This window comes from Gadus chalcogrammus, chromosome 19, assembly GCF_026213295.1.
Source record: "Gadus chalcogrammus isolate NIFS_2021 chromosome 19, NIFS_Gcha_1.0, whole genome shotgun sequence".
NCBI lineage: Eukaryota > Metazoa > Chordata > Actinopteri > Gadiformes > Gadidae > Gadus > Gadus chalcogrammus.
This window is the reverse complement of record NC_079430.1, coordinates 14,126-86,214: the sequence shown is the minus strand read 5'-3', so window position 1 is coordinate 86,214 and position 72,089 is coordinate 14,126. Positions and strand designations below refer to the sequence as shown.

Sequence of the window (72,089 nt, the reverse complement as noted above, 5' to 3'; positions counted from 1 at the left end):
TACGAGGCTGGGAGGGAATCATCACAGTATACCCACTACAATAAAATAGACTACACCACTGCGGGTGCCCCTACGTAATCAGTTGTCCGTGGGACAACAGATTGCGTCCGTTGCCAGGCAGGTTTCAAAAAACATTCGCGCTCATGTTGCCAAAGACTAAATAACATAATACAGATAACGGATCGCTAGATAACACTTGTTTTTACTTTATATTTGTATTGTATTTAATTTTTTAATCGAATTTAGCTAGTAAACTGAGTGTTTAAAGCAGGTTTCAAAAAGCATTCGCGGTCATGTTGCCAAAGACGAAATAACCAACCTGGTCTCACAGGAATCCGTGAAATGACCACGGACGCTTAACTCAAAATCCATGGGATCATCACAGGAACACGCCGATTTCCGTGATATGGGCACGGAATTTGCTCCAATGCAAGTAAATGACACTGATATTCCGGGCCAAGTTTCGGTGCAGGGGTCCCAGTTAGGCCCTAGAATTCCTTTTTTGAAGTCTGGGGTCAAAAGGTCAAAAAGAGCCGGCACCACGCCGCTTATGAGATAACAAAAAGTGAATGTGTGTTTCTCTCATAACTGTTTGTCATTATTAAAGAGAGGCCTGAATCTCAGATATGCATGTTGGATGGCTAGGGTATAGGTCTGGGAAGAACTTCAGGCCAAAATCTTCCAAGCGAGCCGCTTGGTGAGGTGCAACGAGATGGAGCACTTGCTGAGTCATTTCCTGTAGGGCCGGAGCCACAGGTTGATGCGTATTCGTCCTCTGAGACCCCCTTTGATATATAAGAGACCCCAGTCACCTATTGCATCACTTCCTTTAGGGCTTCGGCCTTCTAATTGATCATTGTAATATAATTGAATGCCCTCTTTCATATAGGCCTACCACCACTGGGACGTGGCAACAATTCTCCAAATCAATATGGGGAGGTGTGGGGGTGGGGACAGTAGGAGTGTACACTAGACATAAATAGGAAGCAAACTCAGAAGGAGGACTGACCTCTCACACATATTTAATAAATTGTTTAAAATAATCCTGCCTCGTTAAATCAATGAGCTTGGTGTTTTGCTTTCAAAAATAGGTGATAGACGAAGTCTAAACTGCAGAAAATAAAAACATCGAACCTCGCTTTTAAGGATACCTTGGAATATCTGTCATGGTTCCCGCGGGTCCTTAAAAAGTCTTACTTTTTTTTGTGTGAAATTAAGGCCATAAATTGTCTTAAATTTACTGTAAATTTGCTCTAGGTATTACATTTTGCAGAGGGTTTTTTAAGACTAGGGGAAATTGTCGCACACAACAAATCACATAGTGCGTCTATTAATTACGGCATTTTTAGGAGTTTTACGTTACGCTAACGTTGACATCTGTCACTCATCAGTAGGCTAACTTGCTGGCGCTACTTTAAGCTAGTGACGGTTGACATCATTAGGCCAACTTGTGCTACTTTCAGGATGGGACGGTGCAAATTCAATGAGAAATGGTTTGAGGAGGATAAGTTTCGGGGGTGGTTGGAGAAGGCAGGTGACTGCGAGGCAAGGTGTCGTTTATCCCGAAAGGCATTCATACTAGGGACCATGGGAGCAAAAGCTCTTGAGTCCCACATGAGGTTGCAGAAATATATCCAATACTCCGTGGCAGCTAGCGGGACTACACCGATGCCCGTATTATTAGAAAGAAGTGGACTGAAAAGTTCAGCATCCGTGGCTAGTACTTCACATCAGACGGCGTTAACCGGCTTTGTGTCGCCACCAGAAACCCAGAAGGCGGAGGTATTGTGGGTTCTCCACACGGTGAGCAGACATAATTCCTTCAAATCGAACGAGGACATTAGTAGCGTCTTGGCTGCTATGTTCCCAGATTCTGAGTCGTTCACCCAGAGCCGGCCCTGGGCATAGGCAGTATAGGCAAATGCTAGGGGCGCCGTCATCCGCGGGGGCGCCGAAAACGGGGGGAGAAAAGAAAAAAAAAAGATATATACATAAATACTTTTTTTTTTTTTTACCAGTGCCATTACTACTATTATTTCGAAATATTATTTAAGCCCACAGCAACATAAAGTCATAGCAAAGACTATTAAATAATGGAGAAACCTTTTTTCTGGCTGCCTGGCTGGCTCGTTGCTCTGTACCTGCCCTCTGTGATGGGGGCGGGGTCAAGAGGCCAGCTGCCTGAATCTGACCGGACCGTGACCCCAGACGAAGAAAAAGATTAATGACACTGTATCGGAATTATGTCCAAAAGACTGAAGCCATCCGGCGCCCAAGGAAGGAAAAGAAGGAAAGAAGAGGAGGAAAAACGTGAAAAAGATAGAGGTACATGTCAATGTGATGAAGTGCATGAAATTAATAGTTGAATGCATCGTAGTTACCATTATTGGAGCAGAGTGTTAGCTTGCTAGCTTACTTCGGACGATAGCAACATTGTTTAATAATCAATAAATAGCTGAGTCGACGTGTTAATATTACTCCACCTTAAATTCATTAGGGACGTTTACATTAGTGTTAAAGTGCAGTTAAAGTGTATTACTGTTAATATTTCATACCTTAGCTTTCACATATCATTCATAGGCTATATATGCATATATATTCATTCACTGCACTTTACTGGTTTTTGCACTGTGGTTGGACTGAATTGCATTGCAATGACAATAAAGTTGAATGAATCTCATCACATTTTCATTATTAGTCTATTATAGACTCATGTATAGCACACCAAGCATCTGTTTTTTTTATTAAAATGTAACATGCAGTCGTCACATATACTTCTTTTCTCTCTTCAGATGCACTTTTAAAATATTTCAGTACCACCCCCAGTGACACAGCATCAGGTGCTGCTGTCCCGTCTACCTCTGCACAGCCCTAATACATTATTGTATTTTTTTTAACACTTCAGTTGAGTGCTTGTTTAATCTCTGGTTAGAACCAAACTAGATAAACCTACTACATTTAATTGTATTTACAATAATTTGAATCTGAACTATATCTATTATTTTGCTTATGAATGCCTTTAGTAAACATCATGCATTTCTTTGCAGTATTTTGTGCATACCTTATTGTATGAGTGATTCATTGTCACTTGTTTTGCAAGAGCACAAGTGTTGAATTATTAAAAGTTCTAACGTCTAACGTCTACCATATTGTATTTATGATTCATTGCTTGTTACTTGGTTTGTAATACGTTTCGTGTGTTTAATTTTCTATCTAAAATCAAAGAGTCTCAAAGACAACGCTTTGTAGCTTCTCTGAGTTTATGAACATTGGTAGTCGAATTTACTGTGCGATCCAAAGGGGTAGGGGGCGCCAGCAAAAATCTTGCCTATAGGGCGCCAAATTGGTCAGGGCCGGCCCTGCGTTCACCTGTGGTGAAAACAAAACAAAACGGACTATCTTGCAAAATACGGCATCGCATCTTTCATCAAAAGAGAGCTGTCATGCAGCATAAGCGATAAACAGTACGTCCTCACATTTTCGATGACAGTGAACAAAACCACTAAAAGCAAACAGATGGATCCATGTGAGGCACGGACGACACCGACAGCCATATCATATCGCGGTACTATGGATCACAGTTCATGCTGGATCATTTTAATGTAAGTATTCCAAACAGTAAATTAATACAATTGTGTGTGTAGGGCTTTGACTTTTGCCCAAAAATCATATTCGTAGTTTGTTTTTTTATTAATATTAATATTAGAATATATTCGAAAATGTATTAATAATACTTTGACCATTAAACTCCTTCAGTAAGACCTGAGGCCCGTTTCAGGTAGCTGGTTTTGAGGCAACCCCGAGTTTGTTCGCTCTGAGTTAGTGGAAACTCTGGGTTTTCCGTTTCAGGTAGCAGGTTCAGCGCAACCGAGAGTTAGTTGCTGCGGCAACATACGCCGTGGACCTAAACTGCTCGGGAGGTGGTTAGACCTACTCTGAGTTTGTTGTCTATAAGGCTGAAGGCAGCTCTCCGACAGAAGGAAGTGTTAGAAATGGCATGTCCTTTTCTACGAGAGCCTGTGGATGAAGAGGCTGCGATCCTCAGAAGGAATCTCCGTGAGGAACGATTATTAAGACCCCGGTTGGATATACTTTATTTTCCTGATAATTTTCTTCACGACCGCTATCGTTTTTCAGCGCAATCTATTATTTATATAGACCACCTTCTCAGTCCCCATGGTAACTGTCAAACGCACCGGGGGCATGCTTTAAGTCAGTGGTTTTCAAACTGTGGGGCGCGCCCCCCCTGGGGGGCGCCAGAGTTCTTCAGGGGGGGTGCGACGTGAGAAAAAAATAAACCCGAAGAAAACCCTGAAAGTCGATGATTCAAATCATCAGTCGTACTTTAACTGTAGAAGTAACATAACTAAATCAATTTTCAACCGTTTATCTTCGTGCAAACCATTTAACAAATCTACACACTTGTATCTTCAATAATATCGAACAGAATTTCGATATCATTTAAAATGTCTTCAGAATCACAGTTTTAGTTTCATACCTGCTTCGTTTTCAGCTGTTTTCATTGAGGACGTCAGCCCATTCTGATACACCTACTTCTAGACATTCGTAACTCATTTCTTTTTCAACCGTTTACCATCGTTCAAACCATTAAACAAATCTACACACTTGTATCTTCAATACTATCTAAACGGAATTTTGATAGCATTTATACTTTTTTCAGAATCACAGTTTTAGTTTCAAACCGGCGTCGTTTTCAGTTGGTTATAATAATTGAGGTCACCATAGCAACGCCGGTAAACAAACCCCGCCGAATAGTCGAATCTCTGGACTGAAAAGGCAGATCTGATTCGACTCAGAAAATTCAGAGTCGGGGACCCTGAATGAATCTGTAAACTGGCAGTTTACACAGATTAAGATGTTCAAATGTATTTAAAAAAGGTTAAGCTAAAACATGCTTAGATAAAGTTGTTACATTTTGTTGTTTAAAAACGCAAAAAGATGTAATGTTTCAGAAATATGTTTAAAAAATATGTTAAAAAATTTGTTTCAAATGTTTCAAAAATATGTTCCAAATGTTTTAAAATTATGATCGGAGATGTTTGAAATGTGTAAAATAATTAAAATAGCTTTCAAAACACAGGTATTTAGAAAAAAAAATTGGGGGGGGGGGGCTCAGCTGAATTTTTTTCTCTGAGGGGGGGCTCACTCTCTCACACTTTGAAAACCCCTGCTTTAAGTTTAAGTTTTGTTTTTTTACGCAATTAACGCATGTGCAGAATGATCCGCCCCGTGCATCCCACCCGCTCTGTAGCCTACTACATTCACTTTAACGTTGTGGCTTTCCCATGATCAGAGTGGCTGACTAACCACGGACCTATAACTGCTGCAAGTCAAGAAACTAATTTTAAGAATGCAAGGCAGAAAAGACCCTGGTACTGCTTTTAACCAGATGCTGTTCTTCTCTACATGCACATGCTCAGCATAATCGTCTGCATTGTTCACTGAAGTAAAACCCTTTGAGTAAACTGTTCAACAAAATAACTTGTCCCACCACAGCCCGTGTTCTAATAAAGACAATCTACTTTTTATGAATGGAAAATGCAATATTTTAGGACCGATGCACTGTTAAACGTGTTTCTAATAACATTTCTAGCGAGAAATATACTTTTTACTTGCATAATCTTCGGTCAGTGATTGTGTCTGATCTTTAGTTTTATAGTTATTAGGAAGATTTAATCGGCTCGCTCGCATGTTTCAACGACGTCAGGTTGCTAGGGACGCTGCTTTCGCTAAACTAGCAGCTCACGTGTTTCCTGCGTTTGTGTTATTAAACCGTTACTTTATGTAACTTTTAATGATATTGTAATAACCACAGGCGAGGTATTGAGCGAAGTAAGCTTGATAGCAGGTTTATTGGATTCCACAATCGGACAGGCAGGCACAGCTCCACCGGAAAACTACAACAACCAAAACTCCCGCCCGGAAGGAAACCCCCGGAACCCCCTCTCAGAAGGCCCGCCCCTTCCTCCCAAAGCCTGTGACGCTACAATATCATCTTGTTAGAAACACGTTTATCTGAGAGCCAACCCAGTCGCCAAAAGCATACGTTGACAGTGTACGTTTTCGTGAACACTGGATTACGTCGTATTTCAACATAAAATAGCGTTTTAAGCACACGTACACACACGCACGCACGCACGCACGCACGCACGCACGCACGCACGCACGCACGCACGCACGCACGCACACACACAATGCATTTCGCTGCTAAAACAACAACTTGGGCTGCTTCTAGGACATTTTGGGTGGATTTTGAACGGTATGTGGGCAGGACGTTTTTTGCAGGCAGGACCTGGCAACCCTGCGCTGTTGCCCGAGGTGCAGAAATGCTCCGGAACAGATCTGGATCCACCATGGCCAAAATAATTGTCTGCCCCCCCTTAAATAAATACTATGGCAGAATAAAGAATAGATTCATGCATTATCATTCAACTTGAACATGTGTTTTTACAGTATCGAGTGGTGGAGGGATGACGTATGTTGGCCAACCCGGAAGTGAGCGTCGACCTTGGTTTCCCTTGACAAAAAGCCAACGTTTTTTTTTTCCATTGGATTTTGGATTATTGCAGAAAAATTAGCATCTTTGAAGCACCTCCACAAAAACTGAAAATAAATAAATAAATAAAAATAACTGTGCTCCAAAGAACGAAATGTAAACCAATGCATTCTGAATGGGAGTGTTTCTCCGATTTTTCCATGCTACACAGAACGAAATGCAAACCCATGCAAATAAAGACTTCATGCTCATAATAATTTAAATATCATTATTCTCCTCAGTGTGTAGGGTGGTATTCTATTTTTTTCAACGGTTACCATGGCGCCGCAGCGAGTGGCAGCCCGATACAGCAGCTCCCGACCCCCTTTTCCTATTTCCTTTTTATTTAAAAATTGTTATCTAGATATACTTCTTAGAACTTCAACTCTAGGCTTTGTTAATACTTAGGTTTAATTCTTGAGATAAATTATAAATCAATAGGGCTCTTAAACGGTTGTGCAACAACAACAATATGCAACAATGTGACGATCACCGCGACCACCGCGACCACCAAACAACAACAACACAGGGCCAACGTCTATTCCCGAGACGAGCTCCTCCAGCACCGGGATCGACCAGTGGTGTGCCCGAAGGGGATCCCGAGGGAGTTGAAGTTAAGGCGGCGTGGGACCAGAGCAGGAGCCATGGTGAGGAACAAGAAGTCGGAGAGGAGGTGGAGATACAAGCCCCGTCTTCCCTCGGTCGTCATGGGGAATGTACGCTCACTGCCCAACAAGACGGATGAACTATCAGCCCTCATTACCGGACAGCGCGAATACCGGGAATGCAGTGTGTTGTGCCTGACGGAGACATGGCTGAACGGGAAGATACCGGATTGCTCTGTGGAACTAGCCGGCTTCACGCTAGTTCGGGCGGACAGAGACAAACAGAGCGGTAAGAAGTCGGGTGGTGGACTGGCCGTTTTTGTTAACTCCAAATGGTGCAACCCTGGACATGTTACTACGAAGGAAGTCACGTGCTCGCCTGATGTTGAGCTGTTGGCTGTGGGACTGAGACCTTACTATCTGCCCCGTGAGTTCTCGGCTGTCATTATTGTTGTTGTTTACACTCCAGCATCAGCTGTTGCGGGGCGGGCTTGTGACGTCATTCACTCCACCGTCGCAGACCTGCAAACTCGGCATCCCAACGCTCTCATTATAGTGAATGGAGACTTCAACCATGTTAACATCTCAAAGACACTGACTGACTTCACTCAGTATGTGACCTGCAGCACCAGAGGGGACAAGACATTGGACTTACTGTATGCCAATGTTAAGGAGGCATACAGTGCAACAGCTCTCCCCCCCCTGGGCAAATCAGACCACTGCTTGATACAACTGTCTCCTATATACAAACCTCTTGTGAGGAGACAGCCAATCACCACCAGGACTGTACAGCAGTGGTCTGTGGAGGCTGAGGAGGCCCTGATGGAGTGCTACAGGACAACAGACTGGGAGATGTTTCAGGAAGACTACGGCGACGATATTGATGGTCTCACTCAATGCGTCACAGACTATATAAAGTTCTGTGAGGAGTGTTGTCCCCACCAAGAAGGTTCGCTGCTTCCCCAACAGCAAACCCTGGATCAACAGGGACATCAAAGTCCTGTTGAACCGGAAGAGGAGAGCCTTCATGGCAGGAGACAATAAGGACACACAGAGGGAAATACAGAGAGAGCTGAGGAGGGAACTGAGGAGGGCTAAAGACTGCTACAAGAACAGAATAGAGGGGAAGCTGCAGAAGAACAACCCCCGAGAGGTGTGGGCGGGGTTGAGAACCATCACTGGCATGAAAAATGCTGGAGGATCACAGGAAGGGACAAAGGAACGGGCCGACGAGCTAAACCTGTTTTTTAACAGATTTGACTCACCAACTGGGGCCAGACCAACACCCCCCTCCCCCTCCTGCACTACTCATCTCTCTGCTATACCACAAGACCCGGGGATGGCAGCTTTTGCACCTCCCCTCCCAGCACCACCCTCTCTCTCTCTCCCTTTCCTCACTTCTAAGGTGGCTGGACCAATGTCAAGCCCAGGGATCAGTCATCCCCTCATCACACCCCCAACTATCCCAGTGACCCCAGCAACAACAAACCCCATCATCAACACCAGCTGCGTGAGACGGCAGCTCACCAGGATCAGGACATACAAGGCCAGAGGACCGGACGACATCAGCCCGAGGGTGCTCAAGATTTGTGCAGAGCAGCTGGCAGGAGTGTTCACGCATCTTTTCGGCCTCTCCCTGAGGTTGAAAAAGGTGCCAACACTCTGGAAGACATCCTGCCTAGTCCCTGTCCCGAAGAAGGGACGACCCAGCGCTCCAAAAGACTTCAGACCTGTGGCTCTAACGTCACACGTCATGAAAATCTTCGAGAGGATGGTCCTGGAGCACCTCAGGCCCTTGGTGCATGACTGCCTGGACCCACTGCAGTTTGCGTACCAGACCGACATCGGCGTGGAGGACGCCATCATCTGCCTGCTTCACAGAGCTTACACGCACTTGGAGAGGCCGCAGAGCATGGTTAGGATCATGTTCTTCGACTTCTCCAGTGCTTTCGACACCGTCCAGCCAGTCCGGCTGGTGGAGAAGCTCCATGTGATGAAGGTGGATCCTGACATGGTGGCATGGATTTCAAACTACCTCACGGACAGGCCGCAGTATGTCAGGCTGCGACACTGCTTGTCAGACGTGGTGACCAGCAACACCGGCACACCCCAAGGAACTGTACTTTCACCGTTTTTGTTCTCCCTCTACACCTCGGATTTCTGCTAAGACTCCCGAGCATGCCATCTGCAGAAGTTCTCTGACGACTCCTCCATTGTTGGATGCATCACAGACAATAGGGAGGAAGAGTATAGGGAACTAGTTGAGAACTTTGTGGGATGGTGTGACGGGAACCACCTTCAGCTCAACACCGGGAAAACCAAGGAGCTGGTGGTGGACTTCCGGCGCAGAAAGAGCACCCCAATACCTGTTTACATAAACGGGGAGGAGGTGGAGATGGTGGACACCTACAAGTTCCTTGGGGTGCACCTGAACAATAAATTAGATTGGTCAGACAACACTGAGGCCCTCTACAGGAAGGGACAGAGTAGGCTGTTCTTCCTGAGGAGGCTCAGGTCTTTCAAGGTGTGCACTAGGCTACTACAGATGTTCTACCAGTCTGTGGTAGCCAGTGCCACCTTCTTTGCTGTAGTGTGCTGGGGAGGAGGCATCGGGAGCGGTGGTGCCAGCAAGCTGAATAAGCTGGTGAGGAAGGCGAGCTCTGTGGTGGGGATGAAGCTGGACTGTGTGGAGGCTGTGAAAGAGAGGAGGATGAGGGGGAAGCTGCAGGCGATCATGGACAATCCCTCTCACCCTCTCTACGCCGAGCTGAGGCAACTCAGGAGCACATTCAGCCACAGACTCTCTCAGCCACGTGCCTCAAAGCGCTTGGGGGGCTCTTTCATCCCATCAGCTATCAGACTTTATAACACCTCAACCCCCCGCTCCCAACGTCCCCAAAGCCCCAACAGCTCCTTTATCCAGACCTGTTTAAGGACTAAACCGCACACCTAAGGACTGCACCTATTGTTAACCTTGTTATTTGTTATTTATTTACTAAATTTTTCGATTACTTCAGGGTCCCTGCACATTTGGCACATTTATATTTATATTTATACTTATTTTTATATTATACCTCATATTTCATCGTACTTATTTATTATTTTATTTATTTATCTACAAACGGAGAGTTACATGTATATAGTATGTTTGTTTTATCTTAGTCTTATTAAAATAGTTTTGTACTATAATTTATTTTCAATTAGTAAATGTATTGTATATATACTGTTTTTTCGCACTTCTCTTTTCCCACTGTACTGCTGGTCACCTGTGAATTTCTCCCAAGGGGGATTAATAAAGGACTATCTTATCTTATCTTATCTTAACGGGGCTGCATCCAGTCACTTGACCGTCATGGTTGCTATGGTGGTTGCTATCGACCAGCCCCTCTAATCCTTACATGGCTCTAAAAACCACACGGCAAAGGAGCTGCCGTAAATTGTGTTGTTTTTGTCGTAAACTAGGGTCCGATGGTTAAAAAATAGACAGATATTCCAAGGTATCCTTAAAAGGCAGCTTGGATGTTTTTATTTTCTGCAGTTTAGACTTCTTCTATAACCTATTTTTGAAAGCAAAACACCAAGCTCATTGATTTAACGAGGCAGGGTTATTTGAAACAATTTATTAAATAAATATTTATGAGAGGTCATTCCTTCTCCTGAGTTTGCTTCCTATTTATGTCTAGTGTACAACCCTACTGTCCACAAGCATCAACCACCCCCCCTCCCCATATGGATTTGGAGAATTGTTGCCACGTCCCAGTGGTGGAGGTATCATATATATGAAAGAGGGCATTAAATTATACTACAATGATCAATTAGGAGGCCGAAGCCCTAAAGGAAGTGATGCAATAGGTGACTGGGTCGACAACATTTAAGTAAGCTGTACTTATATATCAAAGGGGGTCTCAAAGAACGCATACGCTTCAACCTGTGGCTCTAGCCCTACAGGAAATGACTCAGCAAGTGCTCCATCTCGTTGCACCTGCACCCAGCGGCTCGCTTGCAAGATTTTGGCCTGAAGTTCTTCCTAGACCAACACCCTAGCCATCCAACACGCATATCTGAGAATCAGGCTTCTCTTTAATAATGACAAAAAGTTACGAGAGAAATACTGGGGCTCGCGGGGTTTGTTTACCGGTGTTGCTATGGTTACCGGTCCTGCGTGTTCCGACGGTTTATCAGGCATCTAATAAATCGCTGTCTAATCGATACTTAATTCACTGCCTCTACCGTGGTCATTACAATATTATGAATAGACTGCGTTGGGTTCTCCGACATCTCTCCCTCTTGGCCTGCCATAACAGGTTCGAATCTTAAGGGCTGCCTAATATTCGTTTGAATTTTGATTTATTTTTTGATATTCAAATTATATTCGAATAAGGAAAGTTCGGCGTCAAAGGCTGTGTGTGTGTGTGTGTGTGTGTGTGTGTGTGTGTGTGTGTGTGTGTGTGTGTGTGTGTGTGTGTGTGTGTGTGTGTGTGTTTGTTTTGGGGTATATAAGGACAGATTTCAAGACATTTCAAAGAGTTACGAAGACCCTCCGGTCTATGAGGACAGTTGGCTGTCCTCATAAAAATAAACCCTTTTAAACGTTTTCTCAGCATGTTTTAATACCCAAAAAGTGGTTTTCTCAAAAGTCCTTATGTACCAAAAACTTGACATATTTTGTATATTTGTGTGTCCGCCACTGCCCCTATCGGTGGTCGGGGTCCCTGCATGCTGCGACACACAAGCGCGGGAAATTATACACAAACGCGGGAGATTATACACAACGCGCGAAATTAGACGCTAACTCAACACTGCGCATGCTCATTTTGATTGGCTGGATAGAAGAGAGCTACTACGTCTGCGATCACCAGATTCATTTGCTGGGAGTTCTGGAAATGCACGTTGTGGAGAGCAGGTAAGAAATGGTCAATGGAAATGGTTTGGTAAGCCTAACACTATTGTATTTTAGAGCACTGCTAGATTGCTAGCAGCTAGCTGAAAACGTCTTTTGTTTTTGCCTTCTTTTCATCAGAGGCGTCAGACTTTTACTAACGTCAATTCCGCTAGCAAACTACATTAAAACGTTGCTATTTATGCTTAGCATTAGCTTGGTAGAACGCTTAGCCTAAACCACGAACGGCACAGTGGTATTGAGGGAGGGGGAGAGGGGGTTACAACGGTGACTATCAATGTTGTTCAACTTTATTTGAAGTCTGAATTGTTCCAGTTTCTCTGAAGAGGTAGAGGGACGCGCCCATCTAGAAAACTAATGGACTAAATATTAAGTAGCCCAACATTAACTCCCACGTGAGGAAAGTATAGCCAGAGGTTATTGCTTGGCAAGCTTAATGTCCAGCGCTAGGGTTGTGCCGATGGACGACATCGTCCATCGTGATGGCTGACCGACATCACGATGGAGAGCCACTGTCACGTTAAAATTGTACCGGGGGCGAAAATTGTACCGGCCTACGTCATCGTTTGTTTACATCCTGACAACCTGACAACCTGCCCTGCAACAGACGACGCGATGCAGAAAACATGTTTCCAAACGACGAAATAACATAATACAGATAGCGGATCGCTATCTGAATTATGATAGATAGCGATAACACTTGTTTTTACTTTATATTTGTATTGTATTTAATTGTTTAATCGAAACAATAAAGAAAATTGCCCGCGAAACGGGCGATCGCGTCAAATGACGCGTCAAATCACGTAGGAAGGTTCTTGAGCATTCTAGACTATGAAACCTGCTTAAAACACTCAGTTTACTAGCTAAATTCGATTAAACAATTCAATACAATACAAATATAAAGTAAAAACAAGTGTTTTCTAGCGATCCGTTATCTGTATTATGTTTCAAGAACCCTCCTACGTCATTTGACGCGATCGCCCGTTTCGCGGGTAAAACATTGTCATTTGACGCGATCGCCCGTTTTGCGGGCAATTTTTTTTACTGTTTCGATTAAACAATTAAATACAATACAAATATAAAGTAAAAACAAGTGTTATCGCTGTCTATCATAATACAGATAGCGATCCGCTATCTGTATTATGTTATTTCGTCGTTTGGAAACATGTTTTCTGCATCGCGTCGTCTGTTGCCGGGCAGGTTGTCAGGATGTAAACAAACGATGACATAGGCCGGTACAATTTTCGCCCCCGGTACAATTTTAACGTGACACCACCATCGTGATGCCCCCCCCCCGCCATCAGACACACACTCATCCTCCTAGTCTCTTCTATAGTTAAGCTAAAAACGTTGCAGGGATTGCTCTGTAAATTTAATTAAGAATATATCTAATGCATATGCATGCTATTTTAAATACGGTAGCCTATGCCAGCGACGCGACTTCCGCGATCTGATCGCATTTCTCGAGGCAGATTACAGTGCCATGTCGCCAAACTATGACTGTGCGGCTGGAGAAGATGTACAGCGAAGCAGCAGCCTCGCCCCGTGAGATCCTGTCCTTAACGGAGAAAGTTGCCATCACCATCGATGCTTGGAAAGCATTGACTACGGAGGCGTATGCCTACGGGACCGAGACCGTTCACTTTTTCACCGACTGGGTTGTGCAGAGTGCGATCCTGTAGACCCGCTCAACATGTTCGGCTAACATTTTTCGTTTCCAAATATTTATTTTAGTGCCTGTGTGTTAAATTAAATGTTTTTATATCTTAAAAAAATTCCGTTGCAAATAGGAGGCGCGCAGCATCAATATCTTAACTAAAAAAAGTTAGTCGGCCAACGCAGACACATTGTCATTTAGTATCTGAGCATACTGTTTGAATATCCATGGAATTAGTGAGATGAAAAGTAGCGAAGTTGTGTTGTAGTTTACATTTTTGTTCTTAATTTCCTTAGTAACTTCCATCATGCCACGGAGAACTCCCCTGCAGGATGCCACTAATCACATCCTTGCAGGAAGAGACAAGAATTCAATGTTGAATTGATATTGTGACCAGTGGTTTTCAGTCTATGACTATTGTACAAACATCAATATAAATTAAAGTTGTTAATAGTATTTAAATAATATCTTAGTTAATAGTGGGCCTGTCTGTTGCTGTATTCTACACTTGGACATGTATTCATTATTGTACATGAGGAATTGAAAAAAAAAAAGCACAACGTTGCATTGTAGCAATTTATAGGAATAATTCAGTTTTATGTGATTATTTGCAGTGCTGATTTGTATCCAATGGATAGTCTGCTACCCCTGTTACTCTAATAAGGTTGTGTCTGCAGGTCGTGGTATCTTCACTTTAGCTGTTTTCAATCAAGGAGACTTTGTGGCCGAGTATAGAGGGGAGCTCATTGATGCAGCCGAAGCTGAACATAGACGTAAACTGTACCACAATGCATGTTCGATCTTCATGTTTGACTTCACATGGAAGCAGAAGACATGGTGGTAGGTTCAGAATGACTAATACTGTATGTTTAGATTACTATAGTGAGAAGTCAGGATTTCTGAAGTAAAGATCTCATGTTGTACATTAACTTGCATCAACTGTGCATCAAACATCTATACTAGTATTGGATGTTGGCATTAGTGTACTGTAGTTGCTTACAAATTGATGTACAATTCACTATGTCACTATAAACGTCTGATTAGTGCATGATGTTTGTACATTTGCAGCATTGATGGAGCACTTGAAGATGGGTCATTTGGACGACTGGTAAACGATGAGCACAAGGCACCAAATTGCAGAATGAAGTTGATCGAAGCAGATGGGAAGCCACATCTCTGCCTTTTTGCACTGAAGGAAATTATGGCAGGAACTGAAATCACTTATGACTATGGTGGGAAAGAATGGCCCTGGCGTAAAGAGGTGGGTCATTTTGATTTTTTCCCCCTATGAATTGGTGTCAAGGTTTAAAAATATAGCCTATAGTTTGACATCTTGATAAAAATGAAATCTCTTTGTGTTAAACTGTGTCAGTTTCATGATGCCACAGAGATTACACAATACCTATCGCTTGTTAGTGCCAACAATCATAACCAAAAAACAGAAGTCACTGCTTGGTGAGAAGTCACATCTTGGTGGTCTTCAATCTGGTTTTTAGTCAATCGTGTCTCTCTCCCAGATGATGACAGCAAGCTTATCTGAATGTTTTGTAGATTCCCCCTACTGTTACAAGCACTGCTGCCCAAGAGTCTATCAAAGACCGTTTCCAAGCACAAATCATGCCATCCACAGTCTGTATTGAAGGTCAGTGACTGTTTGACTAAATGTTTTATCTAGTTGTCAATGGTGTGCAATAGACGATTGAGAAAAATTTTGCCACATATGGCCATGTTTACTGAGATGGTTTTTACATTAGTTATGGTGGCCGTATAAACATATTGTGTCTATAAAGAATGTGAACCAGCGACAGTGTGGTTGCTTCCAGAGTGATGCACAACCCCACCCTCCCTGGCCTTCTCCATATTCTTTCGTGTATTCTACAGAGACCAGAGAAAGACCAGAAGTCCAGTCCTGCAATATGACATCAGGCAGCTCTGCTTGTGAGGTAAGGTTGAATACGGCTGTCCCATTGTTTTACAATGGCTAAGGAAAGAAGTAGGTCACAACACAAAGCATCACCATGTACACCTGGCATCGTTTTATTGAACGAGGGCACAGGAAAATGTAGTGAACTAGTCCCCTGCTTGAAGAAACAATGCCTGGTACATACTAGGGTCTTGTAAGGCACTGTGCATTCATGTCCTGTGTTCTCTTCAACAGACACCGAATGGAGAGCAGAGTCATCCAGTCCCACACCAGACAGTCCAGCGCATGAGGTTAGTTTGAATTTAGCTGTTTATTTTGGGATGAATGAATGTTTAGAAATGATGTAGTTTCGTAAGGGACATATTTATCAATGAATTACAATTATACTGCAGGTACAGTCTGAAAATCTTTGTCGGTACAGATAGTCATCACTTAACACTTTTTCCCCTGTCTACATCATTTTGAGTGTCATACACTTAAGGGTTTGAGTGAAATGGACACTGTACCAGTTGATGCCTGCTCATCTTTGCATATTGCTGTTCATTTTTTAGGTGCACTGTGTCAGAGGTCCAAGTGGCACTTCTTCTGCGAAAGAGGGGATGGGAGAAGTTGGTGTCCAGCACCTTGCTGTGTTCTCAGCAGACCTTGGCAGTGGTCAGTTACAGTTTTGAGTAAATGCTGTTAATTTCTGGCAATGCATGTCATGCCTGCCAAGGGGTTGCAGCATGTCAAATGTGGCGATATCAGGCCATTTTTTCATGTCTTGATGCCGGTTTACACATTAATATGGGAGGACTGGACACACACACACACACGCACGCCCACGCACGCACACACACGCGAGAAGGAGGGGCTCGGCCCGCCAACTAACGTGCAGAGATGCAGGGGCAGCTTCGCGCTTCGTAACAGAGACAGGGCAGAGCGCGAGCGCGCAGCGGGAATTTTATGAATGGTGAATGTAGGAGATAACTTCCCCTGCTTAAAGTATTTTATTGCAGTTATACCCAACCGATATTTCCGAAAAATAAACACAGAAGTGAAAGATCTGTCACAAGACGATTGATACGTATCCGTGCACATTTTTAAGTGGGTATACGCAAATCCTGGTGCGTTCCGAGTGGGTATACGGCGCATACCTGCGTATCACGTAGACTACACCACTGGTCACGCGTTCTCTCATCGTGAAGGTGATGATTACACCACCCAAATGGTTTTGTAATCTGACAATCATTTTGAGTGTGTGTCTGTAGCCTATATATAATACATATATATGAAATGTTTTCTTGTATCATTATTTTTTTTAGGCTGAGGGAACGGAGCAGACTAAGACACACAACATCTTGCTCTGTCCAAAAGGTAAATAAACTTTTTATTTTTTTAAATGATAATTCAAAATAGTCATCTCGCAATTTGCATGATCACTATTTATATTTCTACATGTTATTTTATATATTTAAATGATGGGTTAGGTCATTTGAGGGAGTTTTCAAAAATATTTGCCATAGTGAAAAATATACTTTGAATCATCCTTTTATTTTTACTTGAGTAAAAATAAAAGGTCAGTCAACTTTGAGTACGTGCACGTGCACGAAGGGGTCACTCGCGGGGGAGTGCAGTACGACCGTTTGATTGACGTACTAACTGTCCAATGCCACTCGTGGTTCTGAAAATCATTGGCTGGAGTTTTTCGAGCCCTGCCCGTCAGTAGGCTACTTCTAACTCAGTGGCTGTAAGTGGGTTATGATAAGGATTTCAAGTCATTTTCAAGTAGAATTACACCGTCAGAGCCAGAGCGTCAGCCTGGGCTGTTCTCAGCATACCGCAAAAAAATTAAGAGGGTTCAAGTTCCAGTCCCCAAATTCAGTTGAACTACTACCTGGACATTTGTGATGGACAGAGCTGCCTTCAGTTTTGGGCCATGAACAGGCGCACCCTCCCCTCTTTGTTCAAGGTGGAGGTAAGAGTTATGGCAATTCCTGCACCAAGTGCACCTGTTGAACGTGTGTTCAGCCATGGTGGGGTGATAATGTGACCCCATCATTCACAACTCAGTGACAAAGTACTGTCAAATATTTTTTTTTGCAAATACAATGCATTGTAAGTCGATGTATGTTGTGAGGCAGCAAGATTGCTACCAGCTTTCAGGCTATTTCCCCTTCCTACAGTATGTGTATGTGATATCACTTTTGAAATATTCTTTTTTTTTCATGTCTGATGCCATGTGTTGCAAATAATATTCTACAACATGTAGGGAGATTGAGTGATTGACTTGAACTGTTCTCGTATACAGCCACCTAGAGGTTCTATTTGATTCTGTTCATAGGTTGGAGATAATGATCATAAAAACATTTTCAAACTATTCACATAATGGTTTTGGAATGTTTTGAATATTTTGAGTTATTGTTAATGTTAAGACATTGTTATTGTTAATGTTGAAATAAAACTCAACTTATGAACCACTCTCTTTACCGATTTTTAAATGTGGAAACTGGGTTAGATCATCAGATTTTTGTATGACTTGACTTGTGACTTGCTTGACCTGAGCAATGACTTGACTTGTGACTTGCTTGACCTGAGCAATGACTTGACTTGTGACTTGCTTGATTCTCACCACAGTGACTTGGGACTTGCTTGAGACTTGAAGGTTATGACTTGAGACTTGCTTGTGACTTGCACATGAGTGACTTACCCCCACCTCTGATTTATACTACAATGTCCGTCCGATGACCCGGTCCAGGAGGGTCAAGTTTCAACCAGATCCTTGTGATGGCCTTTTTACCTGCAATTATAAAGATTTTAAAAAGAGTTGTCTTATTTTCCAATTATACAGCCCAGGTTCAAACCAAGGTGCATATCTGGGGTTCACTGGGAATCTTATATCTTTAATAACTCCTCCAGAATCTGAATAACACTAATCCAAAATGTTTGAACTTTTACACCTGTCCAGAATATATGTGAGTAATTGCTGTTTAAGTATCCACATTGTCTCCAACAGTGCTGCTGTCTATCCAATTGTTTATTGTTCAGGTGTAATGAAAAAACGGATACCTTTTCCCACCCCAATTCCCTCCATCTGTTGGAGCTAGTCGAAGTGCTTTGGGTTTTCAGTATGCCAATCACTCACTGATAGTACAGTGTTCAATTCTAATTCCTACTTTGTTTTTACGTATAGTGTACTTCTCTCATTTCTTTTTTGTACCCCCTGTACAGTTTAGAAACAATTTGAGGGTGTTTGTTTATATTAACCTGTCAGCACTCCAATTTCTTCATTACCATCTACGGTTATTCCTTTTTTAATTTCTGTGTCATAAATTCTGTGTCAAATTCTCAATTGTAAGAACTTCAAAATATCCTTGTTTTCCAAGTTAAACTAAAATAAATCAGTTTCTCCAGATCCAAAATGGAAAGTTTTAGAAGGCCAAATTAAAAGTTTACTGTCTCCAGGAAGTTTATGTATTATATTTGACAACCTCATTCCCTAATTGGAGTGTCTTGAATCCTTTATTCAGCCCAAATAAACCAAGATATCAGTTTATCCCAAGCTGTAAATTGGGAATCAGGGACACTAGCGATAAAATAAGTACAACAACTTCGGCATAAAATTAATTCAACGCAATCCACTTGCTGTCCCTCTGGCTGTTTCTCTCGCTGTCTCTGTGTGTGTTCTTGCTCCTCACTCCGGAATTTTCCTCTCTGTGTCAGAGCCCTCACTTTCATCACCTGCCCTATCCCACACCTCCCCTGACTCCTCTGGCTCTCCCCCTTCCTGCTTCTCAGCTCTCTCAATACCTTGACTTGTTTCTCTCATTACTGTTTCTCTCCCTTTTTTGTTTACCGGGGCAAAAAAGGATGCAATGTCCCTTCCTCGTTTCATGATGATGAAAAAAACATAGGGGCATGCATTACATTTCGTTGCCTAACCATCCCTCCCTACTTAACATACAACTTTGCTCATGTGTATTTGTCATCGCAATGCAAATGCCAAAACAGATTAAGTTACGAGGTTCACATCACAAAATTGTGTAGCCTAAACCTATCAAGGATACTGACATTTGGATACTCGTTTCTGCTTCGATGAGTTTGCTTAGATATGATTAAATTTCTAAATATACCGAGACCAGACATTTACATACTTAATTTCATTATCAATGCGAGGAAGTACAGTAACAGTCATTTGCAAGAACAAGTCACTTACGAGATTACATAGTTTTGCTTACTGCTTAGAAATTGTAGCTCCTTTCTCCAAGAGTAGTTGCTGAGCTCTCATTCACTGAGCAGCAGCACCAATGTTTGGTTGCGCCGCTCTATTTTAACAGTGTACAACGTTGCTGTAACGGGTCGGGAGAGGACCCAAATGTAGCACACGTAGGCAGGCAGACAATCGGTATTGACTTTTATTTAACACATTCCTCATGGATAGTTCGAAGATATCACAGTGGGGTAAACTTGCTTTGTGGGTAGACACGGAGTGTCCTTGGAGGACATGCCGTGGGAGCCGACAGGTAGTGATGGGCAAATGAAGCTTTTATGAAGCATCGAACCAGTTGAGCCAGTGTTTCGAAAATGGGTTCATTACTCGAAGCTTCAGTGACAGTGACCTCTGCTGGCGAAGTTCGAGGCTGCAGTGGATTCAACGTATCCCTGCTTTGAAAACGATTTGACGCACAAACACACAAACCCAAATACTTAATAGCATGATCTTTTCACGAATAAAGATTGATCTAAATACAGATGTCTAAATTGTTCTTAAAGGGATATACCTAGCCTTCTGTCCAGATAGGCTAACTGATGTAGGCTAGGATATAATTGAAACAGCATATAAAAACGTTCCCCCCAGGAATGGGATTTGAACCCGGGTCCTCCACTCCACAGTCAGTGTGTTATCCCCTAGTCTACTCTAATCGATACCTTACGTTGATCTATTACATACATACCGTACTATGCACAACTCCCGTAAACGATTATAGCATCGATTGTGTTTTTTTTTTCATTACCGCCTAAATAATTAGGCGGTGACCAGCTGGCTTCGGACAAGGTTGGTTAGGTGTGCTTGAGTAACTCTAGGGGGTGATTATGTGGGATGGGGTTAGACACTCAAAGATTTGTATTGAGGTAGGCTGCCTTACCCTGCGTTCACACCAAAAGATGCATTTGCTGCCCGAACGCGTTGACGCCTGAGTTTTGCGGCGCGTCAAATCAAGTTTTGCGGCACGTCAAAGGTTTGCGGCGCGTCAAAAGTTGAAATATTTCAACTCGAGCAGCATTTGACGCGCCGCAAAATACGTGAACGCGCCCTTCGCCCGTGCCCGACAGCGGGCACGGGCATGCCACGCCGCAAATCAGATTTTGACGCGCCGCAAATCAAGTTTTGCTGCCCGTTTTCTCGGCAGCAAATGCTGCGGCAGCAAAGCAGCAACGCGTCTCTACATTCACTTTGAATGGGATCACGACGCGCGTCAACTTTTTGCATCTTTTGGTGTGAACGCAGGGTTATGGATTGAGTCGGTTTCTTTTTTTTTGCTCAAAGCTTCTCCACCGAGCCGCGGACCAGTCAAGTGATTCATTCAGGCAACGAACCAGTTGCTGCTTCGGACGTCACATGTCACGTGGTTTTTTTTGCTCTGAAGCAAGCTTCGAAGCAGTGCTTCTTGGGAGTTGGTTTGAAGCACGTATCGAAGCTTCAGTGTCACACTGCCATCACTACCGACAGGTGATGGAACCGAGCAGACAGAAGACAGGCAGGGCGCAGGCAGAATTCGTTGTCAGGGGCGGAAGGCAGGGTCAATCACTGGGACAGAGACAGGGCAGGCAGGTCGGGGACAGGCAGGGTCGATAATCTGTTGTCGGGGGCGGAAGGCAGGGTCGATCAACGGGACAGAGACAGAGCAGGCAGCTCGGGGACAGGCATGGTCGATACCGGGGAATCAGACCGGAAAACGCTGGAGACTAGTACATAGGACAATCCGGCACTGAGTGAACTGAGAGGAGAGTCTATATGTTGGGTTGATTAGTGATCAGAAGAAGCTGAGCGCAACAGGTGAGGAGAATTTGTCTGATGAGCGGGTGAGGAGAAGGAGGGGCCGGTGGGGAAACACTGGGATCTAAGGTGGATTAGTTCCGCTTTTGGGCCTTGCATGTAAAATCATAATAATTTCATATTTTTTTATTTAGTCAGCACAGGGGGGGGGGGGGGGCAGGGACATTTCTACAGAGGCATGGGCCCCCCGTAGGCCTCCATGTAGAACCGCCACTGTTGGAGCTCAAGCAGCATCCCCAGCGGGTCCCTTTAAACATTTTAAAGGTTGTATCAGCAAACTGTTTGAAGCGAGATCCCAAACAAACAGAGCCAGCTCGCCCCTCCCTTCCATGTTTCGTGCATCCAGTAAAAACTATCATGAACGCAGCGCAAAATCCCAAAACACCCACCCCTTGTTGGTGATTGATTGGAATACTATTTATTTTGGTTTTGAGTGGTTGGTAGTACCATTTGTTTTTGTTTATGATCTCGGAGCATAGGCTGCTTACAGAGACGCATTTTTTGACGGCCTGCTTATGGGGCGCGCAGCTGTCTGATCGTGAGGAAAGATCAGATGAATGTGATCATTTATGTTTCGGCCCAGATCGCTGATGCAACCTTTTAAGCTGTAAATCAAATGGCCATTGATCTTAATTCTGGCTGATTATTATAAAGGGATTATATGCAAATGTAAAAATTAGCATTGAAGCCTGGCATCTCAAGCACCCTGTACAGAAAAGGCCAGCCAACCCGGTCAAAAGCCTTTTTCAGCGTCGAAACCAGCCAGACCTGGGCCCAGTTTCCTGAAAAGCATTGTTAGTTCGTAAAGTTCCTCGTACGAGCATCGTACAGTTTTCAGACCGTATCCTGAAAGCATCGTTGCGTAACGAACGTCGTGAGAACACACGTCGATAACGAGGGCTCCAGGGGTACTCATGGGGTGCTAATAGCATCGTTACTATAGCCTCAGTGGAGTCACCAGCTGGACATTCCGTGATATTGGAACACATCCAATTCCACGGATTGTCCGGCTGGCACAATTTCGCAATACCCCAAAAACAGTGGTTACCGGCGATATATTACTCATAGACTACTGTTATATATAAACAGCAAAGACAGAGTCATTTTAGAAGTCGAGAACAACATAATTTATTGCAGCAATTTGAAATTCCAAAAATATATACGCACAGCCAAAATGTGCCGATTTAAACGTCACGTCACAAGGCAACCCTGTCACAAGGGCATACAATAAAATCGAATGATTGCATTGCTCTTGTGTGGGAGGTCGCTTTCGAGCTGCACTTGCTTCCTCCCTTTGATTTTAATGCAAGCATCGTGGATAAAATGTCCTCATTTTGATCAATGACAGAAGACATACTGTACATGAATAATGCTGAGACCAGCAGGTGTTGGAGAATTTTTGCAGGCGTTTTTTGTTGCGATTGTTTGTCATAAAGCACTTTGGTGAGGCTGTGATGAAGTTCAATATTTCTTCTTCAGTATTTCCTATCTAGACAGTTATGAACATCCCTGACCTTAGTGGAGTGCACAATCGCCAAGTTTACATTGCCCGCTTACATTGCCCGCACCATCCTACCCCTGCCCAACAATGTGGACAGGATCTAAAGGATCTATAAAATAAAAAAAATCTGCAGCACAAGAGGCGTGATCAATGGGCCCAGTTAGAATAACTCTGTACGCAATTGGCTGCTTGCAGTCGCTTCCCTGTCGTCATTGTGTTAAACCAGCCAATAGCGTGCCAGGGGGAAAAGCCATCACCAGTGGGGTGTTCCACAAAGCCGGTTTTATCACATAACCGGGTAAGTTAACCCAGGGTTTGCTGTAACCCTAGGTTTTCCGTTCCAAAAGGATCACGGTATGTTAGTTGCTATAGCAACATATGCTCTGAATCAAACCTGGTCGGACCAGGTTTTACGCAGGTTAAGTTTGAAACATAACCCGGTTTTGGGTATTTCAACCGGCGTTCACCGCAGATTTCATGTGTTCACAATGGCATGCCCTTTTGATGAGAGAACTGCTGATATCAGAGCGCAAATTATACGTGCAATCCTCCGGGAGCGATTGATAAGACCACGGCTCGACATCTTGGCATATCAAATGACTTTTTCCTGGAGTGGAGAGATATAGATTCTCGCGCAAATCTTTAATATATTTAAATAGCCTTACATAGCCAACACTACCAATCGAGGACCTGGCCTCAGTTCACTCCAGACTATTTGCGTAGCCCTCCGTTTTTTTCAAATGGTAGTTTTATCTAGGCTATAATGCTGGAGATGCTGAGCACATCACAGTCGTTTCAGATGACCCATCCAAGATTTGTATCGGCCTCCTATCATACAAAGAGCAATATTGTCTGAGTACTATGCCGAGAGGCACTTACAACACAAAGTATAAAATAGTCCCAACAGACTTGCATCCACTGGAGAATGTTCGATCGTAGCCGGCGGCTTCATTACAAGCACTGATCCATCTTGATCTGTGAAGTTGATGAATTGTCACTTTTAGTGTGGGGTATGGCCCATGACTCTCTGAGGTGGTAGGTACCTCCAGGTACCCCCTCCATGCCAGGGCGCCCTGAATTTATGTTTATTAACAGCTCCTCCACCGGGGTCAAGACAATTTGAGGGCCAGATCCAGTCTGCCGACTGTCGGCCTTTTCACGATTGGCTTAAAAAAATGGCTTATTTAAATTTATACCAATAGGCCTACGATGGTGGGAAAAGCTTACCAGTTTGTATGTTTTTTATACTTTTTTATACTTTATACTTGATCCTCTGACTGCTTTGAAGCAATCGGAGTACATATTGTTTTAGAAGAAAGGGGTTATGTGGTAGGATCTTTAAGAATGCTTAACTGGGATATTTATATATTCATGGCTCAAATATTAAGGATCATGCTTTTGACGTGTAACTAACGCATATACGCGGTCAGCGATCCGCTGCCAGGCTTTGGTTCTCCGGGTTCCAGAGGTTTTAGCGTTCCCTTTTCTTGTGATAATGTCCTTCTCCTCGTCATAGAGTTCCATTTCATTGAAATAAGCGGCCCGTTTCGCCATATCGATCAGGGTTTCCATGATCCATACATCACGTCTTTTTAAGTTTGGCATGGACACGCACAACCCTGTGTTAACCAACCCCGAGTTGATTGAACTAATGCATAACCGCTGCTGTGGAACCGAAAACTCTGGGTTGGTCGGCACAGGGTCAATCAACCTCGAGTTCAGCGTTAACTCAGTGTTTGTTAAACCTCCGTTCATGGAACACCCCTCAGGACGGGGCAACCCGTCCATTCATCCAACAACATTTCTGCGTCGCCTCCTCCTACAGAGCCCATTTCAGCACTGTGTCAGTAGACATTTACAAGCCTACGAACGTCGTTAGAGCAGTGCACGCGCGTTCATGTTAAGAGGAGTTGTGGGACACGCTCAGACATTTTTTACCAAGGTTTGAAAGATCCTTTGTGAGAATGATCGTACGAGCGTGGATCCATCCAGTGGTGTATTCTACGTGATACGCAGGTATACGCCATATACCCACTAGGAACACTTCAATATTTGCGTATACCGACTTAAAAATGTGCACGGATACGTATCAGTACTTGTAGGAGGCTAAGAGCATCGTTAGCCTGCTATTGCCCAGCGGACATTTCGTGTATCGGATGTGGGGTGGCCCCAGCACATTTGGCGCTCTAGGCGAGCTTCACTCCTGGCGCTCCCCCCCCCCCCCCTCCGCAAAAAAAAAAAAAAAAAAAAAAAAGTTTGTTAATTCCCCACGAAAACTGAATTGCAACCTTGAAAAACAATTTTGCCCTGTAACTGCATTTCTTTCACATAAACACAACAACGATCGCAACGATGAACAAACATTAATTCAAGAATAAAATCCACAGAGGAAAAAATTGCGCCCCGGATGGCTTTTGCCTCTTCATTTTCTTGATTTCGTTCTTGATTCTCGATTCTTGAAAACACTCTAACCAAACGCCTTATAGTACTAGCATGTTCTGACGAAACCAAGGAGGTAGGTTCCCCTTCCGTTTTCGATTTTTGGCTCATTTTACCCTGATGTTAGATTTATTTTTTTTAATGTCAAAATAATGGTTGGAGATATAGAAGGGGCGCAAAAATATGCGCCAAGAGGGAAAAAAAATGTGTTTTGTTTTTTTTCCGGGCGCATTATTTTGCGCTCCCCCTCTAGATGGCGCTCTAGGCGGCCGCCTAACCCGCCTGTAGGGAAGGCCGCCCCTATCCAATACCACGGAATGCCCAGCTGGTACAATTTCGCAACCAAAAACAGTGGTTACCGCCGATATACAGTATTACTCATAGACTACTGTTAGATTTAAACAGCAAAGATAGACATGTTAGAAGTCAACATCAACATCATTTATTGCAGTAATTTAAAATTCCAAAAATACATGCGCAGCCGAAATGTACAGATCAAGCGCCACGTCATCACAAGGCATATAAAATCAAATGATTCCATTGCTCATGTGTGGGTGATCGTTTTCGATCTGCACTTGCTGTCTCCCTCTGATTTTAATTCAACCATCGTGGATAAAATGTCCTCATATTTATCAATGACAGAAGACATAGGCTACTGTAGACATGAATCATGCTGAGACCAGCGGGTGTCGGATGATTTCTGCAAATTTTTTTTGTTGCGATTGTTTACATTAAGCACTGTTGGCGCTTCGGTGAGGCTGTGATGAAGTTCACTATTTATTGGACCGTTTCTAGACAGTAACGAACATCCCTGACCATAGTTAATCGCGTGAACTCCTTATGGCATGCGGGTGTCTTCATTCATAAAAAAATTAAAACATTCGGGAGTATGCAATAATGCAAATTATTCTAAAGAGTTCTAGACTCTGTGCGCCTTCTCCATTGAACCAAGAAAGCCCGCGCCATGACGACCGGGGGTTGACCCCCACGGTTTTACACAGGAAACTTGAAATAAGAAGGTGAAAGCGCCGGGCGTGCCAAGCTGCGACCGAACCGGCTTGGCAGCGTAAAAAGACCTATAGCCTACATCATCCTGCCGAACAATATGGGCAGGATCTAGACCAAGCTCTCCTAATCGGGTCAGCAATAGCCGTGGGTTAATGCCTAGCCTCTGCGCTTGAATGATAATGAATGAATGGAACGTTGCCTTTTTAATGTCTACAAATATTCTAGACTAGAGAGTGCGTTCCAATCAATGAAACCTTATGCGGAATCAGATAAAGTCGGCTCTCTTTGCTGCGCAAAGCATGTTTTAGAAAGCAGCACCTAGTTGTCACACAAGCTATTTTTTATTTTTATAATATGGAAGGGTGAAAAAATGTACACGCAGTGCATTCAGGATTAGGACCGATACATATGTCGGCCTAGGCCTATCAATTGTGTTTTATTATCTTTAGCATTCAAATTATTGCAGTCTATTTTTTTCGTAGGCTACTCTGCTGTTGGCCTTGATGGCCACGCATTTTAACTCCATTTTCCTGCGACATGCCTGCGTCTACTTAAGTACGGAGCCCATTTCAGCACTGTGTCAGTAGACAGTTACAATCCTACGAACGTCGTGAGTGCAGTGAACACGCATCCATGTTAAGAGGAGTTTCGGGAAACGCTCAAAAGAAATTCACGAGGGTTCGCAAGATCCATCGTGAGAATGATCGTACGAGCGAAGATTCATCGTTATCGGGAAACGAGGCCCTGGTCCTACCAGACTCTCGTACTTCATTTCATTTGCACAGAGTCTGGACCCACTCAATTGACAAACGTTAACTCACTTGAAGGCGGGTGTCTGTTTAAGTTTAAAACTATTGGATCTGCCCAGGGCCATTCTGGATCTGCCACTACCAGTCGCTAACGTTTGGCCGTGAATCACGTTGCACGCAGGCTGTAAACAAACCAAACACTGTGCGTGAAGATGTCTGTCAACAAAGCTGACTCTACTGTCATTGTTGTCAGCCTCTGTTCGCTTATTGGACGCACAAAATTTGGACAGAGAAAACCAAGGAATATACCGCAAACCCAGATGTAGTACTGAAGGGAAATTCAAATTGAGCAGAAGTACTTAGGCGGGAGGAGCCAGGCTATAAAAGAACTGGTTACAACGTTAAAAAACACACCACAAACACTTAAAGAATCCCAGGCTACATTACAATAACATTCAACATTACAATATGAAAAGCAAACTACATTGTTTCGGTGTTTTAGTTAATTTTAAACCTGGCCCAAAATCTACTGCTGCTGCTTCGGTTGACCCTGCAGCAGCAGATGCCACTACCAGAGCTACGGAGACTAGCAAAGACACAACAGAAAAGTGTGTGTGTGTGTGTGTGTGTGTGTGTGTGTGTGTGTGTGTGTGTGTGTGTGTGTGTGTGTGTGTGTGTGTGTGTGTGTGTGTGTGTGTGTGTGTGTGTGTGTGTCCAGTCCTCCCATATAAATTTGTATACCACATAACAAGAAGTCAAAAGAAGACAATGTTTTAATCCCACTGCATATCTCCTTTTTACTTTTAGATGAGAACCCCTGACCAGCCTTTCGGACTTGGTGTCAGGCTAGGGAATTTAAAAACAGGCATCCTTGGTTAGAGTGGAGGGAAGAACGTTGGGTAAATGTCAGCCAACATGCAGTTGGCATACACAATTTAAATTCATAAAGTTAATTACTATGCAAATGAGAGTATAGCTAATTCATGGTCATTTTTAAGGTGCAGTAATTTATGACTTTTAGACTTAGAACATTAGTCTCCTTTCATCTCCTTCTCATGCATTGGTTAGCCATGGTTTTAATAATAATAATAATAATAATAATAATACATTTAATTTAGAGGCGCCTTTCAAGACACCCAAGGTCACCTTACAGAGCATATAGTCATCATAAATCGTTTAAAAAAAACAAGACATTGTGGAAAAAATAAATAAATAAATAAATAAACATAAACAATAAAAAAATAAAAAAATAAACAGTTCATTCAATTATTTTGAGTCGATTTTGACCTTGTTTAGCAGGTGCTATTGCTACTATAGATACACAAAGGACAATTTGTCATTTTTGTGTTCTATTTGTTCATACTGTTATTAAAACTGATAGCCTATTCAGCTTTCCATGATTGTTGATAATTGTTGCACTTTTAAATCCATGCAGTGGGTTGTAGACCCCTGCGTTAGTGAGTGTGGTGCGAAACCATATAAGCGCCACACACGTACACGTACCGGCGGGACGGGTGTGTACGAGGCTGGGAGAGAATCTTTACAGTACACCCACTACAATAAATAGACTACACCACTGGATCCATCGATATCGGGAAACTGGGCCCTGCACTTATCTGTTATTTATTGACCTGTTCTATAATGTGTTAATTTCGCCTGACCAATCTTATTATCCTTTATACATGCACTAATTTCTTTCTTCATCTCCTCTACAACATTCTTATTGTTCAGAATACCAGTATTTCGTCTCCATAATGTACTCTTTGGTCTATTATTTAAATGTAGCTTAGTCAAATAGCACAGCTGAGCTCTTCTGATAACGTTTGGTGTGTGTGTGTGTGTGTGTGTGTGTGTGTGGTAGTAGTAACTTGGAAAAGTATGTTTTGACCTTATTCCTTCACATCTAGTTAATCAAAATTAGATCACAAAATGATGAGGCTCACACCATTGGACTCTGTCTCAGCTTTCATGTGAGACAGTGTTTGTGTAGAGTGAAAAAAAAAAATTATATATAATTTTGAAGCATTGTTGTTAGCATTTAGCTTCTACTGGGAGTACAACAGTAGCGATCACCTAGCCTCTAGCCATGTAAACGGGGGTCCCCCACACACAAACGCCCAGTGGTGGGTAGAGTACTGAGAATCTATACTCAAGTGAAAGTAAAATTACTTCTTTCAAAATCTACTTGAGTAAAAGTAAATATTCCTATTGGAAAACCTACTTGAGTAAGAGTAAAAAAGAACTTTGTTATAAAGTTACTCAAATTACAAGTTACTTTACATTTTTGTATTGGAGTGCTTGGATCAGTGAAAAATACATAACGTGTTTGAATGCGTGAGTGAGTGAGGGAGAGAAGGAGATGCACTCTTATTGTTGTCTATTCTTGTTGTCTGCGAGTTGTCTGGTCCCACTCCAACCATCATTGCTACCGTCTACCGCCCCCCTAACCCGAATAGTGAATTTTTAAATGACTTTGCTGCCTATCTCACCCATTTATCCTCTCTCTCACCAAACATAATTCTACTGCGTGATTTTAACATTCACATGGACAATATCAATCTGCCGCTCACCAAAGACTTTATTTCCTGTTTAGAGAGTGTTGGATGTCAACAACATACCACTTTCCCCAGCACACATTCTGGACTTAATCTGCTGCTCTGGTGTCACCCCTTTTGATCTCACAGCTGATGAACTCCCCATAACTGACCATTTTCTTCCCTCATTTACATTTAAACATTTAATCTCTCCATCCCAAAAAAAACCTGCCCTATTTAATTTCGTAAAATAAAGAATATTGACCCTGCCACTCTCACTTCAAGAATCCACTCCTCCTGCCTCCCTGACATTCACAATCTATCCACTCCTGATGATCTGGTCTCTCATTACAACAATGGACTCAATAATATCCTTAATTCCCTTAAAAACCAGATCCGTTTCCTTTTCCGTCTCTGCCCCTTGGTTCACTCCCGATCTCCGTTTAATGAAAGCCAAAGGTCGGCAACTTGAACGTCTTCATAGGAAAACTGGTCTCAGTATTCACAAAGAGATGTACAAGAACCACATCTTGCATTATAAGGAGTCCATTGCCAGCACTAAAACCCACTACTACTCAAATATGATCACTGCCAGCAAAGGAAACTCTAAGTCACTGTTTTCCCTACTTAACAAAATTACCCAACCCCAGGATTCTCTCCCCCCTCACTTGTACACAACCTCCCTCTGAAACTCCATGATGTCCTTTTTCATCGATAAAATCAAGAACATTCACCTGCACCTGGGATCAACCCCTCATCTCAATATCTCAGCTGACTTTTACCCTTCCACACACTCATTCTCCTCCTTCCAGCTCCCTGATATCTCAGAAATCACTGAACTCATTCGGAAATCCAAGCCATCCACCTGTCAACTTGACCCCCTACCCACACATCTGGTTAAGGCCTCCCTCCCCTCCCTAATTCCTCTCATTTCTGCAATCATCCACTCCTCTCTTACTACTGGAACTGTCCCTACATCCTTCAAAACTGCTGCCATCACCCCAATTCTGAAAAAACCTGGTGCAGACCCCTCCAACAACTTCCGTCCTATATCAAATCTGCCCTTCATCTCCAAAATCCTGGAAAACACAGTTGCCTCCCAACTCCATTTTCACCTATCTGACAATTACTTTTACGAACAATTCCGGTCCGGATTCCGCCCACTCCATAGCAGTGAAACAGCACTCATCAAAATCACCAACGACCTCCTTATGGCAGCTGATTCTGGACTACTCACCATCCTCATCCTCCTGGACCTGAGTGCAGCCTTTGATACCATCTGTCACACCACACTCCTCAACAGACTATCCTCCATTGGCATCACCGACTCTTACTGATTGCATCTCTGAAATGAAAAACCTGGTTCACCTGCAACTTTCTCAAACTCAACAGCAATAAAACAGAAGTTCTCCTCATCGGCACCAAATCAACCCAGACAAAACCTGACAGCTTTTCCATCACTATCGATAACACCTCAGTTTTCCCCTCCCCTCAGGTTAAGAGTCTGGGTGCCATCCTCGACAGCACACTATCATTCCAAGCACACATCAATAATATCCCCAGGTCTGCCTATTACCATCTACGCAACATCAACCGCCTCCGCCCATCCATCACACCCCATAGCACAGCCATCCTTGTTCACACCCTGGTCACTTCCCGCATCGATTACTGTAACTCCCTCCTCTTTGGTATCCCCCTCAAGTCCATCCGTAAGCTTCAACTGGTCCAGAACTCTGCCGCTCCCATCATCACCAGAACCCCCTCCATTAATCACATCACTCCTGTCCTTCATCAGCTTCACTGGCTCCCGGTCAAAACCCGCATCCATTTCAAGATTCTGCTCCTCACCTTCAAGGCCCTCCACAACCTCGCCCCTCCATACATTTGTGAACACCTGCACACCAACACACCCACCCGCACTCTCCGGTCCTCCTCTTCCACTCAACTCACTGTACCACCCGCCCGCCTGGTCACCATGGGGTCCAGGGCATTCAGCCGATCTGGCCCCCACCTCTGGAACACCCTCCCACCAGACATCCGTAACTCTGACACTCTCTCCACTTTTAAGTCCCGTCTAAAAAAAATTAAACTGACATATTCAATCTAATTCATTGTCTCCCACCCATTTCACCCCACTTGTGTAAATTGTTTCAATGTATCTTGTTCTTATATTTTTTATGATCGTTGATTTTGTTTTTTTTAAACACTGCCCTGTAAGGTGACCATTAGTGCTATGAAAGACGCCCTCAAATAAAATGTATTATTATATATTATTATTATTAAAACATTTCTTCACAAGTTGCACAACAAAAGCAATATGTACAACAATTTTTTTTATTTAATTTCAAACAAATTTACACTTAGCTCTGTGCATGTGACAAAAGGCAAGAGCTTTGAAGGAACACAACCAATTAGACACAAACGAGACTGGCTTGGTTAGCTGATTGGCCAATCAGATTTGTCCTGACGTGATTGCGATCCAGCCTACGCATAGCATGCACGCACACTCACAGAGCCAGACACAACAATGACAAACAAGTTCCTGAGTTGTCTGCAGAATACAGTTTGACATAGTATCTTTAGAATTATATAAACTCTACGTGGACCGTAACCCCGAGCCCCCTGGAGAAAATATCTTCCTGCGTGTCTGCATCCATGCGATCCTAGTCCTCAGTCCCAAGTTCGTAACAGTCGACTCGTATCCTAGAGTAGAATTCTAATTCTAAATCAAACTTTTACTCAGGTAAGAGTAAAATTACAGACTTAAAAAAGGAACGTGAAAAGTACTCGTTACCCGAAAAATATACTTTTTTACTCATTAGCGTTACTTGTGACACGTTACTACCACTGCAAACACCCCATACATAACAATCATATTTCGAGCATGTGATGTCATCACGCTCGAGCGTAAACATAGACCAACTGAAAACATACAAAGTGGGTATGAAATTAAGCTATTCATTCTGAAAAAGATATAAATAATATCGAAAATCTGTTGAGATATATTTGAAGATACAAGTGTTTTGATTTGTTAAATGTTGCAATTGTTAAAATGTTAAAAATTGACGATCTAATCATGATTGAAATAGAGAAACTTGTTTCCAAGCTGAATTCTTCCCTTCTTCTAGGCTTCTCTCAGCACCAGGGCCCTGTACCACGAAGCTCGCTTAGAGGGTTAGCGAGGTATGTTGAGCTCAAAGCCTGGGTTAGTTGTACCACGAAAGTCGATCTCTTTTAGCATCGCTGTATCACCATGGTGACTTATGCTCGCAACCAAACCTGGTCGGGAGCAGTTTTTCGGCTTAGTCTAGCCGGAGATCGGCTACTTAAATCGGCGTGCGCAGCTTCCTAGCCCCTCCTGACAATGGCGTCACCATTTGTGTGTGTTCCCGTGGACCTCAGCGCACTTCTCGTACAGGCGTCTCTCCGGAGACAGAGGGTTTTACGGGACAGAACCGATCCCTTGGCATTGTCCGAAGATATTCCGATTTCAGACTTTATTGTCATTGTGCAATTGGGGTTCTTCATGAGAGATACAGATTCTCATCAGAGAGTGTTCGTTATTTGATCGTCCTTTTGGACCTTATGTAGACAATGCTTACTGTTGCGCATTGCGTCTCCGTGACAGAGTGCTAGAGTGGAGGTAGCGCGTCAGTCTTGAATTTCTGCGCGGGGGGTTCGACTCCCAAGTGATGCGAATTTATGTGAAGCTTAAAATGTCCCAATTCTCATGCATATGGAATACTTATTCACTAAAGCTTATGGAATTATATTTTTGTGCTTATTTCGAACTTGAACCCATATTTTCAAGGCCGTGCTGGCACCACATCTATGGGGGTAAAATGCATGATGATTGACCGGCGAATTTGAACCCCTATCGCTGGCGTTGGGGTCTTATACAAATCCACTACGCTACAGCCGCTACCTCTCAGCGGTTGAAAACATGCTATACATTTCTTACATAGGGTGTATTTAAAGTGAATTCCCTAAATGATAGAATAAGGCAGTATGGACGTTGCTTATGCATTTTTAAATCATCATCATTCTATTTGGATTAATGGCGAACAATTTTGAATTTGGCATAGTTATTTTATAGACATTATGCAGAATCTTTTCACTTATACGCATATAGACTGCTTGATCTATCGTAAAGGTGAGAAAAATGACGCAAAAAACGCCCCTTTCACGTGAACGCGCACTGAACCTAAAGCGGAAAACCTGGTTCAACTATTTGAATCTAAAAGTGAGCTTCGTGGTACCATTTAACTCTGATTGCGAGTTGCGGCTCTGTCAAGCCAGGTTTTCCCAAGAAAGCCTGGGTATGTTCAGCGAGCTTCGTGGTATACCCCCCAGCTCTTTTGCTGTAAACTCCTGGAAGTTGATGACGCTTGGTCTCATGGGAGTTTTTTGCACCAGAGACCAAGGAGCCTGCTGTGTTTTCAAGGCCAAGTCCTGTGGTAGCGGCAATTGGCTTCTGAGGAGCTTCTAAATAAACAGTGTCATCGAGATTCTTCTATTGTTTCTTCGGGAGCGGAATTCCGAGTCTGTTAGCTTGCGCTGCATGGTTCTTTGCTGCTCCAGTCAGGTGCAGGTACTGGTTACCTGCGTTGTGTCTAACGATTGGAGACTCCAGCTTTGGCACTGAACATTTATTGCTGTCTAGTGTTTTAATGAAGGGAAACAGTATTGGTCATCTGCCATCAACGCACTCCACTCTCGGCCAGATCCAATATCATCATCAAAAAACACTTGAAATCACAATAAATTCTGTGCAAACAACATACCTGTCAAGTGTTTTGACAAAGGAAAAACAGTGTTGGTCATCAGCCATCAACACACGCCTAACACAAAGATAATGTGGTAACCCTTCCTTTTACAGTCCCCTAATTACTAGGTATTTACCCGGTACATACATGGTAAATTATAGTGTATTACTGGGTAATTACCACTGGTAATAAGAAGGTAAATACAGAGGTAGTTACCCGGTAAATACATGGTAAATCATAGTGTATTACTGGGTAATTACCACTGGTAATAAGAAGGTAAATACTGAGGAATTATCCGGTAAATTATAGTGTATTACTGTGTATTTACCACTGGTAATAAGAAGGTAAATACAGAGGAATTACAGCTGATGTACCAAGTAAAACCTCCACTATTACCCATCAACTCAACTAAGTAGCGTGTAGTTGTAACTGTTTTAGGTTCGTAATAACTCCGACATTGTGTTCTTCCTAGGAAATTAGGCAACCAATTCTTAGAAACACCTATTATCCAAGGTTTATGTTGGTAACAGCCCAAATTTAATGATGTACTATCTAGAAATTAGCATAGTACTTCCCAATAAAATACTTTTTCTTAGAAAGGGTTTATTCGATTTACCACTATGGAATTACTTACCTGGTAACAACATCTGCAGGAATCTGTTTTCCTCTAGTGTCATGGTACATCTTCTTAAATACTGGGTACGAATCAGTTTGTTTCCATGGTATTACCAGGTTCTTACCATATCATTTATAATAGATATATCCCATTATCCATGCAGTCAACACAAACATGTACCATGTACGTTCTGCGACATTACCAAGTAAAACACGACAATTTACCCAGTAAGTAAGCTGAAATTGTACTGTAAAAGGAAGCCTCGTTTGTTTCCATGGTATTACCAGGTTCTTACCATATAATTATAATAGATACATTCCATTGTCCATGCAGTCAACACAAACTTGTACCATGTACGTTCTGCGACGTTACCAAGTAAAACACGACAATTTACCCAGTAATTAAGCTGAAACTGTACTGTAAATGGAAGCCTCGCTTGTTTCCATGGTATTACCATGTTCTTACCATATAATTTGTAATACATTATTCCCTTTTCCATCTAGTCAACACAAACTTTTACCATGTACGTTCTGCAACGTTACCAAGTAAAACACGACAATTTACCCAGTAATTAAGCTGAAACTGTACTGTAAAAGGAAGCCTTGTTTGTTTCCATGGTATTACCAGGTTCTTACCATATAATTTGCAATACATTATTCCCTTTTCCATGCAGTCAACACAAACTTGTACCATGTACGTTCTGCGACGTTACCAAGTAAAACACGACAATTTACCCAGTAATTAAGCTGAAACTGTACTGTAAAAGGAAGCCTCGCTTGTTTCCATGGTATTACCAGGTTCTTACCACATAATTTGTAATCCATTATTCCCTTTTCCATGCAGTCAACACAAACTTGTACCATGTACGTTCTGCGACGTTACCAAGTAAAACACGACAATTTACCCAGTAATTAAGCTGAAACTGTACTGTAAAAGGAAGCCTCGTTTGTTTCCATGGTATTACCATGTTCTTACCATATAATTTGTAATACATTATTCCCTTTTCCATCTAGTCAACACAAACTTTTACCATGTACGTTCTGCAACGTTACCAAGTAAAACACGACAATTTACCCAGTAATTAAGCTGAAACTGTACTGTAAAAGGAAGCCTTGTTTGTTTCCATGGTATTACCAGGTTCTTACCATATAATTTGCAATACATTATTCCCTTTTCCATGCAGTCAACACAAACTTGTACCATGTACGTTCTGCGACGTTACCAAGTAAAACACGACAATTTACCCAGTAATTAAGCTGAAACTGTACTGTAAAAGGAAGCCTCGCTTGTTTCCATGGTATTACCAGGTTCTTACCACATAATTTGTAATCCATTATTCCCTTTTCCATGCAGTCAACACAAACTTGTACCATGTACGTTCTGCGACGTTACCAAGTAAAACACGACAATTTACCCAGTAATTAAGCTGAAACTGTACTGTAAAAGGAAGCCTCGTTTGTTTCCATGGTATTACCATGTTCTTACCATATAATTTGTAATACATTATTCCCTTTTCCATCTAGTCAACACAAACTTTTACCATGTACGTTCTGCAACGTTACCAAGTAAAACACGACAATTTACCCAGTAATTAAGCTGAAACTGTACTGTAAAAGGAAGCCTTGTTTGTTTCCATGGTATTACCAGGATCTTACCATATAATTTGTAATACCTTATTCCCTTTTCCATGCAGTCAACACAAACTTGTACCATGTACGTTCTGCAACGTTACCAAGTAAAACACGACAATTTACCCAGTAATTAAGCTGAAACTGTACTGTAAAAGGAAGCCTTGTTTGTTTCCATGGTATTACCAGGTTCTTACCATATAATTTGTAATACATTATTCCCTTTTCCATGCAATCAACACAAACCATATATGTTCTGCAACATCGTTCACCAGTAGTTAAGCACTTTAATTGTTGTTATAAAACCCCAAACCACTGTTGATGAAAGGCATATTAAAATTAAACAAAATCAAAGGCTTATCTTTAAAACAATGCATATCTCACAAACAGGCACTGAACACTGAAGAAATCTGACAAAAAAAAGAGCCGTCCACATCAACTCAATTTAAATGTTACTGATGGTGTTTTCATAAAACACATGACATTGTTATGGCAAGTGACCACAAGGAAGACTGCTTCAACCTCTTCAATTTGAATAAGCGGTGAATGCCATGCAGCAATCTGCCTATGGGAGCATCTTTGTGGTCATTCGCAAACCAATGAGTCCACTCGATGAATGAGAGATGACTCTTTAGTGTCTTCTCTGTGAGGTATCCCTGCAGTCTCCAAATCTGGGATTTGAAGGCTCACCAAGACCTGACCAGGTACCTCCAAATCTCACCTTCCATACTGTAATAAAGAATCAGAAGACAAGAAAATAAACATTAGGACTGTCAATTAATGAACATTTCTAGAACATGTAGAACTCAAAGATTATTTTGTTTATCAGTTAAAAAAGGATGCTGGTCCTCTGGCCATTGTGTTTGGTCATATTGAAAAGAGAAAAAGGCATAGCCATAAATACAGTTAATAGGACGGGAGGGGACAGGCTGTTAGCTCCGGTTAGCACTTTAGCATCGAGCTAGCGGAGCTTCTGTCATTCAAATAACTCGGACATGTTGTTTAAAACCTATAAAACCCAATTTATTAAAATATCCGGATTTAATCGGGCTCTCTCCCATAAGTACAGTTAATAGGACGGGAAGAGACAGGCTCTGTTAGCCCCGGTTAGCGCGATGCTAAAGAGCAGCTCTACCGGAGCATGCCACCTCAACAGGTGCAAGTTAGCCTCCGGTTTGATATTCGCCAGATATTCGGTTTACCACCCAATCGGCTTCATCAACATAAGTGCAATACATTACGGGCTTAGTATGTTGAGGAAGGTGCATCAAGAAAATCTTCTCAAACACATGTTGTCGCCATTGATGTCTGTGCAACAACGTCATTTACGTTCTGGCTGCCTGCTACCTGTTTTAGGGACCGTCAACAAGTTACACTCACCGACTGGTGCCAGAGACGTTACCATGGAATTGTTTCTGGAAATAAATCATATAAAATAATATAAACATCACTAAAAAAAACATTTTGTCACCTGATTGTAGTAGTAGTTGCCAATGGTGGGCTGCTACTTACTGCAGGTAACTTTGCTAATATATTGCATTATTGTTAAACGGAATGCAATTAATAATTTCAAATATAGTTTAGTCGATTTTTGTCGAATATTAAACTATTAACTTCATTATGATTAACTATATTGCAATATATTTGTGTGATTAATTTCCTGAAACAATTCCATGGTAACGTCTCTGCCACCAGTCGGTGAGTGTAATTTGTTGACGGTCCCTAAAACAGGTAGCAGCCAGAACGTAAATGACGTCGTTACACAGACATTGATGGCGCCAACATGTGTTTGTGATTTTCCCGATACGGTGTCCTAAACCGTCCTCAACATACTAAGCCCGTAATGTATTGCACTTATGTTGATGAATCCGATTGGGTGGTAAACCGAATATCAAACCGGAGGCTAACTTGCACCTGTTGAGGTGGCATGCTCCTGTAGAGCTGCTCTTTAGCATCGCGCTAACCGGGGCTAATAGAGCCTGTCTCTTCCCGTCCTATTAACTGTACGGGAGAGAGTCCCGATTAAATCCGGATGATTTAATAAATTGGGTGTTATAGGTTTTAAACAACATGTCCGAGTTATTTGAATGACAGAAGCTCCGCTAGCTCGATGCTAAAGGGCTAACCGGAGCTAACAGCCTGTCCCCTCCCGTCCTATTAACAGTATTTATGGGTATGCCTTTTTCTCTTTTCAATATGACCAAACACAATGGCCAGAGGACCAGCATCCTTTTTTAACTAATAAACAAAATAATCTTTGAGTTATACATGTTCTAGAAATGTTCATTAATTGACAGTCCTAATGTTTATTTTCTTGTCTTCTGATTCTTTATTACAGTATGGAAGGGGAGATTTGGAGGTACCTGGTCAGGTCTTGGTGAGCCTTCAAATCCCAGATGTGGAGACTGCAGGGATACCTCACAGAGAAGACACTAAAGAGTCATCTCTCATTCATCGAGTGGACTCATTGGTTTGCGAATGACCACAAAGATGCTCCCATAGGCAGATTTCTGCATGGCATTCACCACTTATTCAAATTGTAGAGTTTGAAGCAGTCTTCCTTGTGGTCACTTGCAATAACACTGTCATGTGTTTTATGAAAACACCATCAGTAACATTTAAATTGAGTTGATGTGGACGGCTCTTTTTTTGTCCGATTTCTTAAGTGTTCAGTGCCTGTTTGTGAGATATGCATTGTTTGAAAGCTAAGCCTTTGATTTTGTTTAATTTTAATATGCCTTTCATCAACACTGGTTTGGGATTTTATAACGACAATTAAAGTGCTTCACTACTGGTGAACGATGTTGCAGAACATATATGGTTTGTGTTGATTGCATGGAAAAGGGAATAATGTATTACAAATTATATGGTAAGAACCTGGTAATACCATGGAAACAAACGAGGCTTCCTTTTACAGTTGAGTTTCAGCTAACTTACTGGGTAAATTGTCGTGTTTTACTTGGTAACGTCGCAGAACGTACATGGTACAAGTTTGTGTTGACTGCATGGAAAAGGGAATAATGTATTGCAAATTATATGGTAAGAACCTGGTAATACCATGGAAACAAACAAGGCTTCCTTTTACAGTACAGTTTCAGCTTAATTACTGGGTAAATTGTCGTGTTTTACTTGGTAACGTTGCAGAACGTACATGGTAAAAGTTTGTGTTGACTAGATGGAAAAGGGAATAATGTATTACAAATTATATGGTAAGAACATGGTAATACCATGGAAACAAACGAGGCTTCCTTTTACAGTACAGTTTCAGCTTAATTACTGGGTAAATTGTCGTGTTTTACTTGGTAACGTCGCAGAACGTACATGGTAGAAGTTTGTGTTGACTAGATGGAAAAGGGAATAACGTATTACAAATTATATGGTAAGAACATGGTAATACCATGGAAACAAACGAGGCTTCCTTTTACAGTACAGTTTCAGCTTAATTACTGGGTAAATTGTCGTGTTTTACTTGGTAACGTCGCAGAACGTACATGGTACAAGTTTGTGTTTACTGCATGGAAAAGGGAATAATGGATTACAAATTATGTGGTAAGAACCTGGTAATACCATGGAAACAAGCGAGGCTTCCTTTTACAGTACAGTTTCAGCTTAATTACTGGGTAAATTGTCGTGTTTTACTTGGTAACGTCGCAGAACGTACATGGTAAAAGTTTGTGTTGACTAGATGGAAAAGGGAATATCGTATTACAAATTACATATATATAGGTGACCTTGGGTGTTTTGAAAGGCGCCTCTAAATTAAATGTATTATTATTATTATTATTATTATATGGTAAGAACATGGTAATACCATGGAAACAAACGAGGCTTCCTTTTACAGTACAGTTTCAGCTTAATTACTGGGTAAATTGTCGTGTTTTACTTGGTAACGTCGCAGAACGTACATGGTACAAGTTTGTGTTGACTGCATGGACAATGGAATGTATCTATTATAAATTATATGGTAAGAACCTGGTAATACCATGGAAACAAACGAGGCTTCCTTTTACAGTACAATTTCAGCTTACTTACTGGGTAAATTGTCGTGTTTTACTTGGTAATGTCGCAGAACGTACATGGTACATGTTTGTGTTGACTGCATGGATAATGGAATATATCTATTATAAATGATATGGTAAGAACCTGGTAATACCATGGAACCAAACTGATTCGTACCCAGTATTTAAGAAGATGTACCATGACACTAGAGGAAAACAGATTCCTGCAGATGTTGTTACCAGGTAAGTAATTCCATAGTGGTAAATCGAATAAACCCTTTCTAAATGGGTGTAGCTATGAATAATAACTAAGAAAAAGTATTTTATTGGGAAGTACTATGCTAATTTCTAGATAGTACATCATTAAATGTGGGCTGTTACCAACATAAACCTTGGATAATAGGTGTTTCTAAGAATTGGTTGCCTAATTTCCTAGGAAGAACACAATGTCGGAGTTATTACGAACCTAAAACAGTTACAACTGCACGCTACTTAGTTGAGTTGATGGGTAATAGTGGAGGTTTTACTTGGTACATCAGCTGTAATTCCTCTGTATTTACCTTCTTATTACCAGTGGTAAATACACAGTAATACACTATAATTTACCGGATAATTCCTCTGTATTTACCTTCTTATTACCAGTGGTAATTACCTAGTAATACACTATGATTTACCATGTATTTACCGGGTAACTACCTCTGTATTTACCTTCTTATTACCAGTGGTAATTACCCAGTAATACACTATAATTTACCATGTATGTACCGGGTAAATACCTAGTAATTAGGGGACTGTAAAAGGAAGGGTTACCGATAATGTTTTGTTATGTATTTTAAGCACATAAGCTACCCCCACATAGCCACTAGGAAGCAGGATCGAACACACAAGCTGCATAACCCCCACATAGCCACTAGGGAGCAGGATCGAACACATAAGCTGCAATAACTACTCCAGCCACAGATGGCAGCAACTTTGGACAAGTGAGGAGGGCGGAGCCAATACGTCACACAGGACACGCCTACTTGATACTTACCAGAGCGGGGGTCAGATTGAGGTCAGAAACATAGGCAGACCCGCAGAGAGCCTCGGGCCTAAGCCCCCGGGGCTCGAAGTAGCTCTTCAGTATTTTTTCTCCACGCGTGTTAGATACAATTCCCTCTTCTCACAAGAGCACATTTTTAATTTGCTCAGCGAGTCACTCTGGGAATGAGTAACATTCCCAGACATTAACCAATCACATCAGTGTTTATGATATAGGCCGGCCAGAAGAGAGCTAAACAGATAAAAACAGCGCTGCTACGGAATCAGTCAGTAAACATTGCAAGATGGCTACGGATGAACACCAGTTGTTTGACTTGGGTATTCCTCTAAAAAAGGAACAGAAGATGGCGCTCAAGGCTTTCCTTTGCAAGAAGGAAGTTTTTGCTGTTTTACCGAACGGATACGGCAAGAGTCTAATCTATCGGTTTGCTCCGCTGGTAGCTTAGCGTATGGGGCTCTGTGCTGTGTTCCAATATCCATACTATCCGTACTTACTAGCCTTAGTTTGAGTATGTAGGGCGTTCCAATTCAGATCGGGCGAAAATAAGTGTACTGAAAGGACCCGGATGGTGTACTCTGTCAGATCCGTCAATTCTACCACCCCCTAAAAGGAGGTGCTAGTGAAACCTGTATCCAGTAATGGTTGTAACAGGTTGGTGAGGAGATTCGCTCAGCCCCTAACTACCTTGTATCAGACGCCTATCCCACTTACTTCGGTGCCCCACCCCTGGGCATAACCCGTAGCCAGGAATGTGGCATGCCGATCACGTCTGTTATGATAGCTCTCCTCTGGGATCCGTGCACTTGGTGAATTTGCTGAGATTGTTTTAGGAGTTTGGAAATGACTAACTCCCGGGATACGTTTGATTTCTTTGTACTAGGTAACCTCTTAGGTCCACGATGCCTATACTAGAACAGTTAGTTCGTCCACTGAAGCTCTAACCTACACTCCTCCGTAGCAGGTCCTTGGAATGATTAAAAAGGAATGGTTTGAATATAGTTTTATTTGCAGGATTAATATCTGGGACATTGCAGCAAGCGGTGAAGGCCATCAAAAAAGCATGTTAATACATATAATATAGTGACTAATAAAATGCCGTCTGTGACACTTCTAAATAGGTGACATAAAATACATGTGGAACACATCTTGGTGGGTTTGTCTACGATAATTTCGATTCCCGATTTTTCACCTCTCTACACTACGTCCAACACTCCCCTCAGCTGTGAGAAGAGAAAGGCTGTTGTTCCCTTGTCGTGGCCCCCGCACACTGTGAAGAAAGGAGAGATCGAGACTAATCTATCCTCACGTCCGTGTCATCGGGGAGTGAGCTGCGCTGGAATGTTGCTCCGTGACGTCAGAGGGAGAGAGAGGGAAGCTCTATCTCTCCTATAATACCTATAATATAGTGCTTAATAAATTGGGCTTGTCTATAAAGCTGATTTAGTCTATAATAATTTCGATACCTGATTCTTACCTCTCTACACTACATCCAAAACTTCCCCGGTGTCGACGGAGGGGGAGAGAGGGAATCTCTATCTCTCCTCGGGCACGGAGGGTCGGTCTCATCAAATGGTCCCACAGCCAGGAAGGTCTCATCAAATGGTCCCACAGCCAGTAGTCTTCATTGCCCCGTTGGGAGAGATCTCTCCCATATCTGTAGCGTGTTGGATAGGGTGACCAGACGTCCTCTTTTTCCCGGACATGTCCTCTTTTCGAGACCTAAAAAATGCGTCCGGCAGGGATTCCAAAAACGTCCGGTATTTTGCCTCGTCGCAAAAAAAAAAAATATATATATTATTGTTATTATTATCTTTTTATTTTTTTTTGCCTCGTCGCATATTTGTGTTTCTGGGTCTTTCACATAACCTACTAGTTATTACCATTGTATATGTCTATGGTTATTACGGCCTTCCAAGTTCTGGAAATGGTATCTCCCTTACGTTCCACCTTCTTGCGCGAGCTGATGGTGCGTTCGAGTATTCTCTGCGAGCCGACTCGGATCTCGGATCGGACGCCACGCCCACACTAAAATCGTTTTATTATGTTTTGAGCGTAGGTCGTCGGAGAAAAACATGAACGCCACCCGGAAAGCTATTGTTGCGGTAGCATTGGCCGACTACTACTACTATTTTCATTTATATTATTTCAGGACTACGAAATAATATAAATGAAACGGTGCGTTTTCACCGTACGAAAACGCAGCCATTTGAACTTCTACAATTTTCACTTCATTTCATGTTTCAATGTATCTTCTGCATATGTAAGTTATTACAGCAATACGAGTGATTGAAATTGCGATTTAAACCACCAAAGCGGTCCAAACACAATGAAAACAGTTCACTGAATGTCACACTGGGCGCATCCATCTTCAATTCTATCTCGGAAGCCTCGCTCGGTCACCGCTGAGTTCAAACGAGATGGCGAGATCGACTTCCGAGGAAAAGGGGCGTGTTTGTGCGTGTCGCTAGGCAACGTCCTCGGAGCTCCGAGACGGATGGATATTAAAACGCACCATGACTGTAGAGAGAGTCTGTCATTGGGCGACCGATCTCATGTGCTCGTTGAGAAGGTGCCGTGTATAGACGGAATGAAACCCCCACTGAAGCACGTAGGCTCACCCCCCCCGTCAACAATCTTGCCCGGGGCGCAATTGGACCTAGGATCGCCACTGTCTGCAGCCATGCCTAAACGTTAATGTAAGTTCACGGACGAACTAAAGAAAAAAAAAAATACCCATGTTTTGGCCCCCCCCCGCGACGAAGTGTCCTCTTTTTCACAAACTCAAATCTGGTCACCCTAGTGTTGGAGAGCAACCCAGTCTCACCAATATGCGTACAGATCGCACGGTTTGACACTTTCAAAATGCGTGCAGTACATACGCCAAATGACCATTTCGCGTGCATATGATACGCAAAACCCAGCATTAACTACTGTGGAGGGAGGATGCGTCCATTTCGCGTGCATATGATACGCAAATCCCAGCATTAACTGAATGGGAAATGCAATATTTTAGGACAGATTCACCATTAAACGTGTTTCTAATGACATTTCTAGCGAGAAATGTACTTTTTCCTTGAATAATCTTCAGTCAGTGAATGTGTATGATCTTTATTAATCTTTATTATCTGAATGGGAAATGCAATATTTTAGGACCGATTCACCGTTAAACGTGTTTCTAATAACGTTTCTAGCGAGAAATATACTTTTTACTTGCATAATCTTCAGTCAGTGATTGTGTCTGATCTTTAGTTTTATAGTTATTAGGAGTTGATCGGCTCGCTCGCATGTTTCAACGACGTCAGGTTGCTTTCGCTAAACTAGCAGCTCACGTGCTTCCTGCGTTTGTGTTATTAAACTGTTACTTTATGTAACTTTTAATGATATCATCTTGTTAGAAACACGTATATCTGAGAGCCAACCCAGTCGCCAAAATCATACCTACGTTGACAGTGTACGTTTCGTGAACACTGGATTACGTCGCATTTCAACATAAAATAGCGTGTTATACACACACACACACACGCACGCACATGCACAGACACACACACACAAGCACACACAAGCACACACACGCACGCACAGACACACAGACACAGACACACACACACACACACACACACACACACGCACACACGCACACGGTGCATTTCGCTGCTAAAACCACAACAAAAAAATATTCCCTCAAATATTATTACTTTCAAAACGTTGGCCAAAATGGCCAATAATATCATTTTTTTTTGGGATGCTTCTAGGACATTGTGGGTGGATTTTGAACGGTATGTGGGGGGGCACGTTTTTTGCAGGAAGATCTGGCTCCACCCCGGCGTGGTGCCGTCTCCTTTTGACCTTTTGACCCCAGACTTCTGGGGGAATAGCTGAATCAATTCATTAGTCAATCAGAAGCATGTAAACATCTACGCTTCCAGGCGATTGCAACGGTGCCACACATGAGCATATTCGAACATGTTTAATGGTAGTAATTAGCTGTCGAAATTGGAGGCCTTAATCAATAATGAGCAGCTATTGATTTGCTTCCCGATAAAGATTTGTCACAAATGACATGTTATTTAGCATCTACACGTTGAGCTGAGTCCAATGACACCAAGAACGACACTCTAGCTAATGGTAACATGTATTTTACATGGTACACCTAGGTCTAGGACATGATCTCGGTGTAGCAAGAGGCCGAGCTTGATCTCATTGGACTCAGCTTAACGTGTAGATGCTAATTAACATGTAATTTGTCAAAAATCTCCATCGGGAAGCAAATCTATAGCTGGTCATTATTGATAAAGGCCTCCAAAATCGACAGCTAATTACTACCCCGAAACATATTCAAATATGATCATGTGTGGCACTATTGCAATCGTCTCGAAACGTAGATGTCAAAGGACGCCTTGTTTGCTCTGCTGCACCACCGGGAAGATATTTTCATACTTCTAATGGATTGATTCATATTTTAAGGTTCTCGGAGTGAGACTTTAAGTGGCTGCAGCAGAAGTGTTGCGACGAAAGATGATATCAAGAGATTTATAGAATATTCCCATTCACATTATGATTCTTCGTCGTAACATCCGACCAAACATCCTTTACATTCACAGAGCGAAGATTATGAAAGTCCAGGCTCAGCAAGTGCTCCATCTCGTTGCACCTGCACCCAGCGGCTCGCTTGCAAGATTTTGGCCTGAAGTTCTTCCCAGACCTATACCCTAACAGTCCAATATGCATATCTGAGAATCAGGCCTCTCTTCAATAATGACAAAATGTAATGAGAGAAATACAGATTCACTTTTTGTTATCTCATAAGCGGCGTGGTGCCGGCTCCTTTTGACCTTTTGACCCCCGACTTCAAAAACGTGGCCACAGGCCAGCTGTGTCTACACACCTTTAGCCACAAATGTACACCTCCATCCCACAAAAAATGGGGACTAGAAACTAACCTCTGTCTTATGTACATACACTGTACTGTTGGAGGTCACGCCCCTTTGCCGACCTTTTCGAGATAGCTAGGGATGCTAAAATGTTTACACACATTTCCCGGGGCCCCGTGTACGACATATCCGAGATTTGGAGTTCTAGCCCTTAGAGATAAAAAGTTTTCCCAAATGGAGTGTCATTTGGACAAAGCCCCTCAGAAGTGTAGCCTGCAAGACCTAATGGTTCAGAATGTGGTGGAAAAAGAGTTTTTGAGATAGGAAGGTCCTACCGCCCTGAAATTTTAATACCTTATTCTAGGGCCTAACTGGGACCTCCGCACCGAAACTTGGCCCGGTCGGACCCCGAGGGCAGGAAGGGGGGGCCCTTCCTGCCCGAGACTTGGCGCGGTCAGACCCCAAGGGCAGGCCCCCCCTTCCTGCCTGGACTTTCATAATCTTCGCTCTGTGAATGTAAAGGATGTTTGGTCGGAAGTTACGACGAAGAATCATAATGTGAATGGGAATATTCTATAAATCTCTTGATATCATCTTTCGTCGCAACACTTCTGCTGCAGCCACTTAAAGTCTCACTCCGAGAACCTTAAAATATGAATCAATCCATTAGAAGTATGAAAATATCTTCCCGGTGGTGCAGCAGAGCAAACAAGGTGTCCTTTGACATCTACGTTTCGAGACGATTGCAACAGTGCCACACATGATCATATTTGTTTCGGGGTAGTAATTAGCTGTCGATTTTGGAGGCCTTTATCAATAATGACCAGCTATAGATTTGCTTCCCGATGGAGATTTTTGACAAATTACATGTTAATTAGCATCTACACGTTAAGCTGAGTCCAATGAGATCAAGCTCGGCCTCTTGCTACACCGAGATCATGTCCTAGACCTAGGTGTACCATGTAAAATACATGTTACCATTAGCTAGAGTGTCGTTCTTGGTGTCATTGGACTCAGCTCAACGTGTAGATGCTAAATAACATGTCATTTGTGACAAATCTTTATCGGGAAGCAAATCAATAGCTGCTCAGCATTGATTAAGGCCTCCAATTTCGACAGCTAATTACTACCATTAAACATGTTCGAATATGCTCATGTGTGGCACCGTTGCAATCGCCTGGAAGCGTAGATGTTTGTCCTCTTCTGCCACCGGAAAGATATTTACATGCTTCTGATTGACTAATGAATTGATTCAGCTATTCCCCCAGAAGTCTGGGGTCAAAAGGTCAAAAGGAGACGGCACCACGCCGGGGTGGAGCCAGATCTTCCTGCAAAAAACGTGCCCCCCACATACCGTTCAAAATCCACCCAAAATGTCCTAGAAGCATCCCAAAAAAAAAAGATATTATTGGCCATTTTGGCCAACGTTTTGAAAGTAATAATATTTGAGGGAATATTTTGTTGTTGTGGTTTTAGCAGCGAAATGCACCGTGTGCGTGTGTGCGTGTGTGTGTGTGTGTGTGTGTGTGTGTGTGTGTGTGTGTCTGTGCGTGCGTGTGTGTGCTTGTGTGTGCTTGTGTGTGTGTGTGTGTCTGTGCATGTGCGTGCGTGTGTGTGTGTGTGTATAACACGCAATTTTATGTTGAAATGCGACGTAATCCAGTGTTCACGAAACGTACACTGTCAACGTAGGTATGATTTTGGCGACTGGGTTGGCTCTCAGATATACGTGTTTCTAACAAGATGATATCATTAAAAGTTACATAAAGTAACAGTTTAATAACACAAACGCCGGAAGCACGTGAGCTGCTAGTTTAGCGAAAGCAACCTGACGTCGTTGAAACATGCGAGCGAGCCGATCAACTCCTAATAACTATAAAACTAAAGATCAGACACAATCACTGACTGAAGATTATGCAATTAAAAAGTATATTTCTCGCTAGAAATGTTATTAGAAACACGTTTAACGGTGAATCGGTCCTAAAATATTGCATTTCCCATTCAGATAATAAAGATTAATAAAGATCATACACATTCACTGACTGAAGATTATTTAAGGAAAATGTACATTTCTCGCTAGAAATGTCATTAGAAACGCGTTTAATGGTGTATCTGTCCTAAAATATTGCATTTCCCATTCAGATAATAAAGATTAATATAAGCTACGCCGTGTTCCGGAGCCGCGGGGGATTCTGGGAATTGGGGTTCTCAGTTGACAAATGGGGCTTTTGTTAACTTGTTTTGTTGTTAGGATTAAGTGGGGTTAATGGGTTCGGGATGTTATGTGGTTGTGTGTTGTTCTATTAACATTGTTTGTGTGTTCATTATTGTCGACACCGTCACCGAGAGCGACGTGACCATCGTTTCGCGCAGCTGTTCCGTGTTGAAGTCTCGTTCAATAAAAACCAACTCTCGTTGTCGAGCGTTCAATAAAAACCAACTCTCGTTGTCGAGCGTGCCCCCCCCCCTACAAACGTGTCTCCCCCCCCTCAACAAACGTGTCCCCCCCCCCCCCCCCCCCCCTTCAACTAACGTGTCTCAACAAACGTGTCTCTCCCCCCCCCCCCTCCCCGGTCAACAACAGTCTCCCCCCCCCCCCCTAAACAATCGTGTCCACAATTTGCCGCAAAAGCCGTGAAACCCAAACCCCGAAACCCGCCTCCACAGCGGCACACGTGGATACTGTAGGTATAACACGCTATTTTTTACGTTGAAATGCTACGTATCCAGTGTTCATGGAAACGTACACCACTGACGTTTTTTCTTGGCGACTGGGTTGAACAACCTGACGTCGTTGAAACATGCGAGCGAGCCGATAAAATCTTCCTAATAACTATAAAACTAAAGATCAGACACAATCACTGACTGAAGATTATGCAAGTAAAAAGTATATTTCTCGCTAGAAACGTTATTAGAAACACGTTTAACGGTGAATCGGTCCTAAAATATTGCATTTCCCATTCAGATAATAAAGATTAATAAAGATCATACACATTCACTGACTGAAGATTATTCAAGGAAAAAGTACATTTCTCGCTAGAAATGTCATTAGAAACACGTTTAATGGTGAATCTGTCCTAAAATATTGCATTTCCCATTCAGTTAATGCTGGGATTTGCGTATCATATGCACGCGAAATGGACGCATCCGCCCTCCACAGTAGTTAATGCTGGGTTTTGCGTATCATATGCACGCGAAATGGTCATTTGGCGTATGTACTGCACGCATTTTGAAAGTGTCAAACCGTGCGATCTGTACGCATATTGGTGAGACTGGGTTGTGGAGAGAGGATGTCCTAATTTTTCTAAGTCCGAAAGTCCGGAGATCGGATGTTCTAATTCCTCTTAGTCCGAAAGTACGGAGATCCGATGTTCCAAGTTTTCTAAGTCCAAAAGTCCGGAGATCGGATGCTCTAATTTCTCTAAGTCCGAAAGTCCGGAGATCGCAAAGGGCCCAGGCCCCGCATGGAGCCCCCGTCGGGACGATGTCTCTCTGTCTCTGTCTCTCTCTCTCTGTTTTTATCTAGAACTTTCACTGTCACCCCGCCCTTTTCTCTGATGCAGATACCAGGTCATTATGACCTGGTAATTTTCCACCTCGCCATGGCAGAGATTCTCTCAGGCACGTAGGCCTACTCCCAGGCACGTACTCTCAGGCACGTACGCCTTCAGATTGTTGTTACTTGTTCCACAAATTATACTAATAAGTAAAATACACCATATAATGATAAACAATATAACATATCATAAGTGTAAGATAAACAATACAACAATACAACATGTCATAAGCGTATGACAACATCATTTCACCCACAAGTGCTGTAATCTTTCTCAGTGCTTTCTTCCATAGCCGATTATGTCTAAACATGATAAATCTTATAGTGAATAATAGATATAAAAGAAAAAGATAGATATATGATGATACTAAAACAAGAAACACTTTATAATGAATGATAGATATTAAAGAAAGAGATATATTTATGATGATATTAAAACAAAGAAACACTTTATAATGAATTATAGATATTAAAGAAAGAGATATATTTATGATGATATTAAAACAAAAAAACATGTTATAATGAATGATAGATATTAAAGAAAGAGATAGATTCATGATGATACTAAAACAAAGAAACAAAGAAAATGATTGTTATATGATGATACTAAAACATGATATATGATTTTATGATATTTAACTGATACATGAATAAACCTGATACATGAGTAACACTGACATAAGTAAATCCATTCCTCTTTAACATCCTTCAGCCCCCGCTGGAAAAAAAACCCACCTTTCCCTAGGCCTTGGTAATTCTCCAACAGCCCCTGCCTTCTCCGCCCTTATCCTCCCACAGACCTCTCCACCTTCTCCCTGTCTCCTGGACTCTAAGAAATCTACCTTACTTGACAACTCAAAACGGTCAAATCACGAAGTGTGGATCGATGTACTTGTACACTTTTCGTACTCAACGGCAGCCATCTTAGCTACGTAGCGGACGAGGGAGTAGCCAGGCTGAGCCAAAGTTGGCGCATTTTCCACTTTGTAGTTTTTATAGCTTTTGATAGCTAATAGGCGTAAAGAGTTCACCATTCAAGATGTTTCAGGATGTTTATTGCGGGTGAGGAGCCACGGCAGCAGTCGTGATCGTAACTTACGGTTTGTGCACCACAGAGTATTCGATTTGGAACAACACTGACATCTGAAAATTAGCGCACTTAGTGAGTGCGGATGGTGTACTACATTTAAGCGTACTCAAGGAAGTATGGATATTGGAACACAGCACTGGATACGTCACCCCTGTTTCTATTATTCTATTATTCTATTATGATTGGCCGTAGTGTACTCCAATTGTGTGCAGTGATATTTTCAAATGCATGCTTGGTTCCGCCCCTCGAGTTGGGCCATTTTCATTACTCGTTGACAGACCCTACTACTTTCTAGATGTGGGTCTGGATTTCCAGGCTAACACTTTTCCATAACTGCTACACATGCTAGTTCCGGGGCCTGGCTGGCTTTTGCTAGCTTGAGCTGCTCTGGTTTAGCCAACTTTCACCAGTCAATCAATATCTTTGGTTTTTGGCACACTTTCTTCATTCTTAGTAGTTTGCATTTGATGGCCTTAATAATTGATAAATTATTCTTTAAATTGACATTTTTCAGCTAATGCATAGCCTGTACATTAGCGTGTTGATTATACCGTTACTTTACTCAATGACATAACTTTATGAAGCCATCTTTTTTACATTTCTTCCTTCTGGTGTTGCCATATGCCTGTATATATATTGCATGAATATTCATGTGTTCTCCATACCTAGGAGAGAGTCTTCAGGAGAAGGTGGAGCTCAGCCTACCTGAGGATATGATCCAAGGATCTGCCAGAGCTTCAGTTTCAGTCCTGGGTAAACTATGATCTCTTTTTACTGAGCATGTTGGGGGGCTGCCTTATCAACCATGCCCAATAGGAAGAAAACCACTGTGTGTCTGGGGAATGATTCAGAACAATTAAGCACACATTAACTGGTCAGAATTTAATTAATTAAAAGGTCAGCAGTATTCAGGGGAGAGGAAACCTAGTGGTCAGAGTGTTTGGCTCCCAGTCAAAGGGTTCTGGGTCCAAACCCCAATGTCTGCAGTCTACCAGTAGGCCTCCCTGATACCTTTTGTTTATTATATTATTATTATATCTAAAAAAAAAAAGACCAACCCCTCTGGATGAAAGCATATGCTGTTGAAAGAGATAGTTAAAACATTTCTTAAAACATCCATGTTCTCACCTTAAACTTCCCACAGGTGACATCTTGGGCCGAGCCCTCAAGAACCTAGACGGTCTGCTGAGCATGCCGTATGGATGTGGAGAGCAGAACATGGCTCTACTCGCCCCCAATATTTACATCCTGGAGTACCTGACCAACACACAGCAAATCACCTCAAAGATTAAAGCCAGGGCCACTAACTTCTTGACCAGTGGTAAGTCTCCTAAGAATTCATGCTCTTTGGATGTGTTCAGCAGACTTAATTGAAAACTTTAACGTCTTATTTTGTTTAACGTTTGTATTTTGTAACCGTCCCTGTTTGGTCATTCCCTGAAAACGAAATAGGCTTCAATGATATGTAGATGAATAAATTGGTCTGGGCTGTATGGAAGAAGGACTGGACCACAATGGGGGCTGGCTGTTCACATTTATTTAACTCTGCATGAGCCAAAAGAAAAGTATCACTGAGCATCTATGACCCAATACATGGGTCAGCATTCCCTTCCTCAGTTAGGTTAGCGCAGACCGCTAATATATAGAAATATGTATTTAACAATATAACATGAAAATAAATAAAAATATAGCTGCATGCAGCAATGCGGGTGTCAAGCATAATGGGACTCGATAAGCTAATTCTGCCGGACGGACATAATCGGCTGGGTGGCTACATGACGACCGTCTCTGTAATCGGTAAACTAACTCTGCCGGAAGGACGTAATCGGCTGGGTGGCTACATGACGACCGTCTCGGTAATCTGTAAACTAACTCTGCCGGACGGACGTAATCGGCTGGTGGGCTACATGACGACCTTCTCGGTAATCTGTAAACTAATTCTGCCGGGCGGAGGTAATCGGCTAGGTGGCAACATTATGACCGTCTCGGTAATCGGTAATAATGACGGCAGTTGGGATGAAGTACAGCATTATGCGAGTACGCGTAAATGTAGACAAAAAGGAAAAATGACCCTACCTAGTGGTAAGGGCGCATTATCGTCTGCCCGACAGAACAAATGACACAAATACGTAGTGGTATTCTGAACAATATCCCTAACAGAGACACAATGTTAACAAGCATCAGTTCTTGAGGCGCTTCACGAAGCATCGAAACCAGTCAGAATTGCAGTTTATATTGTAAGTGGGCGGAATGGTAAATAAAGTCATTGTTGTTTGACGTCCCCCTGAGGTCAAAGGTCACCAAATTGTTTGGCTGTCCCCAGAATGATGTCATGAGTCTATGTACCAAGTTTGGCTATGATATGTTCAAGATTTGCTGAGAACGGGCTTATTTCCTGTTAGGCGGCTTTGCCGTCAAGTTTGATTGGCTGTCACGGCCAAACGGTTTGGAATTAGAAAAAGCTGTTTGGCACGTTTGTTCAGTTTGGTCTGAAGATCAAATATGGCAAGTTTCATGATGATTGGACATAATCTAGCAAGTTTGGCTATGATATGTTAAAGAGCTGCTGAGAACAGGCTTACTTCCTGTTCGTTTTTGATGGCGCAAGTTTGATGAATGACGTCATAGGGTCTGTTGAAGTCGGCTTGGTTCAAGGAATCCAATGATACCTGGTTTGTGAATATTGGATGAATGGGTCGAAAGTTATAAACATGAATGCATGTCCAACTTTGACCTTTTGGTGGCGCTAGAGCTGATGGGCTAGTGACCTGAAATTAACTTGATGGGCTAATGGGGCTGTCCTGAACCAGTGTACCAAATTTCACAACTTTTCACCAAGGCGTTCTATGGGCTGCAATAGACTCCCACTGAAGGATAATAATAATAATAGGAATTCATACAAAAACAATAGGTTGTCTCGCAACTTCGTTGCTTGACACCCAATAAAGTACTTAATGCAATTTGCTGCATTCCCACAAACGTAAATACGACCAGCTTTGATATAACATATAGAACAGATAAAACATTCATACCTGCTTGAGCCAAAAGGAAAGTGTGACGGTCGAAGCAGCTAGTATACCGTACATGGGTCAGCATTCCCCTCCTAGCAAACAAACACACAGGGAAACCCAAGGGCGTCAGTTTGTTTTTAGAAGTGGTGGGGACAATAACCATAAGCTTGAGTGTGGTCTGAAAAGTGCTGGGTACCCTTATGTAAGCTATTCATCCATTCAACGCTGCATTACAATATGCTCTACAGTGTATTGTCAAGTGTTGAAATTATTCGAATATTCGAATACTGGTTCGGAAAATTAGTATTTGAAGCTTAAATCAGTATTCGGAGCTTCGTTCTTTTTTTTTTCCACGTACGTGACTTTACCAGAGCGAGGGAGGCAAACTATAAGCGTCAGCGACACCAAGCAGAGAAGCGAGAGAGGTGGAGGAAGAATAGATATCTTGTTTCCCTTTACTTTATAACACAACATTAGCGGGATCTCTGGAGGAAAAGTAATACAAAACCTTAGCTTAGTTGTTTGTTTACGTTCGCTGTACAGCGCCGCGCCAATCAACTTTGACTGGCTTGCTGCAGAGCGTGAGCGTCTGCGGAATACCCGGTCAATATAATGGATATAATATGGACACATAAGACAATCAATATTCGGTATTTGTTATGGATTTATTGTACAAATTCCCTGAAAAGATGCACGTTCCAGGATGAATTGAAAAGCTCCCGTAAGGGCTGAGATGGCAGAGAACAGCTGATTTGGAACGGAGCAACAGCTGTTCGCTTTCACGGGGAAAAACGAAGGAACTTCAACCTACTTAGGCCTACTAATTAACGTTCAAAAGCTATTAAATCTTCAACAAAATATGCAGATACTGTCAAAATCGGTTCCAGGGAGTATATAAGGATAATTAATGTTGTTTTTGATGGTGCTTTTTTCTGGAACGAGTATTCGAATATTCGCTCGGAAAAACCAACGAGTAGGCCTATTCGAAGCCTGAAAAATGGCATTCGGGCCAGCCCTATGAAGATCCTATTCGAACAATAAAAGTTGAAAACCACAGTTTGTGTTTTGGCTTGTTTTGCAAAACGGCGTTGGAAACACCAGGGTATTGGCTCGGGATATGTAGGCCTAATACTAATACACACAGGACAAAGAACAGTGTTTTCAATTTAACACTTATCTTGACATCAACAAAGTTTACCAGACAAACAATGCCAGACTGTAAAAGGGGTACGAAATGAAACGAGGTACTGAGCATCAGCCTTTTGAAGACGAGCAAGGGCTGCTGGTAGCATATGTTATGCTGCTATCTGCCAAATCCTGACCACCAGTAAACACTTGCGAAGGACCAATGTAGACTTCACTCGTTACAACATCATAAGAAAATTGTCCGCAAATAAAATCCCCTTCAGTTTAGGATAATCACACAGGTTATGCGAGAACATATTTATGTCAGGATATGCCTACCAGGCTCCAAGTCGTCACATATCTCAATCAGACAAAACCAACTATAACCACATTGGCATAGCAATCGCACCGTGTGTAGCTGCTACTAGCTGCAATCTATATATACAATGCATACTAACTGGAGCACCAACCAGAATCAGATCACAATCGCTTAGGACTGTGGGTAACCTTTGGCCAGGTCATCACGATTCACGAGCAAACAGAAACAGCAGCAAAGTTTACGTAAACCAATTTCTTACCTTATGTGGCCCTCCACATGCTGACGTATCCATATCGATATCCAGTGTCACAAACATGCTTTTTATAGGAAGCAAAAGGACCGGCTATTTTCTGAATAAAAATGTCAATTTTGGCTGTCTGTCTTGAAACTTCTCCAGTGCGTTCACACCAAACGCAACGGGACGACAAGATCCCATACAAAGTGAACATATAGACGCGTATCGGGCGAATTTTTTTGATTTGTCGTGCCACACTTTCGCCGTGCACAGGCGAGCGCGTTCACAAGGATTTGTGGCGCGACAAATTTCAACTTTGACACGAATTTCGCGAGATGACAGCCAATCAGCGTTCAACAGCGTGGCCACTGAGTGACATGTGTAACGTAACAGCCAATCAGCGTTCAACCGTCAAACTCAGCGCAGTGCAGTCCAGGGTGTACTGCAGCATGGAGGAGAAAGTGATTGTTGCCGTTTGCGACTCTCGGAGCTCTATATATAATAGTATATAATATAATATGATTGTATATATAATATCATATCACGGCCAAAAGCTCTGTGTGCCTCCGGATGGCCGTAGCGCGGGGAGCTCATAGTGATTGGGCTTCTCGGGAGTCGGGGTTTGTTTACCGGCGTTGCTATGGGTTCCGGTCTTGTGTGTTCCAACAGTTTATTAGGTAGGCCTATCTAATAAATGATGTCTTCGAGCGCGCCTATCGCATGGTTTTAGACTCGACGATTTCGGTTGAGTATGTGGGGATTTTTTCAGTCGCAATTGGTTTGCACATTTTTAAAACTGGTGGGGACAAAATTTGTATTTCAAATAGTGGGGGGGACATTTCCCCCCCGTCCCCCCCGTAATCGACGCCTATGGGGAAACCCTGTAGCACTCAGGACGAACGTGTATACAATAAAACTCTTAAAATGTGCCTTTACAAAGCTTAGGTTGAAATGACAGCGCCACTGCATGTTAACAGCCTTAATTCTAACACCTTAATGGTGTGGCCACACTGAACGCGTTGAGCGCGTTAGATTATGCGAGTAACGCGCCTAACTTGATGCTTGGTTCAACGCGCCTACGCAGCCACCATCGCTGCGCTGGATTTAGGAGTCCGAGGTAGGCAACCCAAATGCCACCGTGTTTGGGTGCATGATAGAGCTCGGATCGGGTTAGATTAAATAATCTCGGATATAAATAACAATAATCGGGTTAAGTAACATCACATGGTGTGTTTGTGTTTCCAGCATTCGTAGTGTTGATCAGCAGAGAAATAGTCCGCCAAAGACGTTGAGGTTGCTTAGCAACCAAAGACGCAGCCCATGCAAGTGAATGGAGCGTTCCCTCTTTGTCATAACTATCAAACCAAACATCCTTCACATTCATCGAGCGAACATTATGAAAGTAAAATGTACATTTCTCGCTAAAAATGGTTACATAAACACTTTTAATGGCATAACTATGTTACTATTTCCACCCAGAATAAAGAGTAAGATGTCCGCCATGTGCTTCTGTGCAAGCGTCTCTGCCAGTGACGTTGGGTCAAGCCCCACGCTGATTGGCTATCGCGGCTAAGCGTCACGCGTAGGCGCGTCAAAAGTTCACATTTTTTAACTCTGCGCGTTGGTGCGTTGGGTGCATTGGTGCGTTTAAGTGCGTCATTACGTGCGTATGCCGCCCCTAACGCACCGCTTTAACGCATGTAACGCGTCTACACCAATGGTTCCCTATGCAAAAATGCAGATTTTCAATGCCTCTAACGCGCGTAACGCGTGCAGTGTGGCCGTACCTTAAGATGCACATTACACATTTTCATTGTCTACAAAACAAATGACATACTCAAATATGACGACAAAACCAACAACATCCCGCACCTCAGTTAGGTTAGCACATACTGAGCTTCACGCTACAGCAAATCAACGCAGAGATTAACTCACTTCTTGACCCTTGGTAAGTCTCCTAAGAATTCATGCTCTTCGGGTGTGTGCAGCAAATGTAATTAAAAACGTTAACGCCTCATTTTGTTTGTAATTTTCCCTGTTTGGTCCTTCCCTGAAAAGAAATAGGCTATAATGATATGTTATAATCACACACAGGCTACCAGAGGCAGCTGAACTACAAGCATTCAGATGGAGCTTACAGCACCTTTGGAACTGGATCTGGGAATACCTGGTAAGATTTGGTAGACTTTGACATGAATGATTGAAATTTTGAGTGACTGACATTGAGTGACTTGTCATTATTCATCAGGCTCACAGCATTTGTGCTGAGATCCTTCGTCAAAGCAAAGTCTTTCATCTACATTGACCCAACCATCTTAGCGGACGCTAAGTCTTGGTTGGAGAGCAAACAACAAGACAACGGCTGCTTCCAAAAGTTGGGCAGTCTGTTCAACAACAGAATGAAGGTACAGACATGGAACCTTCTCTCTGACTTTGCTTAACTATGAGGAGGATAAAAGGGCCTCTTCATGTTTTGGGCAGGTTTCAGTTTTGTTGAGACTAATAAGCAGAAGGTGGAGGCACATTTGGTGTACAACTGTAAACACACGCTTCAACCAGATATTTGAAAAGAATCACAGAGTCAAGCTTTTCATTGCTTTGCCTTACAGGGAGGCGTCTCAGACGAAGTCACTCTCTCTGCGTATGTGACGGCCGCTTTGTTGGAGACCAATATGTCTGTTTCTGTAAGTATTGAATCTTTCAAGCGCTGGTTATTAACCAGCGCTTGAAAGATACCCATGGAACTATGCAAAAGGGCTTACCACTTTAATTAAATTAAAATGGATACAATATGTAACACAGAGTGACACAGAGTGTTTACAATTGGTACTGCATCTCAAATTCACAATATTGGAGAGCTTTCTCCCAATTGGGTTGTACGGTTAAGGACAATGAAAGAACACAAGCGCAAGATGAGTCGGGGGCAACATTGTATTTTAAGACAAGTAAAATAATTATATTTTGAGTATGACAAGTGATGATGAGTCCTACAGTTTAAGTTGATCAGCAGATGTGTACATTTGTAAATTATTAACCGGCTCATGTGGCATCTGTCGTGAAATCCTTCTTGGCTCCAGGCTGTCTTCATCCATCAAATGCAACTCCAAGATTTACCGTATTTACCTTTTATTCAAAGTCGAAAAGGCTTTTTAGGTTGTGTAGAATGTAGTACATTCTCTGTTGACCCAGTTTGTCTGTTTGCTGCCATAGCTGCAGCATGCTGTGTTTGTGTATTTGTTTAATAGCTGGCAACCCGTATTACTCAGAGAATAGAGAATCACAACCTACAGACCAAAACAAAAACAAACATTCCAACCCAGAACGGAAATTTCAAAGGATAAAACACCATAGCATTGTTATCGGGGAGTTTAGTATGTTTAATCTCTGACGTGGTCAATTTAAGAGTACAGTACATTTGTTACACGTAGAGAAATGAATTGACATTTTCATTCTATTAAAATTATTCACATCTTTGAACATTATTTTATGAGCCATTTAATACAGGTAACGGTGATTGTACAGCAGATACAGTATATGATATAAGTATTGTTGGAAAGTTCAAGGTTTGATAGAACAACATTATTTTGACATCCCCGCCTACAGGATCCACAGATAAACAAAAGCATGTCTTGCCTGAGGCAAAGCCTGGGTGATAAAAGCAACACGTACGCCACGTCTCTGCTGGCTTATGTCTTCACCCTGGCTGGAGACATGGAGGCACGGACTTTGCTGCTGGAGCACCTGGACAAGGTGGCCACACAGGAAGGTCAGAGGACTTTCAATGGCTCTATTGTTCCCCTTAAACAACTTTAACATCTCCCTTATGAGGTGATCTTACAAGTGTACAGAACAGATGAGCTGGGCTAGTTGTTACTAGTTTTCTTGGTCAGGATGTGTTAGACAAGGTGGACATGCGTGATGGAGAGAAAGGATGGAGATCGAGGCCTGGGGTCGGTAAAAAAGGAATACGCTGTTGAAACCGATCCAACAAAAGTTGACAGCATTGTGTAATCTGTGTAACTTCTATAAAGGGTCAAGTGGTTATTGATCTGATCTTTTGTATACTTTGAAACCGTAAACTAAATAAAGCCAAGGCAGGTCCACCTCCCTCGGCCCTCAGTTTTATCCTGGATGTGTTTTCCTCAGGGGGAAACCTCTACTGGTCTCAGAGGTCTGAGAAGTCAATGTCCCTCTCCGTGGAGATCAGCTCCTACGTGCTGCTGGCCACTCTCAGCGCCACCCCCACCACTGCTGACCTGGGCTACGCCTCGCGCATCGTCAGGTGGCTCACTAGCCAGCAGAACTCCTACGGAGGCTTCTCCTCCACACAGGTACAGGATTTCCTCTATAGGGGAATACAGCTCTATAGGGGTATCACAGACCTACTATATAGCGGGCATGCATTAATATATACATTTAAAAGTAAAGAATTGTTCCAATCATACCGTTGACCGATTGACCAATAGCTTTACCATTAGCCTTCACAAACCAAAGCTTTCTTGTTGTTCAGGACACGGTGGTAGCTCTTCAGGCCCTCGCTCTTTACTCTACACTGGTGTTCAGCCCAGAAGGCTCCAGCACTGTGGACGTCCAGCTCCCCAGCGGCCAGATGACCTTTGAGGTGAACCAGGACAACAAACTGCTTTACCAGGAGAGGTCGATGAAGGACGTGACGGGAAAATACAGTGTGGTGGTGAAAGGCACTGCTTGTGCCTCCATGCAGGTAAGCATTCAGCAGAACAGCTTGTGCTTGGATTTTGTCTAAATGACCTTATGACCTAAATGAAAAAAACACGACCTCCCGTGCCCCCACTGAGCTCCTGGTTTGACCGGTCTAGAAGGCAATGTAAGGTATACATTCGTCAAGAACACATGGCGTGAAGATATTCTGTTGTGTTCTGCTCTTCCAGTTGTCTCTTCACTACAATATTCCAACGCCAAGAGATGAATCGAGTTTCCGGATCAAGGTGACACCCGACTCTGAATGCAGCACCAACCAGCTGAGGCCTAAGGTCACCCTTAGGCTAGAGTCCAAGTAAGTTAGCCATGGGTAGATTTAGGCTGATCATTGTTATTAATTTATTTTGTTTTGAATAACTATTTTATACAATACTTCTCACTGACAATAATTTTCACAGATATGTGGGAAAGGAGGATTCCACCAACATGGTGATGGTGGATATTAAATTACTGTCTGGATTTGTTCCTGAGCCAAAGTCTTTGAGAAAGGTTGGTAAATGTTTTTGACATTATTTGTCCTGGGTGTTCTTTTTTTATAAATCTATTGAATGTCCTCTCCCTCACAGCTCAAGTCTGCACTGCTGGTGGATCGCGTTGAACATAACGACGATCACGTCATCATTTACTTGAAACCGGTTAGCAAGCTAACATGCAATAGAAACACATACCGTGACATTTATTAAAAAAAGAAGATACATACGGGGGGGTTATAACACACACATGTAATTTATAATGACATGATGTTTTAATTTATGTCATTTAAATGTATCCTATTGCATTGCGACCTTGATCACAAGTGTTTTTGACACTTGTAGACCAGCATGGTCTCCATACATCTGTTCCAGACGAAACTGTGCTTTCTGTCCACAGTTTTTTGCGGTTGATGTGCCCATCAACCACTTTTTAGACATCTTGCAGGACATTGAAGTGGAGAACCTGAAGCCTGCTGTGGTCAAGATCTACGATTACTACCAGCAAAGTAAATATGTACCAGATATAAGAGAAAGGGAGGGGTTGGAAGAGGAAAAGGGGGCTGGGGTGAATGAAAAAATGCAGACGGACATCTTGGGGTACAAAAGTATCACATCATTTTGTATCACAAAATTATTACCTAATTTTGTGTAACACATATTTTTTCTACTCAGGTGACCAGGCTGAGACAGAATATAATGACCCTTGTAATAAAAGTAAGGATACAAAGTGTGTGTGTATTTGTCTCTGTCTGACTTTCTCTTCATGCTTTTTTAAGTATTTTGTTTTGCATTAATTGTCTTTTTCCTTTTGCAGAGTTGAGGATTGCAGATGAATAAGCAGATATTCAACACTTAACCCAAGCTTTCAACAATGCAAAAACTCAACCATTTTGTTCAAAGTATATTGGTCGATATATTACTACTCATTGTTTGTTATGTGGTATTATTGGTGGTTTTATGTCACAAAATAAAATACTTTGTTGCATTTAAAATGTATCCTTCATCAAGCTCTGTAATTGCTTTTCTTCATCTGACCATTAACGTAAATAATTAAGACTTCTACTCACCGTCATTCCAAATTACATTAAACCCAACGCTACGAATGAAGAAGGAAGTGGAGGGACAGAGAGTGACTTTTGTCCATGAGTATGACAGAAATAGCTACTAAACGTCAAAAGTATGCAGGGCTAAAGAAAATTCTCAAAGATAGAGCGCTCTGGTAACAATCACCAATGGACACAATGGAGGTGCACTGGGCCGATGGAATAATAGTGTGCAACAACGCTCAACTTTTTCAGCAGCGACGGATCCGTCATCCAATCAGATCGCGTATGCAAATGTGTGCAATGTCTCGGCCTCTTCCGACGTCCTTTGACTGACGGTGCACGATGCATATATGCATGTGTATCTCTTGTGTTCCTCCTAACGGGGGAGAGCTCCTCGAAGTGTCTCCTGTGTGATAAATTAATGTGGCTCTCCCGTTCTTGAGGATGACTGGTGCATTGTCTGAGTGTCCACCATTTGCCTGGTTGGGAAATGGGGCCTTCGGCTCCGGCCTTGACCTGACTATATTATCATGTTTGTGTTATGGGTTCGTTGGGTTAGAGCAAGAGTTGACTATATTGTAATGTGCCTGCCATGTGATGTGCTCATCAGGCTAGGGTAGGAGTTAGCTATATTTGTAATGTACATGTGATGTACTCAGCAGGTTATTTTGCCCAACATATCCCCCTCAAGTCGTCGCAAGACGACTTTTACTCATTAGGGGTACGAGGGATAGGACTCCAAGGCAAGGCAAGGCAAGGCAACTTTATTTATATAGCACTTTTCATACACAAGGCAGACTCAAAGTGCTTCACATATAAACATTGTTATACAATAAAATAAAATAATAGATAAGTAAAAGAAAACATATGCAAAGAAATGAGCAAAGTAGAAAGTTACAAAGGCTTTTTAGTAAGTAAAATTGAAAGTGCAATGTATTTAAGAAAGTGAGAAAATTAAATTGAAAGTTATTTAAGATCAGATCAACAGACTCTCTGGAACCCAAGTCGGGACTACAACCCGACCTAAAGGACAATCTATTACAATATTCTAGGACTCTAGCCCAGAACCAAAGGCAAACAACAAACAAATATTCAGTGATTATTCTAGGACTCTAGCCCAGAACCAAAGGCAAACAACAAACAAATTCAAAAGAGTTTCATATGGCGTATATTCAGTGATTAAGCGCTTAATCACCAATACAGGTTTTCACTTCGTCAAGCTCTTAATGACACAACTTCATTACTCAGCAAATGTCATGTATTTTTCTGGTAAAAATAATCTTAAAAGTATTTAAGATTTAGCAGAAAGCTAAAGCAAACATAAAAGTCTTCAATCTTGTTGAAGATATTTGTTGCATAGTAACTAAATCCTGCTTTCCCATGTTTCGTGTTTACTCTGGGGATAATTAACAGATTGGTCTCAGAAGATCTTAGTGTTCTAGAAGGCTTATGTAGTGGAAGCATATCAGTTAAATATTTTGGGCATAAACCATGTAGGGATTTATAGGTTAGCAACATGATTTTAAAATCAATTCTCTGACCTACAGGAAGCCAATGTAACGATTTAAGAATTGGTGTAACAATTCTTAAATCACAACTTTAATGAGGGCGGTCTCAGTGCTGTGCAGGGGTCGAAATCCTGATTGGAAGGTGTCATAACAACCAGTTGATGCCAGGAAGTGATTAAGTTGCTGGAGGACAACTTTCTCAATGATTTTACTTATGAAGGGCAGATTTGATATTGGTCTGTAGTTGTTAATAATAGAGGTATCTAGGCTCCGCTTTTTTAAAAGGGGTTTAATAACTGCAGTTTTCAGGGCTTTTGGGAAGTTGCCTGACTGGAGAGAGTTGTTAACTATCTGCAATATGTCTATTGCTAGGCAGTCAAAAACATTCTTAAAGAGGTTGGTAGGTAAAGAATCAAGGCAACAGGTGGATGGCTTTAGTTGTGTAACAGTTTCCACAAGAGTTTTAGAGTCAATAACATTAAAGCATGCCATCCCTGCCACGTTACTTTTGCCTGAACAGGGTGGTAGTCCAACATTTTTGTTTGAAGTGGAGATATTGATGGCGCGTCTGATGCCTTCAATTTTATCAGTATAAAAAGCTGCAAACTCATTGCATATCTGCGTGGAATGGAGATCAGGTGGAATTTGTGTTGGGGGGTTGGTCAGTCTGTCAACAGTTGCAAATAGGGTTTTTGCATTATTATTATTGGATTTAATGATATTGGAGAAAAATGTTTCTCTAGCACTTTTTAAGTCTGAATTGTAGGCACAGAGGCTCTCTTTTTAGATATCATGGTGAATATGAAGTTTTGTTTTACGCCAGATGCGTTCAACCTTCCTGCATTCTTTTTTCTGTGCTGTTACAGAAGCAGCTTTTCTCCAGGGTGCCTTTTGCTTTCCAGAAATCGTTTTAACCTTGTAAGGTGCAATGACATCCATGACTTTCAAAATTTTCAAATTAAAGTTTTCTACAAGATCATCAGCAGAACATGGGTTGAGAGGTGGTAGTAAGGAGATGGCCTTTCTAAAAAGTACATACGATTCTTCATTGATATACCGTTTTTTGACAGTATTTGATTTTGTCTGTATGTTGGGAATAAAAGATATATTAAAGAAAACACAAAAGTGGTCAGACAAGGAAGGATCAGTCACAGAGAGATCAGAAACATTGAGGCCCTTTGTGATTACCAGGTCTAGAGTGTGGCCCTTACAATTAGTAGTCTCTTTCACATGTTGGGACAGTTCAAATGTGTCCAAAATGGTAAAAAGTTTTTTTGCACACTTGTCATTCAAATCATCAGTATGAAAATTGAAGTCACCAGTTATAACTAGACAGTCAAAGTCTGTGGAGATGCTAGACAATAATTCTGTGAATTCATCGAAAAAATTTGCAGAGTATGTGGGTGGCCTGTAAATAATTAATAGTAGAACTCTGGGGGAGCATTTCAATACAGCACAAAGGTATTCGAATGATGGAAAATCACCAAATAACATCTGTTTCCCCTGAAAATCATTTTTAAATATAACAGCAACCCCTCCACCTCTTTTTCCAGATCTACATGCAACAAAAAAGTTATAGTTGGGAGGAGCTGTCTCTATCAGAACGGTTGCACTGTTATTTTGTTCCAGCCATGTTTCAGTTAAAAACATAAAATCCAGTTTAGAGGTGGTAATAAAATCATTAACTAAAAATGATTTGTTATTAAGAGACCTAACATTAAGTAGACCCATCCTGATGGTGTTGTTGATAGGCTTTAAGGTTGTTTTTGGTTTGGAGGAAATATGTATGAGATTTGTGAGGTTAGCAGTGTGTCCAAGTTTCCCTTTGGTTACTCTCTTAGTGGTTACAGCAGGAATGCAAAAGTTGCCATGTTTTGACATAGGCAACCTTGGGTTCAGCAGATTATGCGAAACGTCCTTTATACTTTGTCTACGGCTGAACCCTTTTTTGTCTCAGTAATACTCAGGACTACTATCAGTACAGGGGGCGGGGGGCTGGGGCGCCCTCCGCTTTGGTGTTATCAGCCTGTGGGAATGACCTGGCGATGCTATCATTGACACAGATGCAAGTTTGATGCCTACATATTCCTGTTTCTTAAATTCAGCTGGAAAATCGCAAAGGGAGGAGACAGTGGAGCTGGAGTTGTTGTGGCTATGGGAGAGATGAGGAGGGGGGTGGCCGTTCCTCGCCAAGCCAGCATCGGCGATGGGGGAGGGCACGGTGTCCATGGTGTCGGGCAGGCTGTTGTCTCTCTTCAAGGTCTTTGGTCTGTAATGCAGAGGAGGGGGGTGGCCGTTCCTCGTCAAGCCAGCATCAGCGATTGGGGAAGGCACAGTGTTGATGGCGTCGGGCGGGCTGTTGTCTCTCTTCAAGGTCTGTGGGCTGTCTGCTATCTGTGTGTCAGATAGTGGCAGAGTAGATGTGTGGGGGAGGCTGTAGTCTCGCTTCTTCTCAACCTGTGCTCTGATTGTGGCCTGTGCGTCAGACCATGGCAAGATTGTGGCCTGTGCGTAAAGCGAGAAGAGAAGATTGTCCCTCAACAGTTTTGAGCCTAACCTGTTTGGGTGTAGGCCATCTGCTCTGAAAAGATATTTGCGCCCCCAGAATAAGTTGAAATTGTCAATAAAGCCCCTTCCTCTTTCATTGCAGACTCTGGAAAGCCATGTATTCAGTGCAAGTAGACGACTGAATCTGTTTATTCCCCTGTCAACTGCTGGTATGGGTCCACTGATGAATGAGTTGATGTGTATTTTGTCCGGTGTATCCAATAGATCAGTGTAATCCCTCTTCAAAAGTTCTGACTGTTCTCTTTGAATATCATTAAATCCTGCATGCACAATAATCTGTGAGATTTTGGGGTTTTCCAATATGATTTTGGCTAGTTTATGGTTGATATCACTAACCATTCCATATGGGAAGTTGCATGTTTTGATCTTCTTACCGGTTATATCCTTGATGGTTGAGTCTCCTATAATCAGAGTGTCTGGTTCATCTGAGATGGGCCCTTGTTGGACGGTGGCAGACACATGCGCAGCCCGCCTCCGTGGCGGCTGGTTGTTCCATGTCTGTCCGTACCGTCTGTCCGGACACATTTCAGGGGTCAGGGGTGCACAGGTGGCCGAGGCATGCGCAGCTCGCCTCCATGGCGACTGGTTCATGTTCCGTCTCTGTCCGCACTGTCCGTCCGGACGCATCTCGGGGCTCAGGGGTGCATGGGTGGCAGGCTCGTTCGTGGACTCTTGAAGTGGCAGGAACCGGTTCTTCAGTGGCAGGGTTAATTTCAGTGACGGGCTAATCCGGCTGATAACTTTAGCTTTGGGTAGTTTAGCATTTGGCGTTGAGTGATCTTGTTGATTCACTTTGGTATGTTGTTTTGGCTTAGCGCCGATTCTGTGCCAGTGAAACGCAGCTAGAACTATCTCTCTCTTGTCCAGCTTCGGGAAGGATACAGTGTAGCTTTGATCATCTTGCTGTATCTGAGTGAGCTCAGCAAACTCACCCATCGGCACTGTATCCTGTAGGGGTCCTTTGCATTTTTCTAATGCTGCAAGTCTCGTTTCCATTAAAGCCACCGTCTGTCGCAGTTTGGTGCAGTCTGTGCATTTCCCAGTCTCCGTGCCTGAGATATCCGAGGACAGAGGCATGTTGGCGATAGGAAAGTCCAAGGCTTTTTCTGCGGTCTGATCCGGGAGTAAAAAGTGCCAAAATGTATTGTTGAATCGAGCGATGGAGGACGACGAAAACAAACTATATACTGTTAGGTATTATGATCATGAAATAAAATAAGATAAAGTAGATCTGAACGATGAATTAAGTAGTTTTTTCCAATGCCTAGCGGAGCTTCAGGAAACATGACCTCTCTCTGCTGCTGCTGCTCCAGCGCGGGACTACCATTATAACACCATTAGAAATAACAGAAAGAAGGCAAAATGATCATAAAAACAAACAACCATGAGCATGGGACTAAAACAACTCGCTGGACCGGGTGTATGGGGAACCACGTGGGAGAAACGCTACCCCTGCTTCAGACATGGGTATGCCATACACACCCCACCTAGGGGGTGGCATCCACCCCGGCCTTACATCGCGAGCAGACAATACCAACAATACTGGCAGCAGATGATACACAACAAAACCAACACCAAACCATAACAACAACAACAAAATGCAACAATAAAACTAACAGTAAACAATAACGATCTAAACAAAAATGCAACAATCACACAAACACTACACAATAACAATCACAGGAAAGAAATGCAACCATGAAACGTGTCCCTAAATAATAATAATAATATCAGAAAGATATGAGGTACACAACGAATGGCAATCCCCCTCAACCCATCCCTAGATGACCACACACTAAGGATGTGAGGAGGAGTTAACTGGTCGTGTAACAATAAGCAATCACACGCATGGGGTATTCAGGGTAGGCCCGGGGCACGGGAACAACTAAGAAACCAAGGAATAGTCCTGAGCGTCATCACGGGCAGGTGGACGCAACGCGCCACCTGAGCATTAGACCCTTTTATTCAACTGCGCTCAGGACCTCATCTGATAAACGGGCAATCAAGGCCCCTGGAATCTCGCCCGTGTGTATCCCCGAGCTCCATCTAGTGGGACAGCGATATAAACAACAACATTTGCGTTCCCGGCGTCGGTTGCGTAGACGCGGGCATAGATATGGGAGCGGCTAAAAACAGTGAAGCGTACAGAAGCGAATACAGCCAGGGGCGCCCTCAAGCCTTAAGGGAACGGGCCGCAGCCCCTGGTACCGGAACGCAGATCCCTGGTCCGGGCGACGTGGGTGCATCAGGTGGGAGGGGGGTGGTGCCGTTGGCGGGGACGGGAATGGGGCAGCCCACCTGGAGAGGTTACTAGCACGTCAAAGGCGGGGGGGGAGGGGGGTGTGGTGGTGGGGTTTCAGCATACGGTGGTGGAAACAGGACGCCGGGGCCGTGCACCTGGAGAGGCCACTAGCACTCGCGGGTAGATGTCCGGCTCGGCGGGGACGCAGTCGATGGCGGGGGTTGGGAGTGTGTAGGGGAGCTCGTACTCAAAGTCAAAGGTTGCAGGGTGAGGGAGGCCATACTCACAGTCAAAGTTTGCAGGCACTATCTGGTCGTCCAGGGGAAGCTGGTCCGGGAAATCCAGCAGGGGCATGAGGGGGGCTGCTTCGGAGTAGGGAGGGGGCTGTTGGTGTTGCGTTTGTGACTTTGTATGGCCCTTCTCTCCTGGGCTCGTTCCACTTTCTCCTGAACACCCAAGGGCCTTAGGTACACTTGGTCACCTGGCTCCACCCCCCTTGGTGGCTCCTTCTCCAACTCTGGAACTCTGTCTTTCTCCAGTTGAAAAATAAGCCTGTGTATGCCAGTTAGTTGTCCCATATAGCGTCTTAATTCAGTTTCCAATTGTTCTAATGGAGGTCCTTTATGTGGCCCTCGAATGACAGGTGAAGGCTTAAGGTGCGGCCACACCAGACGCGTATCTCGCGTACTTCGCGTCTAAAATCGCCATTTTTTCCATAGGGAACCATTGGTTTAATACGCGTATTACGCGTTTCACGCGTAATACGCGTATAAGCAACATTTTACGCGCGTATAGCGCGTATGTGGCGCGTATATTTACGCGCAATACGCGCTATACGCGCGTATATCGCGTACATTTCAAGAGTTCAAAAAATTGAACTTTTTACGCGAAGTACGCGAGATACGCGTCTGACGATTAGCCGCGTTGCCCAATCAGCGTTGAGCTTGACCCGACGTCACTGGCAGAGAGTAGTGAGCTTGGACAGAAGCATACGGCCGACATCTTTCTTTATTCTGTGTGGAAATAGTAACATAGTTACGCCATTAAATGCTTTTATGGAAACATTTCTAGCGAGAAATGTGCATTTTACTTTCATAATGTTCGCTCGGTGAATGTGAAGGATGTTTGGTTTGATAGTTATGACGAAGAGGGAACGCTCCGTTCACTTGCATGGACAGAGTCTCTGGTTACTAAGCAACCTCAACGTCTTGGCGGACTATATATCTGCTGATCAACACTACGAATGCTGGAAACACACCAGACACACCATGTGAAGTTATTTAACCCGATTATTGTTATTTATATCCGAGATTATTTAATCTAACCCGATCTAAACTCTATCACCCAAACACGGCGGCGTTTGGGTTTCCTACCTCGGACTCCAGCGCAGCTTATCCTGGGGCAACACACACACAAACACACACACCCAAGTGTTGGAGCCTTTACCGTGGGGAGCCTCATCCTGGGGCAAGACACGCACACACACACACACACACAGCCACGGCCGACAACTTTCTTTATTCTGGGTGGAAATAGTAACATAGTTACGCCATTAAATGCGTTTATGGAAACATTTTTAGCGAGAAATGTGCATTTTACTTTCGTAATGTTCGCTCGGTGAATGTGAAGGATGTTTGGTTTGATAGTTTTGACGAAGAGGGAACGCTCCGTTCACTTGCATGGACATGGAGTGGACTCATCTAGGCGAGTGACGTATGCGCGTATGGCGCGTATTGCGCGTATGTGACCATTTTTGACACAAAATGGTCAAGCAACATTTTACGCGCGTATCTCGCGTAAAAATTACGCGAGATACGCGTCTGGTGTGGCCGCACCTTTAGGCATGGGTCGACCCGTTAGCATTTCATGCGGGGTTAGATGCGTCATTCTGTTAGTTTTCATGCGATAACTCATTAATGTCAGTCGTAGTGCATTAGTCCTTTAATTTAGTACTCTTTTTATTTAATTTAATTTCGTTAATCTTTGTCTTAAGCGTCCCATTCCTCTATCCACCATACCTTGTGGTTTGAGGAATGTAGACACGGACTAGTCTTTATTTGACATGCAGATGTTAAATCACTTGTTTGAGTGTTTTCTGAATAAACACTGCTCTATCACCCATCTGTTGAACACTTTTTTCAAATATTTAACACTCATTTAGCTGGATGTCAATCATTGTTTGCAAGTATGGTGAAGAAAAACCTTGTTTTCTAAAAAAAAAAATCTAATTCTCCTCAATACCTCCCCCCTTGCGCAATGGTCAGAACCATGCGCATTAAATGATAAGTAAATCTAAGAACGCCGTTGGTGCAACCAACGTCGAAAAGTCTAACCGTAAGTAACCATCAGCAAACTGAAACCAATCTTTTGGGAAGGGAAATCAAAACCAGTATGTCCAAATCCAAAGCCCAATAATGGTGGGTTTACCATCAGCTGCCTGAAACCACGCTGTTCCAAAGTCATGCACTAAACCAAAAAACGTACATGCGTTAGTGGGCTTCCATACCACAAAGGTCAAATAAAATAAAATAAAACGTGACATGCCCCGTTCCAAGACCACCTCTGCTGCCAGAGCTGACATATCTGACTCCTGTTCCCCCTCCACCTTTCATCAGCCGGCTTTTCCTATGATGGTTGCAGTTCGTCACTTCATGTTCAAGTGAGCCAATGCTCACAGTGACTCTGCCAAGTAATCGTGACTGTGCCTCTTTTAGGTTGTCCCGGGCTTCAAGGTGGGATCTTACCCGTCGTTGGCTAACCAGCCTTCCATACTGGCTTATTGCAGGATGCCCTGCCCTACAAAGGCAAAGTGCAGTAACTACGCCAACATTGAAACTGAGAAAAATCCCTTCAAAGTTTTCATACTGGCCGGCGAAACCTGTTGCAGGTACAATAGTGGTGATACTTTCAATTAACACCTTCATAGGAAGGAAAATTGTATATAAAAAGAAAAGACTGACGATATGACCTTTGACCCCAAAATTGTAGATACTGCACTCTGCCTTTGTATTACGTCGAACAACTAGAGTACTATTACAAAGGCAAAGTGCAGTATCTACAATTGAAATGTGTTCTGAAAGTAACTTTTTTGTATTACCTATGCATTTTTATTTTATTTTATTGGCTTTTGCTTTGTTTATGAAGGTTTTTAATAGGGTGAGAGTATTGAAATTGCTTGTAACCTTCAATCATCTATTTTGTCCTTTATCCTTGTCACATCGCAGCCCTAAACAATTGAAGAGTTTGGTTCTAACACGCTATATCCACAATTGTAATGAATTTTCATGAATCTTTTTTTGATATAAAAAAGTTCTAGGTTATATCAGTGAACCTGCAGTTGGAATA

General features: G+C 42.7%; 1 protein-coding gene across 1 annotated transcript; it reads left to right on the top strand.

The window, feature by feature from the left end:
• The first annotated feature begins 13,557 nt into the window (after positions 1-13,557).
• Positions 13,558-62,388, top strand: LOC130372757 (alpha-2-macroglobulin-like). The gene is made up of 21 exons (XM_056578918.1): positions 13,558-13,729; positions 14,396-14,491; positions 15,600-15,661; positions 15,877-15,932; positions 16,194-16,296; positions 16,794-16,829; positions 16,947-16,998; positions 52,147-52,230; positions 52,622-52,798; positions 58,262-58,337; positions 58,416-58,572; positions 58,777-58,851; positions 59,771-59,933; positions 60,314-60,498; positions 60,678-60,890; positions 61,078-61,202; positions 61,306-61,396; positions 61,474-61,542; positions 61,778-61,886; positions 62,053-62,094; positions 62,195-62,388. The coding sequence occupies exons 1-21, from the start codon at positions 13,558-13,560 to the stop codon at positions 62,215-62,217; spliced, it is 2,166 nt and encodes a 721-aa protein (XP_056434893.1). The 3' UTR covers positions 62,218-62,388.
• Positions 62,389-72,089: the final 9,701 nt, after the last annotated feature.

Bases quoted from the DNA above. Each gene is read 5' to 3' on its own strand.
- LOC130372757 (XM_056578918.1), top strand. From the start codon at position 13,558: ATGACTGTGCGGCTGGAGAAGATGTACAGCGAAGCAGCAGCCTCGCCC. The intron at 16,830-16,946 runs GTGATGATTACA...TATTTTTTTTAG, and splicing joins CGCGTTCTCTCATCGTGAAG to GCTGAGGGAACGGAGCAGAC. The intron at 16,999-52,146 runs GTAAATAAACTT...CTCCATACCTAG, and splicing joins CATCTTGCTCTGTCCAAAAG to GAGAGAGTCTTCAGGAGAAG.